Here is a 72,089-nt window from a genome sequence, read left to right on the forward strand (position 1 = left end):
TTCTATATCTCAAATAGCCTTCTGAACAGATATTTTCCAAAAATTGTCGTTGGGTGCCCCTGATTACAGCGAAAGCCGTAACCCATCCCCTTCTAAGAACTCTAATAACTGAAAATGCCCGGTCTAAAAAGAGTTCAAATAAACAGTGTCTCAAAAAATGTTGTTAACTTTGTTAAGTACTAGAACAACGGCCATCTTAGGAGACAACTAAACGTTTGCCTGCGAAGCCTTCCATTGGGGTATCGTCACTGACCATCGTATCTCGAACTTCGTGGCGAAGCTCTGCCTTTATGTACATAAAAGAGGAGGTTTTATCAATCTACTTATCTCTCGATCTAATAATGAAAGCAGAAGAAACTATGGTTTTCTATGATCACTTAATTTTTTCTCTGGTTTTCTCCAAACTGCAAGGATCGTCCGAGAATGACAATGCACAAATAAGAACAGGAACAAGCACAAAAATCGGCATCATGATCATTTGAATGTTATTCATCATTGTCAAATCCTATTGTTTGTGTTGCTGCCAAGTTCTCGCACCTCAGTTTTTCTTCGACTTCACATCGGGACAAAAAAAAAACACTTGCCACCCAAATTAGAGCGATGGCCTTTTTAATACTGTCTTCACTTAAGCGCAATCCCGTTCTTAAAGGCTTGAGCAAAGCGTTGTATCTTTCTACGGCCAGCACAGTAAGAGTAATGGACGGAACTATTGCGAAGGTTGTAATGAGGGCCGATGCCTCGCAAACCAAGTGCCCGAAATTTTCATCAAGTACACTGTGTTGACTGAAGGCAAATTAAACCTGGCCTGTGAGCTACAAACATCATTATGGTGAAGACATCACTAACGGCCATGCTAGTAAAAGATAATTTGTAGGGGTGAGCATCTCCCTTATTTTGTGTACGATTCGAATGAACAAAACATTTCCGATGAGTCCAATGATTTAAAATGGCATTGAACAGCAAGACAAGACAAAACTTAGGCTATCGGTTTCGACCATGATTGATGCTTCAGGTTTTGCTGCTTTTTTTGTTCAAAGAAATTGTCCGCAAGGGTTATCAGTCTTTTTAGTTATAATATTCATTGCACACATATGAGTTAGAAGACAAGCTACAAATTGAGGTAGTTTACATTATCACTAAGATAATGTCAAATATATCCATTAATACCAATGGCCGTGCTGTTAAATAATTGGCCACCGATAGATCGTTTTCACATGACGTCACGGCGGCCATATTTGTGTGCAAAAAAAGTCTTGTGGGAATTGAACGTTTCACATGTTAAAACTTTTTTTTATTCCAAGCAATTTGCAAAGCTGATGACCACTTGAATTTGACTGAAAACGATCTATTGCATGGACGTCTCACATAGTGAGGACTACAATTCATAATTAAAAGCGCGTTATGAAGTCAGTTATAAATAGTCATACACCTGTCTTTGGTCTATAACTTAATTCCCTGCCCTTTTTTCGGCATAATAACTTTTCTGCATACTAAAAAATAATTTTCTCCTTACTGCAAATGTTATTTTCCTGCCTGCAGTTTGCAAGGGAGTTGTCCTCAGCTAGCAATAATGTTAGCGCTGATCTCTGTGACCTGTAATAACAAAGAGACTGTTATGCTCCAAGCTGAATCTCAGTCTGTGATGTAGGCTTTTGCCATTTCAGAAGCCGTTTAAAACCTTGCTTAAAATGCGCACTGCGAAAGGCGTAGAAAATTGGGTTTAGACATAAACTACATTTGAACAAAAAGTCAAGAACAGCTCTAAGAACAGAGTACAATGAGTCTTCCTGGTGAACATCCCGTGATGCGACAATTGTGTAGAACAAAACTCCAGGGGCATAACCGATCAAAAATCCCGTGGTTGCTAAGAAAAATGTCAAAACGAGTTTCTCCCTCTCTGAACCTCTCTCTCCTTCCGTTTCTTCTCGACACACTGTGTTGGTAAAATAAAGTCCCCTGATAAGAGATGCATAGCAGCAACACATGGTTGTCAGTTGAATAAAGAAAATTGACGCATGTACGATCAAATAAATTTTGCTTGCTTGATTCATGCTTAAAGTCCACGGACCAACGCATGGGAGGGCCTCAACTGCATCTTCTTCGATGCTCCATTTATTTAAGAAGAAGGAAGGTAACGACAAAAGAACACTTATGATCCAAATAATAGCAATGGCCTTCTTTACGTTGTCGTCGCTTAACCGCAATTCAGTCCGGAAAGGTTTCAGCAAGGCATGATATCTTTCCACCGCTATCAATGTAAGAGTTGTGGAGGACACTATTATGCATATTTCAACGAGGGCGACTGACTTGCAAGTGAATTTCTCAAAGTTATTATTTACACTTCCAAGTTGATACTGGACGACATCGTATAATGGAAGCAAGATAACGCTGACGACATCGCTAACGGCCATATTAGCTAGAAGATAATTTGTAGGAGTGTGCATTTCACGTGTTTTATGCACGATGTGTATAACCAAGACATTTCCATTAACTCCAGTTATGAAAAATGGGATGGAAGACAAAAATAGAAAAAAAGGTAGTCCATTTGGTTTTATCATGATTGACTCTGCCTGGGATTGTTAATAGAACTCTAAGATCATCCAACCTTTAATACAAGCTGCTAAGTCAGAATTGCGGCGAAATATCCAATTCCAAATTTAATTGGACACTGTTTAAGTAAAAGTCAACATGTACACCTGGCATTAAATAATTTTTACTGAAATGGTCGGTGGACAAAATAAGGCCCGTTTCAAACGTCGTGCTACTGCCGTGCCGAACTCAGTTGATCGAGTTAAATTCGACTTTAGCACGGCAGTAGCGCGACGTTTGAAACCAATTCGTGCTACTGCCGTGTAGCAGGGCAAACCTTGCCTTGCCTACCGCCGTGCCGAACTCAATTCATAAATTATAAATACAATAGAATACATTTAAAAGTTTGCTAGACCGTTTCTTTATTTTCGTGTTTTGTTTTCGGCAAAAGCCGTCCTATTCGACTGAATTAAATTCGACGTCTGAAACCAAGTCGTGCTAGTGTCTTGCTGCAGTCGAGCTACAGTCGAGCCAGCTTAACACGGCAGTAACACGACGTTTGAAACAGGCCTAACCTTTGGCGTTATTTCATGGACGTCAGAATCAAAATAATTATAATAAAAAAGCTGTGCATTCAGTTTACTTTTCTTGCGTTAGTTCAGTTATTTCTTTCTTTTCATTCTCCTTTATCATTTATGACTGTGTTTTCAGTATCTTATCTGATTGTGGGTGTAGTCATTAGCGGCTGTTCTCATAATAATAATAATAATAATAATAATAATAATAATAATAATAATACTGGTTTATTAACAGCATTTCCATAAAAAATAGCTGCACATCTGCTAATAAAATATAAAATATATATTATATATATTCAGCTAGAAAAAGAAAAAAAACTATATTTGGAACCATTAAATTACTACCCTTTTCTTCGCTCTTTTATAATGTTGAAGGTCTGTTTGAAAAAAACAAAAATTTGTACAAGATTTGATTGGAGGAGGTAGGGAGTTGAAAATTTTGGACGCACAGTCCTGGAAAGTATTCGTCTTCAGCGGTATTACTAGGTTTATTGTCTCACTAGAGCTAACTCTCGTTTGAGAGTTCAGGGGCACCCAACGGGAAATTTTGAGAAAAAGATCTGAAAACAACAACAAAACATGAACAAAGCTTTCTGAAGCCATTTAAGCATTTTGTGATATGCTGGGAAAAATTTATCCGTTTATCCTCACTCCCAGCAAGACTGATGGAAGAGTTCCCAGCCAGCAAGGTGCACCTACAACCTGCAACCTGACTTACGAGGAAGTCTCCTGCAGACGTATATCCAGACATTAGTGGCCAGTTTGGGTGTGGTCATACGGTAGAAAATCAGCCCTTCGGTGGTTACTGACAAATAGTACATACCATCTATACGAGGCACCAAAAGAACCCTCAGACACCCTGAATTGTCTATTTCCCAGCAGCGCTTTCACTTTCCTTCCAAGGACAAATTATTTTTTCCAAATCTTTGCGTAAAGAACGGATATTTTGAGGAACAGATCCATTGGGTGCCTCTATCTAAGAGTTAAAGTTTTTTTCTGTCTAAAGGTCAGGTTAGACTCGCGGCAGTAGCCAAATTGAGCTTTAAGAAAAACGGTTTACTGATGGAAATGAAAATTGATGCTAGAACTACAGAACAAAAAGGCCCACTTAAAAAACCTTGCTGCCGAGTAACCCTTATATAGTTACTGTCCAGTATCTCATCAGCATGAAAAAAAAAGTTATTCTGTAGCCGCTAACGCCAGACTGATTTCCGAATTTTTCCTTAAAGAATTTATGAAGAGAATTTGACAAAAGATCAAAGCATTTTCCCCTCGATGATCATTTTATTAACTCTCACAACCTTTTCTCTTGATTATGTATGGAGATTGTTAGGAGAAAATTGACGCTGGTCACTCTTAAGACTTAAAGTAGCCTGCGAGCAAGCTCTCCTATTTCGGCGAGCGAAGCGAGTCTCGCGAGACTCGCTTCGCTCGCCCAAAAAGGAGAGCTTGCTAGCAGGCTAGACTTAAAGGGTTAATAGTCACTGTCAAGTATCTCCTCCTAGTCAGGTCTCTAAGGGTCAGGATCGTTACAGAGTTGACAAAAGCACCAAACTTTGCACAGCGATAGCTTATTGCAGTACCATGAATATTAGAGGGGGTGCCCACCGCAAATATGCCACTGAAGCGTGCTAAACAGGATTTAATTATTGTAAATTTCACCTGCTGGGGTCCCTGTGGTGTTTTGATTCAAAATTGTTATTTAATACCTTAAATCACTCTGAATTCTATTCTCAGGTTGTAAACAACAATTTCACTCGAACATCTGGCATTCCCATCCATTTTTGCTTATTGATTGTACAATTAAGTTGATTATTACTGTGCCCTTAAAGCAAGTCCACAGTCCGCCCACATTTTCATAAATCATTTCTAAGATGGCCTCGTCTTTGCTTCATAACTTGCAAGTACTCAGCTTCTGGGGTCTCTTCTCCTTTTCTAATGTATTTCAATTAGAGGAGGCCTTATTGTGTGGCTTAAGTCTTATTTATCAAGTATTACTTGTCATTACATGTCACTTTAAGCTGAAGAAAGCAAACAAAATTTCAGAAAAAAGAAATTGTCAAAGAGTCTGTTGTATCACATATTATCAGGGATTTATGACAGCTATTCATGAAGAACAAATAACGAAATGACAGAACCCAAAATAGTTCTTTTCTAGGGAGGTAATTAATTTTTCAGCTTAACATAGGCCTGGATGCCTTTCAGTCTCTCTTTATCCAGTTATCTGCTGGACGCAAGTGCATGTTTTGACAGAGAAGCAAGCACCGTGGCACAAGTCATGTCATTTACAATTTCCGCAGTTTGTCTAAGCTTTACAAAGCAAAAACAAACAAAGAAGAATCTGGTCTCATAAACGAAAAAAAGAAACAAGTTAGCCCAAGGTTCAAAAAACAGCACAGTTTATCATGAAGCCTCTACATTTGGCACTGAAGCACTCATGTCCAAAAATAATAACAGCTTATCAAGTTGTAAAAGTGAGACTCAAGAGGTACAAGATTGACTCAAATGATAAATGGTGAATAGTTTAATTGCTGAAACTGTAGAAAGGGGGCCGGACTAACTTTTAGGGCCTGTTTACATGGAGGAAGGGGACCCAAGGTAGGAATGGTAACCCACTTAGGTGGGGTAACCCGCCTGTCCATATAATCTCTCATTTTAATTTGATCACGTTTACATGATAGGTGGGGTCACCCTTCAAGGTGGGTAGCCCGGTCTGCCACACCGGGTAACCCTCTCAGCTGAGGTCAAATTTTGCCATGTCAACGTTTCAAGGTGAGGAAACCCAGGCTAGTCGGGGTCGGATTCGAGCAACATCAAATTCGTGCAAAATTCACTTTGGCGCTGGGTGGCTTCACATAATTATTGAAGGTAACAATAGAAAGCCACAACGCTGAAGGTTGCAGCAAGAGCAGCAATTGAGCGTAGACGTGGTTTGCCAGCATTTTTCTTGTTTACATGGTTAGCGACCATTCATATAATCTTGAGAAACTGCACCCCAGGATGGCGGGGTTGTAAGATTGCATGTAAAGGAGGGTTATTTTTTTACCCCACCTAAGCAGGTTACCTCACCTACCTGGGGTCCCCCACCTTTATGTTAACGGGCCCTAAGTCTCAGGAACCGTGAAACTGGTAATAAACGGTATACCTAACCCGGAACTAGCTGTGATACTACCGGCCATCTTCAAGAACGTCAGCATAGCAGCCAAAGAAGCCACTATATCGGTGTAAAACGAATATTAGATTGCGGTTGTTTCATGCGTCTTGTTTTGTGACTTTTCCTGTGTTCGTTTTTGTCACCATCTCTAAATATCAATCATGTTCAAAACACCCCTACTAACAAAATATTTCGTAAAGCTCTTTAGAATGATATTCAGCAATAAAAACAAGGTGTGACGAGGAGCCGATTTCTAGGCTCCTGGTGTGGCAACATAGGCATAAGTGAATGCAAAGTTTTGCAGTATGTAATCTGTCAAAAATATGTTTGAGTGGTCAAAGTTGGGGCTGATGGGCTTCTTTATCATGACCACTCCATTATTAGAAGGGACCAGGCCATAATTATTGTTGACCCTTGCTTTTTTGGTATTTTATGTAATTTTCCACAGCATTATTTTTTGAAAAGTTGGTAACTGAATTGCTCTTGAGGAATTCATGATCGTAAGATTTCGTAACCACGGGGTATTCGCCTAATTGCATCAAACAAATGACATTCATTTTCATAAATGATGCATCATTGGTTGGCTAAAAGAGGCCTTGTTCCTGTAAATTTCAGCTCTTCTAAAGTTAGTTTGTTTGCAAATTGTAACGCACGCGACGACCTTCCTTTTTTTTGAAAGATCGTATAGACCTACCATTAACACTCTGGTCCAAGGGCTCTGAAGTGAATGAGCCGCTTACAGGTGTATAGGCATGCAGGGACCTCATACACTTCTTTTTAAATGCAAATGTGCAAAAAATAAAAAGTGTTAAAAATTCCTGGAGAGGCATGTTTTACAATTTCGTACCCAGGGCTTAATAAAAAGGTAGAACAAGGTAAAGCGACCATATTTTACGTCAATAACTCGTGACAGTAATAATTAGTGATAAACTTGAGGTCGACAGTGCGCTCCTTTTACCCCCTTCTTTCCATTAATTCTCCGTTTTAAGGGTATTTAAAGCTAGTCAAAGCTAGACAGAAAAAAGAGAAGTTGAAATAAGGAGGTGTTGACACCGGGCTCGAACTCGGGACCTCTCGCCCCGAAGGCTGCGCACTAACCAACTGTGCCACCCTTGCTCCTCCTTTTTCCTCTGAGGACGAGGTTGACATGTTTTAATCATTATCTCAAGGACAGGGTTACCAACGAAGCAAACTATAATCTAATCTTAGCTGCCAATTACAAAGTGGGCGTGTTGTCAGTTACCGTTCATGAGGTCGTTCATGTGGTATGTCAAACTTTAACGATTCTATCGTTTAGGATGTGATACATTTGAGTTTTATGTTATTGTATGACATCTTTGAAAGCTGGCTTTGTGATCTGTTTAAATTGATATGTAATGATATTATCACTGGCAAGTCTTAGCAGTGACACTGATAACCGCACAGTCCGCACAATGAACATGGCCACACTTACCGTGTGGAGACTGGGCACTAGTCAGTATTACGTACATGTAAAACTATTTTGAATAGTGTAACAACAACTAAACATTACCAAATTAAAAACTTAAAAATTTGCAACAAATGTTTTTTAGCCAAATCAAACAAGAAGATTACTCACCACAGGGCACCCAATCTGCTATCATAGGTGAAAGTTAACCCCCCCTTTTATCTGTAATTAGGACCATTTGTAACGGGCACCCCCTCCAGTATTAATCGGTAGGTGCTAAGGAAGGTCTGTGCCAAATTTGACACTTTTGTCACGTCTGTAACGATCCGGCCTATATTTTGCGCTAAGAGACCTGACTATCCCGACATACATGAAGAAATGAGGTCTGCAACGAGCTTTCATTAAATAACAAATAATAAGGCTGAAATAAATTGGCACATATATTCATATTTAAAATTGCGTCTCACAATTGCCTCACAGACGCCGGAAAAAAAGGTGAAATGACCATACATTTACCATAAAAACTTATAATGGGTCTGATTAATGCAAAGAAAACTGTGGCAGAATTAACCATTGTTGAAACAGTATCAAACCTATCTTGTTGTGTTGTTTAGTACAACAGGCTGACGTTGACACATAATAGTCAATGTTCTTAATCAATATGTTAAGAATTCATAAACAGGCAAAAAGAAGCACCTGCCTATTGATTATATTGAACCTTTTTGAAAGAAATTTAAATATAAAGTGCAAAACGGTTTGCCGGCAGGGAGAAAAGAAAATATAAAAGTAAAATGGAGTGTTCTTTGTATGACTGAGTTTGTCATGAATGCCCGGGGGGTACTCTCTATCATGGCCTATAGGGGGAGGTTCCCCCCAAAAAGGGTAAGGATTTCACTGATTTAGAAGTCAGTAATCGGCTCCTGTTAAAGTATATAAAGGGTAGGAAAATCTCTCTTTCCTTCTGTAAAAGGAGCTAAAAGGGCTAATAGAAGAAATGTGACTGTGAAAAAGTCGGAAAATTTTTTTTCCGGTCAAAAATCTGCGTTACAACATTCACTGTTTTGACGTTATGCTAATTTTTCCAAAAATAATGCGCGCACTATGCATACCTTCATGACTAGTACATTTTAGTTTGAATTTATCGCATCTTTTGAATGCAAAACATTGACAATACTCACACTGAAATGCACTAGTCATGGATATAGGTATTGTCCGCATTAATCTGGAAAAATTAGCATAACGTCAAAACAGTGAAAGCTGTAGCGCGGATTTTTGACCGGTTCGTAGGATAGGTTTGTCTTGAAATTTCAAGGTGTTGCAGTAAATCAATCTCAATGAAAGTTTCAGACATTATTTATACATTATAAAGATTATGTGAAGAGATTTTAACAAAATTCGTTCGAGTCGTTTCAGAGATGTACAAAAAAGTGCTAAATGTCCAAATTTTGAATGAAGTTGCACTTAGACAGGTGGTGAGAAAACGGGTTTGTTTTTAAGATCGCAAGAACGAAAATACACCAAAATTTCCTAGCATCGAAATATGATATTAAGCACAGTTCTGACGCTACTTAAGAATAATTTGAGTCATTTATAACGTTTTTTAAACATAATCTATCACGGCTATTGAAAATTTAAGGTTTGAAATATATTTGCGTTTTAGTCGAATTCAAACATACAGAATTTTTTACTTCTTACGGAGGTTATTTGCTAAACACCAAACTTTAAGTTCCTAGTGTTGGATTTTCAGTAGCAGGTCTAGATCGCGCAAAATTAGGCGTTTATCAATTTCAAAGTTTTTTGTTTATTGTTGTCATAGTAATATCAATTTTATTAAAACCAACATTTTGACAAATTTCAATCTATAGTCAATCGTCGGTAAAAATTTGATAGCGATCAGACAAGGAGAAAATCACTTTTCAAGCGATTGAAAAATACCGGTATGGCCTCTGAAAAACTATATCGAAACACCTTAATAATGTATTTTTTTCTAGCTGAATATATATACTATGTATTTTATATTTTATTAGCAGATGTATACACCAATTTTTTTATGGAAATGCTGATAATAAACCAGTATTATTATCATTATTATTGTTGTTGTTATTATTATAAGAACAGTCGCTAATGACTACAACAGCAAAATCAGATAAGATACTGAAAACACAGTCATAAATGATAAAGGAGAATAAAAAGAAAGAAATAACTGAACTAACGCAAGAAAAGTAAACTGAATGCACAGCTTTTTTGATTATAATTATTGTGATTCTGACGTCCATGAAATAACGCCAAAGGTTAGGCCTGTTTCAAACGTCGTGTTACTGCCGTGCTAAGCTGGCTCGACTTTGGCTCGACTGCAGCAAGACACTAGCACGACTTGGTTTCAGACGTCGAATTTAATTCAGTCGAATAGAACGGCTCTTGTCGAAAACAAAACACAAAAATAAAGAAACGGTCTAGCCAGGGACCGCGGAGACCATTTTAAGGTGGTAGGGCTAAAAACTCTGGCCAATATAAAGAAACATTCAGGTTGGTGTTTCGCCATTTATCTTGCATTTGCGCGCCACCTTATTGACCACCTCAACAAATATAACATAAACGTCCACACGTGTTATACTATCCAATATAGCCAATATGTTAAATAAACCTCCTGAGGTTGCTACTTTTTGAAGTTGCCCGAAGTGCCGAAGCTTCTCTTGCGATTCTTATTGCAGGAAACAAACTCCTGTGTAGCTATAGAGACACTGTCTATTCCCCGCTTGTGACCATTCAACACTGCTAGGTCACCCATCCTGGATAGAAGCCACGTCTTCAGACGCCGTGCAGGTTAGAATGAACGCTCGTCAACAGTGCTGGTTGCAGGATTTACAGCAGGCAGCTTACAGATAGTTTGAGCTTTGTCTTGGTTTTGGAAACTTTGACACCGCCAACAGGATTTCGTCAAAACATGCTATCTTTTCCTATAACATAACTTCCAAGATACTTAGTTGCATGGCCAGGTAGCGCCCCTGTATCAACATCTTCGCTGTATGATGCTTCAAGACTTGAACTCTGCCTCATAGTCGTCACCATTAGCAGATTTAATCAAGAGGGTCTCCATCTGGGCGTAGGAGCTGAAGCTTTCCTGATAGATAGCCCTGACGATAAGATCAACAGCGTCATAATAGACCCTTCTAAAGTGATCTTTGGCAGTTTAAGGGTAGCTTGGTGCACCAGCACCAGCCTCCAGTCTGGCCGAAGTGCATCGCTCTCAGTGGAAGCGTTGGTTTACCAAGCAGGCCTTCGCTCTTGCGCGAAATATTAGCATAGAAATGGTCGAAGCTTTGATCACTGGGCATTTTTTGAGCGTCTCCTTTGTTAGATATTCCAATGTCAGGCCTTGTCCACTGACAGCACAGCTGACAGCAGCCACCTTGGTACCCTTAAGATCCTTAGATAGATTATCGGTGTGGGAATGAAGCCGCCCTCCAAGATGCAAACCAAAGAAAAAGTCAAATCGTTCCATTTAAGTCTTACATCCTATTATCCTTGCACGAACATCGGGTTGTAATCGTTCGGACAAGCAAACATCCCACTCTTCCATAAGAACTGCATAGTTCTCAAGGATTCGTCGAAAACAACTGGCTCTAACCGTCCACCTTTTAGAGAAAAGTCCAATAATTCCACGATAACTTTTTCCATGTCAACTGGAGCCCTAGAAAATAAATCCCAGTAAAAAAGTGGTAGGGCTATAGCCCTACCAGCCCTTCCCCCTCCGCGGTCCCTGTCGGTTACTGTTTATTACCCCTGGTTCTAAAACCTTAATTGTAACCATAAATATAGGACCCCTCCTCTGACAGGATGACCTGACCCTTTGAAATGATATACGTTTGTAGTGTAAGAGCTATCAATTGTTGCACTAACCTGAGGTATGCATGAGATATCATGTTATAAAAATAATGTGCTTCTGTCCAATGCAAGCACAAACCTCAGCACCAATGAAGTACCTTATTTTCCGCCTGCCTGTTGCATTTAATAGAAGAACAAAGAAAGAATAAAAACAGTTAGGTATGGAGAAACATTAAGGCGCCTTTGGAAGTCCATGCCTGGATCTGCACTAGTAATAACGCATATTTAGTGATCTTAAACTAAAATTTATTTGAGAATTTCTTTACAAAACTCGTGTGACCATTCAAATTAAAGCCATAGAGCAACACTTTAATTACTCTGTTCCAAGCATGCATTAATTCAGACAGTAAGGACGATGCAAACTAAGAGAAGTGAGTGAGAAAAACCAACAAGGGTGGAGGGTGGTAGAAGAGAGGGAGAAAGGACGCTGTTTCCTCCTCCTCTCTCTCTCTCTCAGCTCTCTTTCACTTCCTACGTTAACTACACCGACTACCCTAATAGACTACATTAACTACAACGACTGCATTGACCACACCGGCCACACCTAGCCTACTACACCAACTATGCTGACAGATACCGACTTCACGGACTACACTGACTACACCAACCATACCTACTAAACCAACTACACTGGCTAAATTGCCACTCCGATTACATTGACTACATCAACTATACTGACTACTCTAATATTATCAGATTACTGGTATAATTTTAAACTTGAGTGTTAGTGCTTCTGCAGTGTGAATTCGTGACGGTAGTCATGGACTGATTTACATCAGAAATTTAATACAGCAGAGCCTCCGAAGTATGTGGCCGACCAAAATACGAGAATCAGAGAAAACACGGTCTGAAAACTGCACATAAGTGAAAGCAAGAGCATATAAGTGAAGACAAGCGCGTATATAGCTGACGAAAAGTGCTGAAAAGTAACGAGAAGTGTACACTGATGAAGAGACAAAGGTGTATAGGTGAATGGAAGTGCGTATAAGTGAAAAAGAGAGTCTACGTTTGAAGTTAGGCGTACGTAACCGAAGGAAAGTGCACAAAGGTGAGGGCAAAGCATATGGGTGAGGCAAGTGCATATAGGTGAAACCAAGAGAATATAAGAACTCAAGCGCTTATAGATGAAAGCAAGTGCATATAAGACTATTATGTGATGGCGAGTTCATATTGATGAAGACAAGTTCAGTTATAGCCTGTATGCAGACGCCCCCTTTCCTCAGAAAAAATTCTGATTTTTTTGTCAGAGTAGGAGGCGTCTGTACACAGTCAAGTACAATTAGTGAAGGCAAGTGAGGCGAAGGCGAGGACGTATAAGTGAGGTTAAAAACATTTAAGTTAAGCTGAGTGAATATAGGTGAAGTTAAGTGAATTATGCAAGTGAATGTTGGTAAAGTCTATCATACTATGTGTCAAAAAGTGGCCGCGGTTGCCTATGAGAAGTGGTCGTTTAACAGCCGAGAGGTTCCAGCAATAGTGCTTTGACTGGGATTTTTTGTCTTTAGTTGGGAAGATGTGGTCTCCTATGATATGTGCTAGCACATGGAGATTCGACCGTAACAGTCCTCACGTACTCACTTCCTCTACAATAATACAGAAATCCCTGTGGTGGAGAACCTTTCCTTTGGTTTCCTTTCACAGGAAGAGCGTTTTAAGAGATAATAAATAAGCATCGCAAACGTTATTAACTATAACACTAACGTGAGGTATGAGAGATCCAAAGTCATCACAAACCTCCACATTAGCCTTATTTCCCGTTAGTTACAATGGAAGAAGAACAAAGAAAAACATACAGTCTGATAAGAATTAAATAAGACGCTTACTATTCACGGACCACTCTATAATGCTTGTTAGTAAGTAACTACATGCTTGTGACCATTCAAATGTAAGCCAGTGAGCAGCACTTTTCTGTGATTCTGTCTATGTTATACTGTATATGATTTCAACTTCCCTGTATCTGGATAAGGCCCGTACCGGTCTGACCATTTTTATTTTCCTTTTAAGAGCTGTTACCGAACTGAAGTGTTGTGGCATAGCTTATCATTGCACAGCCTGTAAAAGAAGGTTCTGATCGACGTACGAAAATGTTGGGCCTTAAGCGTGTGTTACTCAAAATAATGGAAGTGATCCAGCAAGTAGTGCTTTAATGTGGCGGATCAGTTTTCTAATGCCGTATGTATACAATGTGCTTTTTAACATTGTGGTCCTTAGGTAGCACCGCTCTCCGTAGTGTGCTTTCAGGAAGCAGAAGCGTCTGTCGTCTGAGGATTGCACCCCTCCACTCAATGAAAAAAACTCTTCAAAGACTATAAATGATCACTATTAAAGCAATTGACTTTCACCCTCTAACCTGAAATATAAGAGATTTCTGCATCTGTTCTGTGTGACTAATGCAATCACACATTGGTATGAATCGAGGTCGTTGATAATGTTAACCACCTGAAAAGAAAAAAATATTAAGATAAGCACGTGATAGGGCTTAAGTAATCATAACGTGTACGTAACTAAGGATCTGAAGTCAAAATCATCATCATCATCATCATTTCTCGACTCCTTAACTGGTGACTCCTCTATTTGTGGGCACTTGTAGGTTCCCCTAATTGTCTCCAAGAAGACGTTTAGTTTACTGTAGATAAAAAGGTTTTGGCTTGCAGGTCCAAATTTTCCTGCGTTTAGGCGAGTACAAAACTTAAAGTTGACCTGCTCTATAATTTCGACACCCCTTTATTTTGAACAACTCTTTTGGCCCTGATGTTACCGCACTTTTACAATCCATACGTCTTTAATACAATACGTCTCTATAATGAACAGTTCTGGGTCCTTCTCTTTGTTATCGTTTCAAAGACAGATTATTTGAAAGAATGTGAATTGCCATTCCAAAGGGTAGTAACTGTGACACTAACGTGACTGTGCTGTTTGTGTCTAAAGCAAGCCGGAAGAGACCTTCAAGTCAGTGTATGACCATATTTCGCCTCTGTCAGTAAAGAAACTGAAAACCATATACACTCAGATAGTTTAACCTAACCACAGACAGTGAAAAGTCTATTTATTGTAAAGAGTTACAATTTCATAACGAAGAGACTGAAGCCCCTTGTCTGTGCAATTCAACATAGTTTACCCCCCCTCCCCCACCCCCGACCACAAAAGTGCAATGACGCAGGGTTGTTATCTGAAATCCAGACACCGAAATGTAAGCAAAAAAACGAGGCTTAGCAGATCGATTTGCGCAATAAAAACATTTTTTGGGACATGTTCTACCATTTATCTAAATGGAAATTGTTATTAGTGACAGCTGTAAAACGAAGATTTTTGCCTGTGTCTTGTTTTTATTTATGTCTGCGTTCGGTACAACCATTCTGTCCTTACAATACAGGGACCAAGGAGAAAGACTCAGAGTTGGGGGAAACTATAAGGGTAAGCACAGTCGGCGGGGGGTGGATTTAGCGGGCAATCTCTCTTTCAGAAAATTTTGAAATTTGCTAGGCTCCCTGACGCGGGTAGAAATGCATATAAAACTATTATCCTCTAATAGTGGTAATGCACTAATCTAAAATTCGAAATAAAAAGAATAGAAAGAACAAAAAAAATTCCCAAAGAGGTCAGCAAATGAATGAAAAATTTAAAACTGAGGTAGTTTCGAAAGTTATGAATCTGATACTCTAAAAAAAACCATTAAAGCAATTTTTTGAGACCATCTCAACAAGTGGGAAGAGAGGCTAAAGTCCCACAACCCTTCTCGAGGTCCCTTTAACAACCTTTTTCGAACGGAGTTTCTTTTAAAATCTTGTAAATCACTCGCCTTCGGCTCGTGATTTTCAAGCTTTCCTCGTGTTCTCCCAACATCCCGTGTGGGTTATCACGCCGGTAAATCCATAGAAAGTATGGTCTAATGCTTAAATAAACTTCGAAGGTCGAGCTCCTTGAGTTCACGTTTAAAAAATGCGGTAGTTATCGATATTTCTTAAATTATTACTAATAGTGTTCCATAGTCGGGCAGCCTGCTATCTCCGATCCATGACTTTGTCATGATCCCATACTTTGTAGAATTTACTTTAAATAATTTTAAAATAGCATTACCACGTAAATTATAATTAGAATTATGTGCCGTCAATAACTCGCAAATACTTGTAGGTGCGTTTCCCTTCCCAATTGTTCCAAACACTGTATTTAACATTTTTGCAAGTCTTTGATTTGCTAATGTTCTATATCCATTTTTAACAACTAGTGTCTCATAAGTAGAGATTTTATCCTGGTAAACGAAGAGGAGTGCGCGCTCGTTCAGTTTCTCGAGTTTTTCTGCTAAGCGTTTACTACAGAAATGCCAAGACTCGGCACAATAATGAAAATGTGGGGCAATAAATGCTCTATAAAGTTTCCTGTAGCTTTAAAGGAAGCAACTTCTACATCCTCTTCAAAAGGAACCATAACCCCATACAAATAGTTTAATATGAATAGAATCGAAACATGTATGCATAGTAAATATGTATATGGGATTATACGGAAATCTTACCAAATATTTCAATTTTTTACATGTCTCTCGACAGGACACTGAGAAGAGAACCTACCTTGCTTTTTAACGCTTAAACTGCAGGGCAAGCCACAGATAAATTCGTGGAGTTTCAAACAACAGTAATAATAATAATAATAATGACCTTTTACACGGGTTGAAAAATTTGATTTACCGCACTTTTGACGCGCATCTGAAGGTAAAGTCAAATATGGTTTTGACTTCACCTTTGATGCGCGTCAAAGATAAAGTTAAATGCATCAACGCCTTGCTATTTCTTTAACGCTAGTCAAGGGCGTTGTCAAATATGCTGGTAACCTTGACTTCGCCTTTGGCGCTCGGTAAATCCATGTTTTCGTCCCGTGTTAAAGAAAGTCCACAGGGGAGTGGGGAGAGGAAACTTAAGAGCCCAACACACACCTCCCCGTACATTTCGTGCCTAATATTCTCTTGGATAGTCTGAAGCAAAACATGGGCACTTATTTCGAGCCATCTCCCTGACCTAGCCATCATCATCGCGTTTAATTGTCAATCCAGGTTTCTAAATAAGAATTTATCTTACTTCAAACGTTTATTCTTTCTTGCTCACCAGGTTGCCGAACCAGCTAAGCATAACATGTGCTGATTAAGTATTGAACTAAAAATTGACTTCCAAGCCTTGGAAACTAATAAATAAGCTAATTTGTTTATAGTTAGACTTACCTTTAACCACGGTAGTTGTTTTCTTGAGAGTTTTCTTAAGATTTAGAAGAAGAAACAAATCTTCAAATCGGCGAGTTGTTCGGCTTGGTGCAAAATAATTCATAAATTCTTGCATAAATTACAGGCGACGACTTCACCATCATGAATATTAAAAAATAGCACCCTTTTTGCGACAAGCCAATGCGGACAGGAGAACAAAAGAATCAGGCGAGGTCCATAATTCAAATGCGTTTTAACAAATTTTCTACAATCTTTTATTAGCGAGGGGTTTTTCCCGAAAAGTAAGGCAGCTTATATACTGCAAAACAGGCGGTTTTCTTCTCAAAATCAGTAAAGAAATCGGTAAAGCGTGGCGTAAGAGTCTAACGCGCGCGAAGCGCGCGAGTCTCACACGCCCGTCGGGCGTGTGAGACTCGCTCTCTTTTTTTTTCGCTCTGTGTTTTTTTTGTGTGAGACTCGCTCTCTGTTTTCAGCCTCCTTCCAGACCTTTTGTTTGACTGCTCGCGCGTTGAATACGCAAAAATACGGACTGTTTTGCAGTCTAGGCAGCTTATGATCTTATCTTACTTTTAAAAGTGTCAGATCAGAGACAGGGGAAGTTACCTTCCAAACCTAGAAAAAAGAAGCGATTTAGAAAGGAATTTTCGAGTTACATGTAATTTAAAAACTGAGATCAGTCTTACTGAGAGAAACTGGTACATACCTAAGCGAACGGTTACTTCTGAAGATGTAATAATGATATTAATAATAATAATAATAATAATAATAATAATAATAATAATAATAATAATTGCATATTTCTTCCGACATTGCTGATCAAAGAGCTCCCCAGGGATGGACCGCTACTTGCAAGGATCAAAACACCAAAAATCAAATCAAGCCAAATCTGTCTGATTATGATGTGCTTCCCTCCGAAACAAAGAACAAAACTTGGGGCAGTATTAGTTACGCATGTTTCTGTAATACTGTCAACGATGTTTACGATGAAATCGTCCACTACAGGAGGAATATATTCAATGTTCCATCGGGTCGCGCAGGGAAGAGTTTCATTGAGAATTAACCTTCTGGATTAAGCAATTTAATTCAGACTCTGACTTGAACTCGGTCGCTCTTAAAGCATTCATGGTGCTCCCAACTTTGATTTTGCAAAAACCATCCGCTACTTCCAAAAGCAAGGAGCATAGTGAAGCAATAGAGCGTCGATTAGCACTCTGGAAACAAGGGGACATTGATTTGTTGCTTAAAGAAGTGAGGTTCTTTCAAGGGAAATTTGTAAATTCCAAGAAATCTAGAAAGGTTGAAGACATATCCAAAGCCTTCTCAAAGCTGGTTCTGCAAGGAAAATTGACAGCTGCTATGAAACTCCTAGATAACGAGAGCTCGTCCGGTCTGCTCGACCTATCGCCAGATGTCCTGCAAGGGCTACAGGACAAACACCCACAGGCAGCTGATATCGCAGAGGAGAGTTTGTTACATGGCCCAATTGATTATATTCCGCCAAATGTTTATGACCTCATAGACGAAGAATCGATCTACAACTCGGCAAGTAAAACCAAGGGCTCAGCCGGACTATCTGGAATGGACGCAGAGCTGTATAAGAGAATCCTGTGCTCTAAGAATTTCAAGACCGAGGGTAAAATATTGAGAGAAGAGCTAGCCGTGTTCACAAGAAATCTGCTAAGTAAATCGTACCACCCATCCTTACTTGAAGCTTTCACGTCCTGCAGGCTTATCCCGCTGGATAAGAATCCGGGAATCAGACCAATTGGTGTTGGAGAGGTACTGAGGAGAATAGTGGGGAAAACGGTCAGCGGTTTCTTAAAGGAGGTAATAAAAGAAGCGGCGGGTCCCCTACAAGTTTGCGCTGGTCATAACGCAGGAGCGGAGGCTGCGATCCATGCAATGAGTTAAGTGTTTGTTGAAGAAGGAACAGATGGAATATTGCTAATTGATGCTAGTAACGCTTTTAACCAAATGAATAGGTCAGCGGCCTTACACAATATCCAGATCATGTGCAAAGAAATGGCGCTCTATGTGATTAACACATATAGAAGCCCATCTAGACTGTTTATTTGTGGGGGAGGTGAAATACTTTCTCGAGAAGGCACCACACAAGGAGATCCGCTAGCAATGCCATGGTATGCACTTAATACATCCATAATGATACAGAATTTGAGGGATCATTGCCCATTGGTTAAACAGGTGTGGCTTGCAGACGACTCAGCTGGAGGAGGGAGTATAGTACACTTATACAACTGGTACAGGCAATTGAGTAAGGAAGGACAAAAGTTTGGTTACCTTGTGAATGGGACAAAGAGCTGGCTTATTGTGAAGTCTAGGGAACTAGCGGAGGAAGCAAAGAGGGTGTTTGGAGAGGAAGTCAACATAACGACTGAAGGTCAGCGCCATCTGGGAGCAGTTATTGCGTCGCAAGAATACAAAGATCAGTATTGTGAGGAGAAGGTTCGTGCATGGAAAGAGGAAATCGAACGTCTCTCTGAAATAGCGAAGAGCCAGCCCCATGCGGCGTATATTGCTTTCACAAAAGGCTACAAGTCGAAGTTCACCTACTTCATGCGCACGATTGAATCGTTTGAAGATTATGTCGATCCAATCCAGGAAGTGATTGAAGATTTACTACTCCCTACTTTGTTCGGTCAATCAGAGCCTCTCCCTTACGAGGTGCGCAGACTTGCTACCTTAGCAACGGGTCAAGGGGGTCTAGGCATTCCTGATCTGAAATCCGAGGCACCGCAGCAGTTTGCTGCCTCGAGACTAATAACCACCGCCCACGTAGATTCTATTACATCACAGAGTTCCATCATGGTGCCAGGAGAAAGATCTACGGAGGAGCTAAAGAGGCATCAACAATCACTTAAGAGAGCAAGTGCCAAAGAGAAAATGGATAGCATTGATTCAAGCCTCTCCCCAGGCCTGCTGCGTCTGGTTAATCAATCGAGGGACAAGGGCGCAAGTTCGTGGCTGAATGCGATGCCTCTCGCAGACAAAGGTTTAGCCCTCAACAAGCAAGAGTTCAGAGACTCGCTACGCTTGCGTTATGACTTACCCTTAGTCGATTTACCAAGTCATTGCATATGTGGGGATAAATTCACCGTTAGTCACGCCCTCTCTTGTAAAAAGGGGGGGTTTGTAGCGCAGAGACATGATGGTGTACGGAACTTGTTAACGACATTCATCGACAAGATCTGCAATAATGTCGAAATCGAACCACGCCTTCAACCCCTGGACAACGAGCGATTTCATTTGAGGAGCGCTGTTACAAGTTCTGAGGCAAGGTTGGACATCAAAGCGGAAGGTTTCTGGGCAAGAGGAGTTACGGCATTTTTTGATGTTAGAGTTACGCACGTCAACTCCAAGTGTTACCAGAGCAAGCCAACATCGGAAGTTTTCAAAGAGCAAGAAGAAGAGAAGAAGCGCAAGTACCAGCAGCAGGTGTTAGATGTCGAAATGGGTTCGTTTACGCCTTTAGTGTTTGGAACCAATGGCGGAATGGGAAACGAGTGTCAGCGGTTCTTAAAGCATCTCGCAGACAAGATAGCTCAGAAAGACACCGAGCCTTATCATGTTGTAATCACTTGGCTCAGGACACAGATCTCGTTTGAACTCTTAAGATCGGTACATGCATGCGTCAGAGGTTCGCGAACGCCGTTTCGTAGCAAGCTAGAGCAATCATTAGACTGTAAAATAAATGTCGCTAGTGCGGATATCTGAAATACGTGTCTATATGCTTTTATACTTAGGGCTTTTTATGGACACTGGTTTAGCCGTCATTAGTATAATTCGTTCGCAGGATCTTAATATCTCTGCATAATGGAATTCTTAATTTTATAGAATTTTGAACTTTTATTATTAATTATATCTATTTCCTCTTCTTTTATGTAAGGTTAAGTTACTTCTATTTTTTAGAATTTGAAAATGAATAGTTTTTTCTATCTTCACTTATAATATATAGGATTGTTTTTGTTCTCTAATGAAGGACGAGGGGTTTCTTTTGTAACAGATGGAATTGTAGATAGTGTTTTTGATGAATTACTTAGATTTTTTGTAACAGCAGGTTGATTGTAAATAGGATTTTAATTGAGGTTTTGTAATAAAGATTCTTTTCTTATAATAATAATAATAATAATAATAATAATAACAATAATAATAACAATAACAGCGGTTCTTATTAGGCATTTCGTGATTTCGCGTCCCCCTTGATGCCTTTACAAAAATGTCTAAAATGTTAGTAAATTAAATGGTACTAATATTAAATGTACATGAAATTATCTATGTTTATCTGAAATAATTTTTATAATAATAAAGAATAATGATACAGAAAAATCAAAATAAAATAATATTAAACTTGTTCTATGGTCCGTAACAGGCAACTGACAAAATGTCTGTTTGAACAGGAATGTGTGTACGGGGCGCTCAGTGCTCGTTTGATCTAAGTATTTCCTAATCCTACTTATATTTCGCAATCCAAGAGATGCTGAGCTGCAACTACTGTTGACGTGGCTTGACATCGTGAGGTGGCTATCAAAAATGACTCCCAGATTACGAGCTTTCTTACTGATAGGTACATAATGCTGGCTTAATTTAATACTAGAATAAGAAAGGGGATGGGAGAACCGTGAGTGAAAATGAACTATTTCAGTTTTCTTAGGATTGCAACTAAGCATATTATCTGCAAAAAATGCTTGAACATCACGCAGGTGTTGTTCGAGATTATTGATAGTGGTGTGGCTATCTTCTGGATTTACAGTTATGTAAACTTGGGAGTCATCGGCGTACATCATGCAATTGTGGCCGTAGGATTCTATAACGGTCTCTGAGTGGAGAAAAATATAGTATGAATAACAGGGGTCCTAGAACAGACCCCTGTACGTTGGAACATACGAAACGTCAAGTTATATAACGTGCGAAATGCGTTTATATTTCCTTTAGACCCAAGTCAAATTTAGACGGATCAGAGCACAACTGGGCTGATATCTCAGAGACAGTTTCCTCCGAAATGCTAATTTTACACAAGTAGGCGTCTTGGACACTGTTCTTTCAGAATATCGTGAAAAGTCCCATAATTTCAATTTTTATGACGTCATCACTTTAGAACTCTATTAAAGAATGATTATATTTTGTTTGCCGCCGGCAATGAGTGAAATGTGTCTATGTGGTTTTTTTTTTCTATTTTTCCCGAAACAAAGTCTAATCATATCGCTTGATATTTTTCTTTCAGAGTCCCTAGAGGGGAAACGTCATATTCAGTTCAGCTTCGACACAAAAACGTGGAACTCACCGCAAATAATCGGATTCAAAGCAAATTTAGCCCGCTCAAACGTCAGTGTATCTCAGCAACACGTAAACAAAGCAACGTTCAGGAAAAAAAAGATCTAGATTAAAGAATATAATTATTAATTATAATTATCTGTCAAATTTACTTCCTTGCTTTGCGAGCTCTCTCTTTCCTCTTGTAAAACACACCGCATCAAATTCTACCGGCCGATAATAGACTTTTTTAACGTACTGAAAACAACATTTTTGTATCTCCGAAAAGGAATGTCTACATTTCAAACTTTAGTATCCTTTAGTGAAATAATACACTATATCAGAAACAAGTATTTGGCATCGGATATGCTGAAATTAACAACAACTTCGAACATAATGTTAAGCGAAGCGTGCGTTCCATTTTCACACAGAGAGTGGAAGCCTATGTGAAAATCTACTGTATTGAGAAAAAATGTAGTTTTATCCAAAAAAATATTCTTCAAACGACGGCGACAACAAGCAGTCACAATTCTTTTCATAACTCTTAATATTTTCCCGCGAGAAGAACTGCAAAGACCAGTATGACGACAAAGGCAATTTCATATCCTAGGAGCGTTACGTGACGACACTAAAAACGGCTGTGTAGCAGACTAGGTGTTGCCTTGGGCAAAAACAAACCTTGAGGACAACCGCAACTAGTGAAACTGACGATTTTCATGAAACTTGTTTTACTTGCGGAACCGTTCCACAGTTCCACACTAAAGGAGCGACTAGACCGCAATGGCATTCTGGGTATATTCAATGAAAGAATATGTCCCTCCAGCTAGAATACTACGGCTAGAATCTACCGTTGTAAATCACCGATGAAATCATTGGGCGGCATTTTTGAGCGCAAGCAATGCTTACATATTGCAAGGCGAACCAGACGGAAATTTCAACTGCACTTTGAGCCTCCGTGTTGAAAACACCACATGCTGTGTATTAAGGGTCCGCAATGGTTAATGGGATTTTCCAACTGCGAGCAAAGGCGGAAAAATCGTAAAAAAAAACATGCGATCAGACGTGACTCGACTCACGAGTGTCATGAGCCACAGAGTAAACGTCTGTCAATTATACTCGGACCTATATCCTTTACCTCGCAACTGCGAAAAATGGCGTACCCAGCTAAGCCATACTATAACCTCACGCATGACCAACCCCACCACCCCCCCCCCCCCCCCCCCACACACACACACACACACACACACACACACACACACACACACGCACACACATTTTATTTGTAGATTGAATTACAATTGTAACATGTCCGTGGGTGGCTATACTAATTTAGACGGGTCATGCTCTCAGGAACTAAATACAGCTAAAAGTAACAAGAGACCTTAAAAAAGCTACAATTGACATAATAACTAGAGACTACTAATGCAATATTAATAATGACAACACAGTTATGACTTGCTAAACGGTATTAATCAGATTACAACCACCAGTTACTAAGAGGAAAATAAATTCAACTCAACTTTTTGGACGATTTCTGGGAGATCAGAACCCCTAAGAACGTCTGCGGGGGAGGTTAGCTAAGCCAGGAGTTCTACACATACAATAACATGAGGCTGACTGTTCGGAAATCATTGTGGCTGTTAAGTTTCTTAATCTTTTTTTATTATACATATAGAAACCTACAAGCGCCCAGTATGGTTTCCAGGGCGGGCAACAGACCTGTGAATTGTAAAAAAAGCGCTCAGGAGATTCGACAATTAGTGGACTTAGCCCATGAGGTGCATAATGTACTTGATGAACTTGGAATTAAACACTGGTTGATGTTTGGATCACTTTGGGGTATTCAAAGAAAAATCTATAATCCACTTCCTTGGGATGACGATGTAGATATGGGGCTCTCTGGAGACGATGTTCACTATCAGAGTCTGTCTCGGGAGAAATTTCTCTCCGCTTTCACAACCAAGGGTTTTACGTTAAAAGAGCGTCTGGATCGAAATGGCATTGTTGGTATATTCAATCAAAAGATATGTCCCTCCGGCTGGGTTGATGTCTTCATATTTTATGATTACCGAGGTACTATGAAACGAACAGGATGGGAAACATGGCTGGCACCGATTAACTACAATCTTTATTTCCCTTTCCCCTCAAGTGCTGTAGAGGGGTTATTACCCAAGGCTCGATTTGGTGATTTTGATATGTACGTGCCCAAAGATATCCTGCTTGTGCTTAAAAGTATATATCCTTTTAATTGGTGGGTTGTAGACAAACCAAGAAACTGTATAAACAAATAGAAGATTTGAGAATGAAGTAGATTTGCAGAGAATGCGAAAAGCAACATATCAATTCAGTGACGTGAAGAAACCAATATTGTGAAAGGAGTTTTGGCCGAATGAACGTGATAAGTATGTCTGTGGCTAGAATGCACTGGTATTATGGCTATATACAACCAACAGATATGTCCTTTCGGCTGGGTCGATATCTACATCTTTTATGATTACCGTGGTACTATGAAGCGAAAAGGCTGGGAAACATGGCTCGTACCTATCAACTATAATCTTTACTCTTCCTTTCCCTCACGGGCTGTGGAGGGGTCTCTACCCAAGGCTCGATTTGGTGATTTTGACATGTTCGTACCCAAAGATATACTGCTTGTTCTTAAAAGTGTATATCCTTTCAGTTGGTGGGTTGTAGACAAACCACGAAACTGTATAAACCAATAGATTACAGTAAAAACCCACCAGAACTGCATTTTTCCGAGTAAGCCTAAACAGGTTCTTACATAAATCTGATGGCAATTACCAAAAAAGTTAGGATATTGTTTTCACTAAAACGAAAAATTCTGTAGAAAAACTCCTTTCTTCCAATAGTTTGACCTTTCCAGATCTGAATATTATAGTGATAGATTAATATAAACAAGGAATCCTTTGTGGCAAATTTACTTCCTGGCTTTGCGCGCTCACTCTTTCCTCTTCTAAAACACTGCATCAAATTCTACTGGCCGATAATAGACTTTTTTTACTGTACTGAAAACAACATTTTTGTATCTCCGAAAAGGAATGCCTATATTTCAAACTTTAGTATCCTTAGTGAAATAATACACTATATCAGAAACAAGTATTTGGCATCGAATATGCTGGAATTAACAACAACTACGAACATAATGTGAAGCGAACCGTGCGTTCTATTTTTACAAAAAGAGTAGAGGCCTATGTGAAAATCGACTGTATTGAGAAAAAGTGTAGCTTTATACCAAAAAATATTCTTCAAACGATGGCGAGAACATGCAGTCACAATTCTTTTCATAACTCTCAATATTTTCTCGCGAGAAGAACTGCAAAGACCAGTATGACGACAAAGGCAATTTCATATCCTAGTGTTGCCTTGTGCAAAAACAAACCTCGAGGACAACCGCAGCCAGTGAAACTGACGGTTTTCATGAAACTAGTTTTACTTGCGGAACCGTTTCACAGTTTCACACTAAAGGAGCGTCTAGACCGCAATGGCATTTTGGGTATATTCAATGAAAGAATATGTCTCTCAAGATAGAATACTACGGCTAGAATCTACTGTTGTAAATCCCCGATGAAATCATTGGGCGGCATTTTTAAGCGCAAGCAATGCTTACACATTGCTAGACGAACCAGACGGAAATTTCAACTGCACTTTGAGCCTCCGTGTTGAAAACACCACATGCAGTGTATTAAGGGTCCGCAATGGTTAATGGGATTTTTCAACTGCGAGCAAAGGCGGAAAAATCGATCAGACGTGACTCGACTCATGAGTGTCATGAGCCACATAGTAAACGTCTGTCAATTATACTCGAACCTATATCCTTTACCTCGCAACTGCGAAAAATGGCGTACCCAGCTAAGCCATACTATAACCTCACGCATGACCAACCCCACCCCACACACACACACATTCTATTTGTATTTTATAAAGACTGAAATACAATTGTAACATGTCCGTGGGTGGCTATGCTAATTTAGACGGGTCATGCTCTCAGGAACTAAATACAGCTAAAAGTAACAAGAGACCTTTAAAAAAAGTTACAATTGACAAAATGACCAGAGACTAACAATGCAATATTAATAATGACAACACAGTTATGACTTGCTAAACGGCATTAATCAGATTACAACCACCAGTTACTGAGAGGAAAATAAATTCAACTCAACTTTTTGGACGATTTCTGAGAGATCAGAACCCCTAAGAACGTAACGTCTGCGGGGGAGGTTAGCAAAGCCAGGAGTTCTACACATTCAAAAACCTGAGGCTGACTGTTCGGAAATCATTGTGGCTGTTAAGTTTCTTAATCTTTTTTTATTATACATACAGAAACCTACAAGCGCCCAGTATGGTTTCCAGAGCGGGCAACAGACCTGTGAATTGTAAAAAAAGCGCTCAGGAGATTCAACAATTAGTGGACTTAGCCCATGAGGTGCATAATGTACTTGATGAACTTGGAATTAAACACTGGTTGATGTTTGGATCACTTTGGGGTATTCAAAGAAAAATCTATAATCCACTTCCTTGGGATGACGATGTAGATATGGGGCTCTCTGGAGACGATGTTCACTATTAGAGTCTGTTTTGGGGTGAAATTTCTCTCCGCTTTCACAAACAAGGGTTTTACGTTAAAAGAGCGTCTGGATCGAAATGGCATTGTTGGTATACTCAATCAAAACATATGTCCTTTCGGCTGGGTTGATGTCTTCATATTTTATGATTACCGAGGTACCATGAAACGAACAGGATGGGAAACATGGCTGGCACCGATTAACTACAATCTTTATTTCTCTTTCCCCTCAAGTGCTGTAAAGGGGTTATTACCCAAGGCTCGATTTGGTGATTTTGATATGTACGTACCAAAAGATATCCTGCTTGTTCTAAAAAGTATATATCCTTTTAATTGGTGGGTTGTAGACAAACCAAGAAACTGTATAAACAAATAGAAGATTTGAGAATGAAGCAGATTTGCAGAGAATGCGAAAAGCAACATATCAATTCAATGACGTGAAGGAAGCAATATTGTGAAAGGAGTTTGGCCGAATGAACGTGATAAGTATGTCTGTGGCTAGATTGCACTGAAAGCCAAAACATTACGAAGGGAACTACCCGAGGCAGCTCGAAAGAGACGATGTCATGGATTCCTAACGGATGTGCCTCAGTCTCTCAAAACTCCACGTATCTGCATTTAATTTCTAATGAAAAAAAATTATTTTCTTTAATGCTACAAAATTGGTTAGAAAGCGCTGGGAACAAAGTTTTGTTGCTGTTTTTTGCTTTTACTCCCAATCAGTGGTCTGAGAAATCACAAGAAAATTCAATTTTCTTTTTACAAGAAAAATCCTAGATCCGAGTATGTTGATACCGGGGCTTAGAGGGTCTTAGAGGGTTAAAGGCGACTCCCTAGTTTTGCTCTGCTCATCACGATCACCTGTGTACAGACCGCTCCCCCCCCCCCCCCCCCCCCCCGCCCTCAGAAAAAAATCGGAATATGGGGGAAAACCTCTGATTGGTTGTAATGTCAATGCCATGACGCGAGTAATTTCCGGTGTTGTGATTGGCGAATGAATCTCAAAATAGTGTCCCCGGGGAAAACCTCAGCCTTTGTGGATACAATGGCGTAAGGCTGGGGTCGTAAACGCGGATAGACATTATGACGAGAATCAAGGACATCAGTCAGAAGCCCAAAGCACAGGCATCCTAAGCTCACGTTATGAGTGTGTTATGTAAAGTAGATTTACATAAAACACTCATAAGGTCCCTCCTATGATCTGGACCCCCCCCCCCCCATAAAAAATTCCTGGATCTGCCCCTGCCCTGTTGGACGAATAATGGCAGCGGTCCATTTAAAAGTAAGTGCTTTTTGCCTTTTTTAACAATACTCCTACTGAAAAGGCTCTTTTTGCATTCTTATATATCTTTCCCGCTTTAGAAGGGGACAATGAAATGAAAGACTGGGAACTACTATACAGAATGATACAGAAAGCCCTGATAACTGAGCTATTGGGCCATTGAAAAAAATATAAATTCCGTTTGAAATAAACTAATCCTACACTTAAGGCAATCGTTTGCAGCGTTTGACTGGCGACTTCTGAGACTGGTTTGTTCTCGGGAGCCCCTGACTCTGCCTAAAAACCCTCGTTACCTTCATGGTCAACAGTATCTAGAGGTTATGGCTTCGGAGGTTTGCTCTCAAAGAACTGTCGACTAGTACCTATCAGACAAAAATTGAAACGATGTGGGTAATTAGAACTTTGCTTAACTTGGTGAGGCCTCTATTGGACGTGTTCACGTTCCCGATGATGCAATTTGTTTTCCCTACAGAATTTTACCTAAGTATTGTTTTCAATTTCTCTTGGACTTAAACAATCTCCCTTTGAGAAACTTATGATGCAAAAGTCTGTGGGGAAACCAAACTGCATCATGTTGAAAGTGAAAGTCGCAGGATCGCAGGATTATTTGTTATTTCGACTTCCCTAAATGCGACAGATTAAATTGTAATAAGACTTGGACGTTTAGTTTTAATTTTGATGTTGCATTGACTTAGAATCAAGTACCAAACTTTAAATATTAAGCCTTAAATCAAAAAGAAAACGTTACATTTAAGTGAATGGTTCACTAAACTAGAAAAAATCGTATTTCTAAAAGGAACTTTCCACAAGGAAAGACAGGGCTCATACAAAAAATAGCAACCATTTTTCAAGGACTTTTCAAGAACCACATGAGATTTTCAAAGACCATCTCCTAGGAATATAATTTCACAGATTCAGGGTGGGTACAAAAATGCACATTCCCCGTCTGTTTTAATAAGGCTTTAAGGCTTGAAACTGTTTGCTTCACCGACTTCTCTACATTTTTCAGTTCACTTGTGTTAAATTGATAGTTAATTATTGCATAAAATATAGAGCACTTTGTGTAAATAACCTTTAAATTCTCCGAGTTATGATTCATATTCTGTCTTGGACAACCAAGGCAAAAAGCTTCAAAAAAACACTTTCCAGGCCACCACATTCAAAGATGAAGAAAATTCAAGGCCTTTTCAAGGACTTCCCCTAAAATTCAAGGACTTTTTAAGACTGTGCGAACCCTGAAAGAATACTACTGAAACATGCCTGATTTACTTGAGCGATGGCAATGCGAGCCTGATTAGCGGAAACTATATACTGAATTGCTTTCTTTATTATTAAACAAATCACTTTCCCTCACTTTTGAATCACATTTGCGGGTAAATTCATTTTTCTACTTTTCTTATCACTTTGTCACAAAAGATACTACAGGAGGTATATTCTTTGGTTTACTTATTTATTCTCTTTATTCCCACCGTGCACCAAAAGTTGACCTTGAACAGGGTCTGGAAGGGTATTTTCGGGATCCGGGAGTTGACCAAAATACGGAGCAGGAATCGGGAAAAGGTGGGACATCTTAACGGGAAACGGGATTTTATAGCTACCACTGGAAGCGGGATTCGCAAAAATTTAAGCACGGAATGCTGAATTTCTTTTTTGCATGTACGTTGGGAATTCGGGAAATTATACGTTTGAAGGGCAAATGCGAATCAACTAGGCGTGCGTTGTGTTTTTTCCTTTCAAACTAAACTATAGTTAGTTTTCTATTTTGTTTTATTCATCATTTTTGAAAACAAAAGAGGGATTCGGGAAAGCGGTGAAAAAAAAATTGCGGGATGCGGGATTTTCGTGAAAAAGGAGCGGGAATGAGGGATCAGGGGTTCGTGCCTCGAAAGGCCCGGTAACTTTACGGGCCCGAAGGCAAATTATTTTCAAATTCAATTTCAGTTTATTTATCAAAACCCGTTGAATAGTAGTACAGTTCGTAGCTCATTTACTGGTCAATTTCGCTTCGTAAACTGTATCATTTTCAAAATTATTGAAACTTTGATCTTGAATGCAAACATGGGAAACATGAAACAGTTTTTCGGGCCCGAAAAGCTGAGGGACTTTCGAGAAACAGGCCCCAGGAAGTCTGTTATAGTATGTTGCACAGTTCCTGCCCGAAACAGGTTCGTTCCAGTAACCCGCCAAAAATAATGCAGCTATACTTCTACGACAAAAAAGGTGAAGAATAATAACTTTTTTTTCAAGCTAGAGAGAGCCCATTTGTAAAATAAATCCGTGTACGTTTAAAGTAGAAATAAATGTGTAGATTTAAAGCAGAAATACAAAGAAACTAAACAGAAAAATTGCGACCAATTTTGAGTCTTAAGATCAAATTTTCCTAGCCGCCAATTTGTGAATTCCCCCTTTGAAATTAACAAAGATTCCTCAACATCTTATAAAACAGAGTCCTGAAGTGCACTGTCTGCACACCTAACCAAAACCCCACCCAGTAACGTCCGCAAAGTTTACAACTGATCGTGACATCGGGCCAACCGAATTTCCCACTCATCACTGCAACTCGTAAATTGCGGCACATATGACAGGTTAATAGTAAAAAGGCAGCTTATCAAAGATTTAAAATTTAAATAATTTAAACAGGTGGATATAGGGATGCTCGTAATAACGATGAGATGGCAACTTTTCTCCTGATTACGAGGGAGGCTATCGTTTAGATTACAGTATTTGTCGGGTTGTATGCTTCACGAAATAATGAAAGTCGACGTCCAGTGGAAATCTAATAAAACGAGCACCTTTAAACCCGATAAAACGAACGATGCTCCTTACTCTGGTTATTAGTAAAATATACGAAAAAGGACCCCAATAGATCGCACCCCGTAATATAAAGGAATACAAGTTTCCACTCCCTTACTTCGAGACATCAGTTCTTTGACCACGACCTCGTACTTTTAAAATCTCCCACGGTGACACATACGGGAGGGTATTTAATGGGCTCACTTCCAGGGAGCGTAGGACCCAGGAGGCCCGGAGCAAGATTAAGAGGTATGAAGCTATGGTGAATCAGGCGGGAAAGGTCGCGCAGCAGTCTAGCAACCGGTATACATTCTCTTCCTACTCAATCACCACTTTGCGAATATTTTTGAAGTAACTAATTTTGGGTGCCACAGCTGACCCCTCGACGACTTCGTTCTTAGGATCTCCCTCTCCTTCCCCCGGGGGGTTGGACCCTCCGATGCATCTATCACTGGGAAAACAATTTCTAGTTCGAGCAGTCAGAAATTTGTATCAACAGATAGGGTCACTGATCTGCTACCGGCAAAAGACCTTAGGGCTCGTAATTTAATTATATTCGCTGAAATTGCAGGCTTGTTTAACAGCCACTGATGTCTTTCTTTTTCTTGCGGTGCCATCTTGTCTCCTGCGGGTCAAAACCCCTTTGCGCATGCCCCATTAGAGCCCAATCAGGTGTCTTGGCCATGTAGTCTAAGGCAGTAAAGCTCTCTGTTCCACTGCTTTCTTCATATTTCTGCATCTATTGGGAAAAGTTACAAACAAGTTAATTAAATGTAGAACCATGAACCTCCAGTCATGTACAATACTGCCGCACTGTTACGGACCGTTAAGAGCAGTTGACGGATCGTCACTCCGTACAAACCGTCAAAAGCTACCAAGAGTCCGTATTCTGAGCACATACGAAGCGTGTATCTCATTATTATATCAGTGCACAGCGTGTTACGATTCGTACGATCAGTTCGATCCGTACAGATGGTAACGGTCCGTATACTTGATTGATACGGATCGTAAATTCGTCGTTATGTAAATCGTAAAGCTAAGCAAGCACTCTTCAAATACACGGACCGTTACAGTGCGGGTGTAGTGGACAACCTGGTGGGTGAGCCAATAGAGAATTTTTCACAGCTTTTGTAAAATAACTTTCAATGAAAGAAAGTTTGTTAGTTGCCTATGGCTTTACCGATTTATTTTTTCCGATAAGAAAACGTGATTTATCCCCCTTAATTCACCAAAGCGAATGTTCAATGTACAAGATCTTTTGTTACTACAGCAAAGAGAAGCCCACGGTTCAAACCTCGACTATAACCAAGGGCCTGTTTACATGAAGGTGGGGGTCCCCAGGTAGGTGAGATAAATAATAGAAATAGGAAATAAGAAGTAGGTAACCCACCTGTCCATATAATCTCTTATTTTAATTTGATCACATTTACATGATAGGTGGGGTGACCGCTGCCGGTTACCTCACCTACCTGGGGTCCCCCACCTCTATGTAAACAGGCCCTAAGAACACTCGCTGGATAAATTCCATAACGACTTTCACAAATCGCCTGATGAAGTACGCGTTCAAAACGCCGCGATCACCAATTATCGTTTGAGATAAATGATAAACCAGCCATTATACACATATTACAATGAATGAACTTCTTAACATGTTTAAAACCATGATGACAATATACATTGCAGGTTTAACAAATTCAAAATCAGTAAAAATTGAAAACCGAAAAAAAGCCCTAACTTGTGCTCCATTTGCTGTAAATTGGTTTTATGGACAAAAACTTGTAGCCAAAGGTTTAACATGAATGGTGCTCAATCAAATCAAAAGAGGAAGAAATACATAGAATGCCGAAACTCACCAACTGGTGAAATACTGGGTAGTCGATCCACGTATACCAGCCGTCATCTTTCTTGAACTGCAAATACAGTAAAATCCCTTGTAAGTACCTACAATTTTCCGGATCAAGATAACTAGCCCTCTTGTATACTTGAAGCAAGAGACAATAACCCTTTTTAGATTCCAAAATAAGTTGTCTGGTACTGCTTATGAAATGCATTAAAACCCAGCAACTAAGAACCTACATTTTAAGAACCTGTTAGGCTAAAATTCGCCAGTTAAGCCCTCTCTATATAAGAATCTGTTTAGCCTAAAATTTGAAACAGGTTCTTATTTCTAAAACTGATCTATGAAAAAATTCTGTACACTTAGGCAAAGAAGATAAGTCAACATTCAGAATCTTCTTTGGACACAAAGGTGCCTCATCATTCCAACTGCAATGTAAGGTATGCAGGTTTTATTCGAGGAATAAGCTGAAACACTGAATACTCTTAGCTATACTGTCTTTTTTTTTTTCTTCAGAAAATAAGAACCTATCTAAGAATCTAAATAGGCTAAACTTGTGCTAACTAACATTTACATAAGAACCTGTTTAGGCTAAGTTGGAAAAATCCAGGTTCTTAGTCGCGGGGTTTTACAAACGTACTTGTGGTGTAAGAGTAAGTAGATATCAGACATTAAGGGCCTGTTTACATGGAGTGGGGGACCCCGGTCTAGTGGGGTAGGTTTCTTTTGTTTTGTGTCCCCCAGAGCGTGAAAACAAAAGAAACCAACCCCACTTGACCGGGGTCCCCCACTCCATGTAAACAGGCCCTAAAAGACTGGTACTCAAAGACTGGTACAGCTCATGATATTTTACATGAACACTTATGGCAAAGGTATGATGCAAATGTATTAAGTAGTTATCAGGCATTAAAAGACTTAGAGAAATCATGGAGAAATTTACAACAGCAAAAAACAAGAAGCTTCCTTGGAAACAAACATGTGCAAGCACATCGTGAAAGAGAACAAAAAGAGAAGATAAGAGAGAAAGGAATGTTCTAGCCTTGAACAAAGTTAAATCGTACCTTTTTATGAGCAATAAGGAGGCAATTGGAATGTTCGTGTTCACAAGCGATCTCGTAATCAGGCAGCAAGTCAGCGAGCTGCTGAACGAAGCCGATAACCTGAGGAATATAATCCAAAGAAATACAGTTTTATTTGATAAAGTTTGTTTGCAACAAACGTTCTAGCACTTTCTGGTACTAAGTTAGTTTGCAAAATTTTTTACTTGTCTCTTATTCAATGTTACCCACAGAAAACTACAAAGGAACCGTAACCATTTCCCTTCTAGACTAATTAACGGGGAGATTATTTGACATTCTAACTTTTGCATCTGCGGACAAAATCCTGAATGGTGTAGCTATTCAAATATAATGATTTTCGGAAACGAAACTTTGAATTTTTATTTATATATATTTTTTTGACTTTGGCTCTTATCAGCATAGCCTGCGAACACAGACGAGAGAAGCAACGACCAGAAATACGTCTGCGTTCGCAGGCTATTATTAGCAGTGAAAGGATTTACTAAGGACGCTTTCCATTTGTCAGGACTGGCTGGCCGGACCATTGCCCGACCAGTCAATTTGACAATAAAATAGGCTTTTTTCAAGAGCTTTTGCTGAAAAACCATCTCCTTCCATACTATTCAGGATTTGACTGATCTGGCTGGATTTGATTAAAAGGGAAATTATTATTGCGACGAGAATGGTCTGACCCGTCACTTCTGACAAATGGACGGCGCCCTAAGAGTAGGGAAAAGGGCATCAAGTCATTGTTATGAACTAATTTTACCTAAGATTTCTTATTCAGTCCCTAGAAATACCTCTTCATGCCACGGTACATTCTCCATTGTTAGAGTTGATGCTTTAGACTCCCCACAGTACGTTACACCCTGAAACGAGAAAGAGCTGTTTAGCTAACGTCCACGACAGGTTTACATATGGAACATTAAGTTAAGTAAAACAGAGTGGTCATGAGAAGTACGGACATGACTCACACAAGATGAATTAGATTAATTTGCTTGATATTTTATCAATTTCTCCCTACTACTTCTGTAGGAAATGAATAGGAGCAACAAATGAGAATTCAAATTTTGATCTTAAAGTTTAAAGGTCGAAATACGTTTTACATTTACTGGTGTCTGTCCTATTATGATCTCTTGCTGGTGTAAAATTAAGCTTCAAACCGTCATAATAAATAGAAGTGTCTTTCCTCTTTCCGCCTCGATTAGTCCCTAGGCTATTTGCGGGTGGGAAAATTATTTAATTAGTTATAGTGTTGAATTTCAAAAAAAAATTTAGTAGTCGTTGTTGCTGTTGTTCTAATTCATTTCAATACATTAGGAGAGGAGGGACGAGGTTTTTTTAATCCGATGTATTTTTTGTTTACAGTTAGATGGGCTTATAAACGGGGGAGACTATTAGCGACAGTTTACGGTACTCTTTTTATTTTTTTATTTTTTCATTTCCTCGGTTCCTGTTGCATAAGCTGCCAATTTTCGGCAAGCTCCAGTTGTGTATATTTTCTATGCTATCGTTAAATGTGCTTGTACTAAGTTACCTTTACTTCAATAAAGTCGGGCTGACCAACAGATACCAAGTCAGCATAGTTTTGGAGTTCTTCGCTGTTCCACGATTTCACCAAAGTCAGGCGATATACAGTTCTCTGACCCTAAATAGTAAATATGTTAGTAAACAGTTACCCTGTAGGCCATGTAGTCCTTAACAGTAGCTGGCATCGAATGTGTCCTTTATCAACAATAATGACAACAACATTTTTCATATACTGTGTATGTAACACGGAAATACAGGGCAAAAAATCCTATGTCGAGACTGTTTGGTGGAGAGCGATCACATCAACAGGCGCGAGGACTTACTTTGTAAAAAAGGATTTTTTAGTAAAGGTAATTAACAATTATTCCTCGAGCCCGAATGTGAGCCCGAATGTGGGCTCTTAGTCAATAGCCAATAGCCCATAGCCCCTCTGAGTCAATAGCCCATTCGGACTTCGGCCTCTTGGGCTATTGGCTCAGAGGCCATGAGAGCGAGAGGAATAATTGTTTAAGTAAAATCCAACTAGTTGGTCAAAAATATCGAGACAAAACAACTAGCTAGCAAAACGCTATTCAGCCGCCACTGTTTTGGTTTTCAAAGCCGGCGCTTTTCGCTTACTAGTGGGCTATAACATATAGCCTAGTAGTAGCGCAACCAACCAGAACGCAGCATTGATAATAGACCACTGGCTGGATTTTACTAATACAGAATATGCCTGTTCTTTAGCATGCCAAGTCATGTAAGGATACAGGACCGGGTTGTTCAAAGCTGGGTTAAGATATTCTAGGCTTAGTGCAAAATTCGAATTCAGATATGAAAGGTTAAAAAGTAAATTCAGTTTAGTTCTTTTTGTCCTCAATTTAATGATTGAATGCTTTAAAAAAAAATAGAGATATAGTAATTATCCGAGAAAATCCTTTTGAGCAAAAGCAAAAGAAAATTTAACCGCGAGTTAGCGCTAATCGGCCTTCGAACAACTGGCAGGGTGCAAAGAAAGTCATTTTTACAGCTTGCCATTCGAGCAACCTGAAGCTAGAATATACTAGCCCAAATGATATTTCAACTAGCCCCAAAAACTATTTGCTGAGCAGAATTGATTTCACAGTTCTTCTGTAATTTGAATTCCTCAAAAAAACTTCACTTGCCCGTCGGGCAAGTTAAGAACAGAATTCACCGGTCCGACAGCAAAATTCACTAGCCGCGAGCTATCGGACACCACTTTCTTTGAAGGCTGACTGGGCTCTGGCCCCTTTTTGAGGTTACACGACGGGGCCGGTCCTGTGTCGAAATGCATCACGAGACTGTTTTGAGGGACGAATTTTAAAAATAGTGATAGTCGCAATAGCCAATGAAAGAAGCGCAAGCGTCCCGTAGAGCGTCTCATTGGACACATCACTGCTAACCCAGTCTTACGCGCAACTTTATTATGAGCAATATCAAACCTTTTCTGATAAAGCCTTGAGACTATCCAAAAACCGAGGCCAGAAATCCCTGAAGAGAGGACGGTCAATTTTCTTTAGACTTTCTTTTGTGCTGGCGTCCACGCTCACGTACAATTGCGTTACTGGAATGAGGTTTCTGAAGGAAAAACGTTTTATTGTAAACGTGAAGCACTGTAAGGAGAGCCACGGTAAAGATAAGGCGCTGGTACGCAGGACCCACACGATCCACTGCGGCCGGAGGTTCCCCGTTCAGACTGAGCTTAAGCAAAGACGTTTTTGAGCGACACCGTCAGCCGAAAGTGGACTTTTTTGCATTATTAATTTTCGCCCAAATCTTCGGGCAGATGGTCCTTATCAGAGTACGGACGCTTAGCAATACCAATCTGATGGCGTCAATGTATATAAGAAGAGGAAAGGTTTCACTTTCGGTTGGCTTGCGCCGCTCAAAAACACCTTTGCTTGAGAAAACAGCCGACATTTGGCGACGCTACCACTGGTTTTCCCGCCAAATGACGTCTGTGAAACAAGGGCATGAATTCCATACTGATGACGCGTCACTACCCAGATCTGGGTAGTGCTTCTGATTGGTCGTGCCGCGTGGAAAATTTGATTCAACCAATCCGAAGCACTCCCCAGATCTTGGTAGTGACGGGTCATCAGTATGGAATTTCTGCGCTCGTTTCTCAGACGTCATTTCGCGACGCCACCACTGGTTTCCCCGCGAAGTTTTCTCAGGCTAGCTCAGTCGGTAAAGCGGCAAATAATGGGTTCGATCTCCTTGCACGGACCAAAACCTAGGATTTTAAAATAACTAAGAAATGAGGGTCCTCCTTTGCCTTGCAAACGGCACTTTCCATGACTACATCCAAACTGAATGAAAGCAGTATTTTGCTCTCTGAAAGTGTGATTTTGTGATGTTCAGTAACAATCTTTACTTTGTTATGATTTTATCAATACGGACATTCAGAAATAAATAGAATTAAACTCATCTTTAATGATGAGCTTGGGAGCTGGTGCCTTAAAGGTTAGTGGGGGGCCAAATGCACTAAGCAGAGAGGAGGTATCCATGGCAACCCTGGAAGCGGGAACCACCCCAAGAGCAGCCACTAACCGGCACCGTCACACTGAATAAATTCAGTGGAGATACTTACCTAAGAGAATACTTACCTGAGAAAATACTTACCAAACCACCAGGCAGGGAGGGAGGAGAGGGAGCAAGAATCCGCAATGATTCGCAAGAAGGCAAACATTGATCCGCTACTATCAGCAAGAATCCGCAATGATTCGCAAGAAGGCTAAAAATGATCCGCGACGATCAGCAAGCAAAGCTACAATGCAAAGCAACACTAGCAAAAGGGCACACAATGAGCCCTGCAATTCCCCGCGGGCCGCCCCGTAGGTCACATACTGAAGTGGGAGAAGACTGCTGGCCAACTCGCTCGAGTTTAACTTTGCCTAAATGATATTTAGCCACATTTAACTCAAGTACGGGCGACTACAAGAAGTCGCTTATTTCCCCCAGAAATAGTACAGCAAGCAAAACACGCGAGCGTGCAAAGCGCGCGTAAAATCGCTTCCCAGAAGGAAAGGCGACATGAAAGAAAAAAGATAAAAAACGCAAAAGCGGAATTTAAAAATGACATTACAACAAACTACAGACCACCCACCTTATAGCATCAGGAAACTGTGCATTTGTGACGAGAAAAGAAGAAATTTCATGTCCATGAAGAATTCTGACAAGCTCGTTTATTCTTGGATACATTATAGGTTCACCTGTAAAGCAAAACAGCTGTTAAAACAGTTATTTGGGTAATCCGTATAGTCATCACATACCTGGCTTAGACACTCTAAACGTTAGAATGCCGCTTATCATTGGATAATGCGGCATTTTCAGAGTTTTTATTGGCTTAGAAGTCGTGGTAATTGAGCTGCTATTCTCAAATCATAAAAGGCACCCAACAAATTATCTTCTGTTCGCTCTTGAGAAATGAAGTAAGATTATAGCCAACGAGGCGCAAATCATATATGCAGTAGAACCCCGATAACTAGAACTCGGACAACTCGAACTCCCCGCTAACTCGAACCAAGTCCTATTTCCCTTAAATTTCACCCACTTATCAGTCATTTTTACTCAGTTAACTCGGACTCGGATAACTAGAATTCCCCGCTAACTCGAACTACATTTCCTTTCCCTTCATCAAAAATTCACAGACATTTACCAGGATAACTCGAATCTCCACTCGGATTTCATCCCATAGCTAGACTACGAGTAGACCCCATTTTTCCTCATGGATATTAGAGCGAGTGAAACGCGAGCGCGCGTGAAAATCACCCCACGCGAGACCGGCGAGACGCGAAAGAGAACTGGACCGTTGCGTCCCAACTGAGCATGTGTTACTCAGCTTCAGAAAAAGGAAAGCGTCTGCAATTCGTTCATTTCTTTAAGTCACTACATAACTTCTTTTAATCTTACACATCTAAACGCAGCTGAAATTCACCTTAAGTACTCATTTAATAGACGCTGGAAGCGTTTTAAAAGTACACGTACTTTTTTGGCGTCTCAAAGAAGCAGAACTTACTCTTCTAATTCAATATCTTAAATACTTCCTCTAGCATGCAGTTCTCTTTCTTTTCCTTTGTCGAACGTGCTTACAATAGTCCCTTCTCACAGGAAAACCAAGGTCAATTTAGTATTACAAGAAAATGTTGCTTACCCACTAGTGAGAGTGCACAATGTTTTATCTTCATTCCTTCTTCAAATCGTTCGGGTTTAACGCCAGGAACTCCTGAAAATGGTACAAATAAAACATTATTGTTCTATAGGCGTTCGCTCAAAGGATCTGTTTTTCGGTATTCACTGAGTGAATACTTTTTATGAGTACCGAAGTATTTCTTTCTTAGCCAGGCAGAGATTAGAAAAATTGGCAGCTATGATTCTCTTGTCCGCAGGAATCACCTCCTTTGCCATTAAATAACATGTATCGCTCGACTGAAACTGATGAACGGCAAATGTGAATTTGTACCACGTGACCAAGTTTTCCCTTAACATGTGCTTTACTGTTCACTACTTCTACGCCTAAATTACTGGCTACATGTTAGTTTTGTCTATAACAATTGTTTTGGACTGTTTTTAGCTGCACGTTTTCTATTTTGAGAAATTCTCAACTTGAATCTGACGTTTGCAGTTTACCGTAAACGTCGCTCTAAATCTAGTAAATCTCTCTAACAGCACACATCGTCATCCTTTTTAAGACGGAAGTCAATTTGGGGGTAGTTGTCTGTCCACTACAATAAACACCTTTAGATTCTATGACAAGGACGACTACGAGGACGAGATTGTCTCAATACTACGTAGTGCGCGCGCGTGAACCAGCGTCATTTTGGCGGGAAAACATGATAGATGTCGTCCTTCTTCTGCGGGTTATAGGAGAATGTCGTAATGGTGGAAGCAAGTTGTCAACTTTTAGCAGTTTTCTCATAATGTACTCGGGTGAGAGCTTAACCTCCTTGCATACAAAATAAACGCGCTGACTTTTCTGGTGAAAGAAGTACAATGAAGCTTTCCGGGGTGTCTATATTTGTACAATACGAGAATCGTGGTCGTCCTTGTCCTCGAATCTACAGGTCTATATACACTACAAGGCAGACACCACGGTTACTGTAATGTCCATTCACAACCTGTGAGCAAGCTGACTCTTGTGAAGTACAGAACGACGAGAAAGCTAGAAAGCGCGAGCGTCCTTCACCTTACTTCCCCAGGAGCCTATTCACTAGCCTGCGTAGCAGACATGATCTAACCCCGGTTAGTAACGTCTGCGAAGCAATGCTAGCCTGTACACCGACGTTGTTTCATTTTTCTTTTCGTTCTTTTCGAAAACATCGGCGAGCTCGAGAGCGAAGCGATTGCGCGAGAACCAGCGCGGAGCGCGAGATAGAAAAATTTTCTTTTTCACCCACCCCTACCCTCTTGCACTGGCGGTCAATAAATCCCCTGTGGTTTACATTCTATCACCCGAGCTCGACGGACTTTAAAGATAAAATAGAGGGTCTGAGAACAGGCTTAAGTAATGCCGATCTAATGTTCCTTGTCCCCAACAGACTCAAAGAATTATCGGAAATGCGTTTCGAATATCTCTCCAACCTGATTGGCAAATCGATAGTGGCGTTTTTAACAGGCTCATTATGACGCGTACTCAAATCGAGGTACACAGGCGGGGCCCCAGAACAAGGATTTCAGAGCCGTTTCGCGGACGGACTTAATCAAACGTTTACTTCCGTTTGTGGCGCAGATACCTGTTCACAGGTTAGTCAATCCACAGTATGGCTTCAAATCAAGATAGCTCATTATTTAAACATTGACGAGGGCCCTTTGTACCTCTGAACTGTTTAATCATGTTACGGTGATTGTCCATGGCGCCATTAACAATTGTATCTGGATCATCCATCTTCCATTTCCACTCTGTTCCAACAGGGTTGGTGTGATGTCTTTAAAACAGTTGGAGAGCAAACAATAAAATTTCCCTTAACAGCAAAATAATAATAAAAGTAAAAGTCCAAGGCGTAGTCTCCCACGCAGCTGTTGTTGCCTCGTCACGCAACGTTAAGGGAGACTATTCAAACGTCTAAATAAAATAACAAATAAATAAATAACGATTTGGAGATAGCACATCCACAAAGTGGTTCTTCGTCTACAGGTGTCTACCTGATTCCTGGTCGAATTGGAATTTAGAAATGTGGGTTTTTGAGGAGAGGGGAAAACCGGAGTACCCGGAGAAAAACCTCTCGGAGCAAAGGAGAGAACAAACAACAAACTCAACCAACATATGTCGTTGACGCCGGAATTTGAGCCCGGGCCACATTGGTGGGAGGCGAGTGCTCTCACCACTGAGCCACCATTGTTCCCTGTCTAAAACTTTTATCAAGGGTCTGGCTGCTGTCCGAAAGCTCCCTTTCTACAACCTCACTTACAGCCACCTAAGCCAATACGTGCACACATACCTCCAGCAAAAAACACATTTATTTGCACAAGCCAAGCTTGGCGTGGTCTCCATACATCGATGACTTTCAATACCATAAAAGGTATGTTTGTAGCAGCCACCACGACCTCTCAACATAGACTGCAAACACAAAAGATGCGTCAGTTACGTACGATTCTCTCATCCTCTGTATACAAATGGTACAAAATAGCTTGTATTTAGGTTTTAATAAAATGGAAATTCCATAATACACTGTGGCCCTTAGAGGGTGTCTCCATTCAAATTTTAAAGGTGGCTACATGAAATCTAGGTAAGTCTACCTCGGGCCAATGCCGCCAGTGGTTTTACCCCAACCTCGTTCCCAGGTTTCTTTCATACTTGTCCCTGTGTCACATTCTCATTCCACAAGGAACAAGTAGGAGAGAACACTGGAAACAAAGTCTGTTTTAGCCATCCATGCACTAGACTGTGGGGTGTCCCACAAGTTGGCAGGGCTCATTTACATTGTGCCACGGCTCCGACCTGTGCATCTGCGTCTAAAACTTTGCAGGTTGTTTTAGCCCCAACCTTCCCCATTCCAATGCCCAATCAGTTGAAGATGAGTTTAAATCAAACGGGACCTCACCTTTGTCCATCTACAAAGCTTAACTCCAGAGTGAGTTCCAATCAAACGATACCCTGGGAAGGACAAAATGAAATAGACTTTTAGAAATCAAAGAGCGCTTTTCGATTACTAGAACTGGCCAGCCAGACCAGTCAATTGTAAAGGGAATTCCACTATTAACTAGTTATAGTTGTCACTAAATCTGCCCCCGACCTTTTAAAACCCGAATGAAGACTCCTTGTGGTTGTCCATGTATTTGCCATGAACCTTTGAAATGCAGTTTTCGTATTAGAGTTTCTGAGTGTAATTCTTTTGTTCTCCTTTGTGTTTCCTCAATTATTACAATTTTTTTTCTTGGGTTAATGAAAATCCTCATACATGACATGCCTGGGATGGACAATTGTTTTTTATACATCTCATGGAGCCACTTGTTGTGCTTGAGTGCGACACAATTCGACAAATGCAACTTGTTGACAAACCCAGTTTGCGCGGTTGCTGAGCCAGGCGCACATGCTGAAAATTAACCGGGACCGTCGTGCGCGCCTAGTTTCATCAAATTGGGAAAGCTTCACATACTAACAGTAAGACGGTACGATACTTCTTCTTTACGCGGGGGACATTAGGGTGCCTCCGCGGGTTCCGGCCTCTGGGCCGGAACCCTGCGGGGGCAATAAGGACTGTGTACGTAGATCAGTTTATTCCTAAATGGTGTGCTCGGCAGTGGTGGGTTTTAGGAAAAATCTGGCGAAAAGGCTAACATTTTGCATTCAATTTGACTGGTCTGGCCTGCCAGTTCAGACTTTTGGTAAACGCCCTCAGAGTCTCAACCTTGGAAAAATATCAGTTTAACAGTGGTTTTCCCTTTGACTAATGCATATATGTTTACCATTTTTAATGTGAAACTACTTAAATATTTTAACTCTTACCACTGGAAGTACTTCTAGAATTTTATTGTGTTGCCAGGGGTTAACACCTCAGATCTGTAAGTCAGGTTTCAGGTATCCCAGTCGTGTTGTTTCCTTAGACAAGAAACTTTATTTGCTACACTTTGTCTGTCTAAACCCAAGGGTGGGTATTCAAAGCTGGGTAACAATAATACGGGTTTGTTGCATGAAATTTGAATTCAGATCTGAATGTGTACAGAGCAAATTCCTGTACATAATTTTAGCTTTCAATTTGATGTTTGAATGCTTTAAAAGAACCAGCTAAACTCAGAACAGAAACTGCTTTTGAACTAAAGAGAAAGAGGCTTAGACAAGACATTATTCCTGGGGTTCAGGAATTTCATGGTTTTTCCTAGTTCAAACTGTAATGATGAAGTTTCAAAAATATACCTTGCTTTGTTAAAGCCTTTTCCAATGCTGGAGTAATCATCTCTTTAGGTTCTACATGTTTCTTTTTACCTTAAAAATAAAAATATTAAACACAAAATTCTGCATTTTAAATTAATTTTATATTATTAAGTTCAGAAATTAATCATTACCTGTAAAGTACTGTGTCGCTAATAGTAGTGTACAGGTGTAACTGTTTTGTCTAAACCTAAACTTCACCTGTGCCAGATCATCCTGCTGGCAGAGCCGTTGTTTCCCTTGCTCAAGTTTGGCATACTCAAGAAACTAGACTGTGCATGGATTGAGTCAGATCTTTGCTGAGCATCTGCAGCATGTTGCTAGGATACAGTATCCAGCTCAACCTTAACTTTTTAAGCCCCGATATCCACTTACAAATTCTCCAAACTGATCTCCATACATTTCCTTAAAGAATTAGTAGGGAGAATTTGATAAAAGATCAAAGCGTTTTTTCCCGAGGTGATCATTTTGGTAAATCTCCTGACCTTTCCTTTTGATAATGTATTGATATTGTGAGGAGAAATTTATGTTGGTCACTCCTGGGACTTAAAGGATTAATAGCCACATGCTCGGTACAGCAGGCTGGGTTATGACCATCAGTTTATCAATAAACAGACGCTCACACTCTGAATACCAGTTTGACAGAAAGAAAACAAGATTGACTAGTCCAAAAGTTTGAGATTCAGCAATTTCAAAGGCTTGACAGCAATTTAGGCAGAGCTTCCTTTTCTGCTCCTCGCTCAAGAGGATAAAAAGAAGCTTCGCTCACAGGGTATGCCAGGATCGGCGGATTGTTGTACTGAGAAGTGGGTGATTGAAAAGATACTCTCTGCAATATCTTAAAATGCCAGGATTTTTTTAGTTTAGCCTTCATCAGGGCCACATGTCAGACTACATGTATACTGAAGTGGAGACTGTCTGTAAGGCAGGCTTATAGAAAAAGTTTTAACGGTATTGTAAAAAATGACAAATTTAGAAGTACATGTACTGCAAGTCTGCCAAAAATGAGCAAAGAAAATGTCCTTGAACTAACAAAAAGAAATCATAGGAAGTAACACGCGGTACTGTGGTTTGGATATAACCTTAACCCCTATTTGGATTTTAACAAACACCCTAAAGAGTATTTAAATCAGCCATCTGAACACCTTGACCAGTTTTGTTTTTTTACACATCTCTTGTAACTTTGGATTACCGTACACGAATGTTTGAAGAGGGTAAGTGTGCAAGTGGCAAGCAGTTGCGTTTCATCTCCTGCATAAGCTTCGCAAAAGTGATATCTTTGATTAAGAAAGTGCAAAGCCTTTCTTCTCTGTGCTTCACCTTCACCTGATAAGCCACCATGCCGTTTACTCAAAACACCCTCTCAGCCTCTCAGCTGATCAACTTGTCATTTCGCTGCCTTGTTACAAGATTTTCTCCACTGTGATAGGCCACTTGCCAGACATCAAACATTCCAACTTGTCAAAAATATGTCAAAAATCTTGTCTGGTGTTCACAGTACGACGCGCAACACAGTTAGGGTCAAAGTTACAAGATATTTAGTCACAACTGCATAGCTGGAAAAAGATTTTCTCCACTGTGACTGGCCACTTGCCAGACATCAAACATTCCAACTTGTCAAAAATATGTCAAAAATCTTGTCTGGTGTTCACAGTAGCACACGCAATACAGTTAGGGTCAAAGTTACAAGATATTTAGTCACAACTGCATAGCTGGAAATAAACGCTTTGCTTCTTTAAATGCATAATGATCATACCTATACTTCTCTTTGGCCCCTTCAGCTTTGTAGCTTCTTTTTCTTCCTACAAAAAAAAGATGAATTAGAGTTGATCTACCATTTTTACACAAAGAACTAATATACATTGTAAGCTGCCACTCTCTGATCATAGCATTTTTAAGTAAAGTTAACACTCTACTGTTGTAAGGCTTTAGATCACAGTCCAGTGATGTTTTACCTTAGTTTTTCTCATTTTATTCATCATAGGTCCTAAATCTTCCATGTCTAGCAAGCCTTCCTCACTTTCTTGCTCACCATCTTCATCTGCAGATTCTTCACTGGTACTCTCATACAAAACCTTGAAATATACGTAAAGGCGAAGGGACCTGCTTCGTCATGCATTCAAAATAATACATTGTTAAAACAACATTGCAATTCGAGGGCACTTGTCGGTAGAGAACTATTGTCTATGATAGTGTACACCTCCCCCACTCCCCCCCCCCCCCCCCGCCCTCAAGCAGTATGTCATTGGATCCCATAACAAACACCTGGGAGAGAAATAATGTGTGACAGAGATTCCTGTCCAAGTTAAGGAAGCACTGGAGAGTGAAACAGTTGAATGAATTTCTTCAACCATGTCAATAAAAAAAACTCCTTTTCTTTAGACTGACCCCATTAATATGGTTTGACGTGTGTCTGCAATATGTGCATTGGGTGGCTTGAACTGACATTATATGTATATGTACATGGAAAGTGGGTATCTGATACACTGTGTCAATGTTTTAACATTGATTAAGTTTAAGTTTAAGTTTAAGTTTAATAATTCTTTTTACCAATGTACAAAATAAAAATATATATACATATATAAAAGTACAATAGGTAAAGGAAAGCAGTAGGGGGAAACTGAATTCCCATATAAAAACTGCCCTCCAAAACGAAAAGATAAAACAATTAAGAATAGAAAACTTATACATAACTATACATCATGTGGTACTAAGAGAAAAAAAAAACAAAAACAAACAAACAAACAAAAAAAACAAAATTTAGTTGTTTTGTTTTTGTTTTTTTTTTCCCTTTCCCCTTCCCCTTTTCTTTAATAAACTACTTAGATATTAAATAAAATACTAATACTTAGATAAAATACTAATACTTAGATATTAAATAAAAAAGAAAATCCAGATTCAGTAGAAAATAATAAAGATATAACTATTTACAAAGATAATTAAGTAATAAAGTTTTAAAAGAGTTCAAGCTGGAAGCAGATTGCTATTTTTATGACTAAACCCACAATGCTGACGTGATCACCATACATGCATCTATCTGTATGTGTACCTCATCATTAATATTGTTACCAGTGGTAATCATTACATGTATGTCGAAGGCGATTGTCCTAAAAATATTGATCCAACCACCCCACCTCATCCTGTTGGGTCCTGCACTCCTCATCAGCCCCGTCTTGCTTCTGATGGCACGCTTTGTTAACTGATTGAGAATCAGTAGAACAATGACAGCTGCCTTGACTTGAACCCTCTTTACTTTCTTTGAAGTGTGACAGGAACTTTGAACTCCAAAATTTAAAATCATTCTCTGTACCTGAAATGAAACATTATAAAATGGAGTCAATGCAGAATAAGGTCACCTTAATGTAATAATTTTAGATACCAAAAGGACCAAAAATTTTACCATTCACATTATAGTAACAGGGCTGGACTCAAAATGTCTGCTGCTCAGCAAGTACAGATATCTTTAGGAGTGTTACATACAACTGTATTATTATAGCTTACAAAAGGGAGGAAAGGAATTTCACTGAGTACTTTTGCCAAGTAATGCTTAGTACAGTACCTCCATGTTTGCTATTTGCTACATTCTCATCTCCTACTCCAAAAGGAAACACTCTTTTGGCGTTGAGCAGTTCAAGCCACTTATCTAAATTCCTTCCAACCTACAGGGTGTATGAAACATACCATGTTCATTGTCAATATAGATGATACCAGCATTGCATGTATGAATGCATCACATATAAGCCACTGATCATGAGTGACAGAATAAAATGAATCTTACTCTAGGTAAGCTCATAAAAGTTTTCAACTACAGTGGAACCTAGATATAACGAACCTCTATATAACGAACCTCTATCTAATGAAAACCTCAGTATAACGAACTATTTTCTTTACCCCAGTAATAGTAAAATGTATGGAAAAACACCTTGATATAACGAAACCTCCATAATATGGCAAACAAAAAAAGTTTGCCAGTCCCTTGGCCCTTGGTTAAATCCAGGTTCCACTGTAGTTCCTTTAGGGCTGCAAGTCCATTTCCATTAATTTTTATGTTGTCCCCAGCAATTTGGGTGAGATGGCTGACAATCCATGCAATCTTCAGCCGTGATATACATGTAAGTTGAAAGTCTTGACTCAATATTATTAATCTTTGAAACTTATTCTTGAAAAAGGCTTGAAGCATGAAATACAGTAATTGAATTTCAAGATGTGAAAATTCAGTCTTGAGACTCAAGTTTCACATCTGAGTTTCAAGAAACCTGGATTTTTGAATTTAAAGAAACCAAATTATTTCTCAAATTATTTCACCAGAGCATACACCCAGTATAGGTGTATATACACCTGTACAAAACCTGTAATACCAAACCTGTGCACACTTTATACAATGCATCCTCATTAACAGTCTAAAAATTATCAGCATTGAGGGATAGACAACTCTTACTGTTGGGTAACTTCTGCTGTGCATCCCAGTATTAACGTAAGTTAAGGTAAAGGCACACACAAGTCAAAGGCCCAAACAGCTAGAGCTTATCCTGCTTTCCTTAGCATGAAGCATGCCCAGAAGTATTGCCACTCCCCCCTGGACAGGATGCTAGTCCATTGCAGGATCAACCCCCAGCAGTATGTCACCAGTTCCCATTTATACACCTGGGTGAAGAGAGACAAAGTGGACTTAAGTTCCTTGTCTAAGGAAACAAGGCAACTGGAAAGGCTTGAACCCCGGACTTCTAGATCTGGAGTTCGAGATGTTAACTGCTCAGCCACACTCACCTCCACATGTCCCAATATTACAGGTCTTAGAAAAGAATATCCAGTTTCCAAGGGTAACATAAAAGATAAGCTCACAGGCACCCACCCTATTAAAGTTATCTTCATAGAGAGAATTTCCGAGGCCAAACACTGCATATTCCAAATCCTGAAGCAATGATTTTTGCACACGGAAATCATTAGAAGCTTCCTCTAACCACTTGTAGAACCACTGTGCACTCTCTGGTGGATTCCCATCCACATATGTGCTTATGATAAACACACATGTGTTCACCTGTAGATTTCAAATCATGTATAAATTCTCTTTATAAGTTTCTATTAAGATTTTCATGTATTTGTCTTTATAGCAGATCTAATAAAATAGCAATTTGCAAACTTTGATTTGACCAGTGAATTAGACATCATAGATTTGTAGTTTTTTTTTGCCTCTAGCATGTGACATGATGAACAGTTCCTTCAAGCTGTATTCTTTACCAAACTATACATTTACTACGTTTTTTACATTTCTCCACACAGGACACTATCAACATACAACTGTCCCACCAGAATGTACAAGTAATAATAAACGCACTGAGAGTTTAGACCTTCATGAAGTTCAGCGGTTAGAGATTCTGACTGTTGTCTAGATGATCAGTACACTGTCAATCAGTAACAATATTTCTTTGGTTTGATTTTTTTTCGTTTCTGTCATAATGATCATTACTCAGGGTTCTCCAGAAGCTCCGGCCATTGTAGTCAAATCTCAAGGCCATGTACATGTAGATCAAACATCATCTATCATTTTTGGTCACAGCTTTGAAGATAACTGCTGTGAGAATGACACAATCTTTACCTCCTCCGAAAGACTATCCTCTGGTTCATAGTTCTTTAAATCCACAACTTCACTTTTTAGCCCCAACTTCTTCACCACAGAATGTAGACCTTGCGCTAGGTGCTACAAAAAGAAAATACATTGCACTATTATGATAAATTAAACAACGTTACTATAAATCATTTTTGAAGATCCTCATCCACATGTCAAAATAAATTGATATTGATTTTTCACATCTGACAAAATTGCCCCTTTTTTAATATGTACAAGGCACAGTTGGGCAGTGCCCTTTGTAAAATAATCTGAAAACAGAAGCATCTGACTTTGATTTTCTCTAAAACAAAGTGCAACATGTTCACCCATCTGCTGCTTTCAACACCTCACCATCGCGAACAGTCAAGGAAGTTTTAGGTAGGTTGGCATCTGGGTGTCCTACATTTGCATGGGTTCCCAGTTTTCAAATAAAGAAAGTTATCTTTTTGACATCTTCGTTCTATAACTGCTGGCAGGAGGGTTGAGGTAGAAGTCCTCACAATATTGCCTGGCTAAAATTTAGTCCTCAGTCCCTACATGTATAAGCAGTAATTATATCACAGGTGGATGATCTGTAGACTGCCTTGTGACTGTTAATTGTCAACTGAGATGGCCCTCCTTAATGTACATGTACCTTAAGTTTGAAACTTCTACCTCTGTGAACCCACTTCAGAGACAGAGAAGTTTAACTAAAGAATTGGGAAATTATGGTGAAATCTTACACCTTTGCCTTTCCTGTCTGTGTTCCAAAGAAGATTTTTAATCCTTCAGATCTTGATGCTTGTCTAGTCTTTTCAATCCTGGATTGTGGCAGTGATGAAGACTCCTTAATGGCTGCTCTACTTTCCTATTGAAATCATACCAATCATTGACTATTTATAACAAGTAGGCCTTTCAGTTTCCTTATACCCAAATAAACAAAAACACTCTTGAAAGACTAAAGATGCCCCTCTGTAAAATCTGTACATGACAGTAAAAGAATATTCATTATAAGTAAATTGCAAAACATTATTACTATACAGGCAATGTTTTAGAGGAGTGGAAAGAGAGTCAAAGAATTGCATGCTGGGTTTACGGGTAATTTTTATTAATCTTAACCAGTCAAGAAAAAAATGAAGTTTAGCCTATACAATTAAAATATGTCTATAGCTGTACGTGTAAGACATAGTGTACAGTAATAGGACTGAGTGGAGTCCAGTTCGGTCTGTAATCATACGAGTGATTAACAAAATCAGATGACAATTAGCGGGAGTCTGATTTGTTTTATCACGAGTATGATTACAGACCGAATTCAACAACAGGAAATTCTGTTACCAATTCATGCTTCTGTTATCAACTAGTACTGAAATCAGGACAGTTGAATAGCCAATCGGATTTGAGAATGCTGTTAGAGTTATGATTAACGACAAAACCTTTTAACTACTATGTTTGCATTATTAAGCTCAACGTGGTGGTCAATGTTAGTTTTACAACTTCTTAACTTGCTTGCTTTTCCCTTCCAGCAGATGGATGGTAAAGTCTACAGCAGGAAAACTCACTTTTGAATTTGTTTTGTTTTTGTTGTTATTTTTTAAAACCAAACTACTTTTAATGACAGTGAAATCCTTACTTCTGAGCCAGCAGGGTTGTTTCTTTCTCTTAATTTAACCAACACCTGAGAGAACAAGATTCCACCAACAATGAGACTTGCCCAAAACCCTCTTACAGACATCCACCATTCTATCAGTCGGTCCTGCCAGGTTGGTTTTCTATCATGCCTTAGAGGGTGCCCTGAAAAAAAAAACACTACATGTACAGTAATTCCCCTCAAAAGGAAAATGTTTAAAAAACGCTCACTTGTGGAATAGCTGTTAATTATACATTTACCTTCCTGATATAGAGGGTCTACAGTATATCCAAAACAGCAGTTCAGTAAAGTTAACAGATTATTTTAATTATTCTTTGTACACAGATTGAGAAGCCACATTGTAATGTTCCAAATACATCAGTCCATCGTTTAATGAAGGCTTGCTTCAAATGTTGAAATGTCAGCTTTTCATTTTTTACACTGGTAAATTGACTTGACTGAACCCTTCAGTATTTCAACACAATTTAATGTTACACGTAAAAATGATATATGAGTATTTAGGACTTTGCGAGGCTGGTTCCAGGATAACAAGCATTGATTACAACACTTTGGAATTCTCAAGAGAATTTTTCAAGTTTGACAAAGTAAGAAAGCTATATGACATTTTATTTTTCGCAGTGAGACACACGTGGGAGTAACTGCAGAATAGCCTGCCACTTCAAAGCTGTATCCCTGATAGAGCTGGATACGTGGATACGCAGTTATCCCTTCTATGCGCTTTTCTACCTCCGATTTTTACACAAATTAAAACTGAAGTGAATTAAAATTTGGGCATACGCATACGTAGTGACTGAGTATCCGCATATCGCGTATCCACCTGTTTTAGGGGTTGCTTTAAAGTGGCAGGGTATTCTGCAGTTAATCCTACATATGAAATAGTTTAGAAGAAGCAACGTTAAAATGTCCCGTAGTTTTCGACCATATTAAACTCCTTTATCATAAAATATGCACAGAATCAGTTACTTATTGTGAATGGCAGACTAAATACATCACGTTATTTTCCTCGGGGTTTTACACTTGATAAAAGATGAAGTCTCGCTGGTTAAAGATAACACAAAACCCTTACGTATGAAAAGTATAACTACGCACAAGACTTGTCATGCTTCATTTAATTGCAAAAATGTAAGTTACGTGAATGTAAGCCTTACTGATTTATAAGAGTAACACAGATATCAGAAAAACATTTGTATGCGAGTATATTTATATGTTATACTAACAAGGCCTAGGCCTACATTCAAACTACTCACCCTCAACTTGGACGGATAAATATATCACAAAAAAAGCCAGTGTCCGAAGGAAAAACAACGCGGACACACTCCTCTTTGGAGCCGCCATCTTGTTGCAAAATGTTCTTACACAACGTGGTTGCCGAGCTCTTCGCGTAGCGCGGTTACAAAGTCAGCTGTGTGCGCCTGTCGAAAACTGCACGTGGAGGTAGAGAACGGATTTTGTAAAGAAGGAAATCCATTTTGAACGTTTATCTCTTGCCCTTTTTAACTTAAAAAGGTTATGGTTCGATATAAGAAAAGGTTAGTCATTTAGATATGCTTAAACCACTTAAAGCTTACAATGCAATTTCCTTGAGATGATGGGAAAATACAAATTATGCAGTTAAATGTGTAAGCTCTTAATTCAAAGTTTTTATTTCAACACTTTAATTTCTTGTGTAGGTATTTGCTGGTGGAAATTTCATTTGAGGACAACAAGATTGATGAAACTATGTCAAGTCCATGTATCTATGAACACGTCAAGAACGCTGTACAAGAGGCCCATGGGGACTATGGAAGGGCTTGTCTTGCCCGATCTTTAAGAGGTACACTTTCAATTTATTTGCTACCCAAGTTTAAGTGAGCAAAAACAGTTAAGGAGTATAAAACTATCTGTGCTTAGCTTTTTAAAAAATGTACCCTTCTCCACCTCCCCTCTCCCACACTCAGGTGTTTTCTTTAAGAGGTCTTCTTTTTACAGCTCCTTCTCCGCTTTGATTGTTTTTATTGTTTTCAATTTTAGTTAAGTATGTAAACCCAGTTACTGGGGTGGCCTTTATTGGTTGTGGTAGAGATAACTACAGGATGCTTTGGTCATCAATCACCTTTATCAAGAAGATACAGAATAAGCGATGCATGTGTCGAGTGCTTCATGTAGGAGGTAAACCTTGTTACATGTATAGTAAAATAATTTTATGGTCACATGGTTGTCGTGCTTTGTGTTTAAAAAGCCATACAGAACAAATCCCCAGTCTTCTGCATAGATTACCCAATTTCCTGGATATTTAATATATAGCCACATTGACAAAAAACCTCTCTAACTTTTTGAGAAAAGTTTTGTTAGGTTAAATATCTTTGTATGTTGTATGCTGTTTGTTGTTGTTGTTGGGGGTGATTGAAATTTTTGCCATAAAGGATAAAATTTTAGATCCTCAAGGGCTGATACCTTTAAAAGACTATTTTATATTATATATTCTTGTAACTCACATTCTGTTCCTTTTTAGGGACACTTCGGTCATGTCAGAAATTCGTCATTCGTCACAATAAAGAGCAATTACTGCAGTTACTAGAGCAGTGTAAGACTCCAGGTATGTTTAGAAGTCGTTAGTGCAAATTATACCTGAATATATATTTAATTATCGTTTGTATAACAGCAGAAATAAAATTGCCGCCAAGAAGACTGCAGTATAACAGTGACTGGCATCTAAATCTCCTAATTTAATGACTGTTTATTAAACCACAATGTCTCAAAAATAAAGAAGACAATCACCTACTCTGAAATATCTGAGTCAAACATCTGCTTTACCAAAAAGATCCATTATGCAACATTGAGTATTTTAGACCAACAAGGAGGTGAATGCACAATAAGGATGAAACAAATCCAAGAAGAAAGCAACAGATTATTCATATCAATCCTACAGTACAGTGTAGAGATAAGCTACCAATACACTCAAAGCACAAGCTCACTTTTTGCTGAATAATGCAACTGTGTTAATGCATTTAAAGCATGTCATTAAAACTACAGTAGCTTTTGCTCTAATGTTATTAACCACTTAAAGATTCCCTTGTACCCCTTTGTTTTCCCAAACGAAAGACAAAAAATAAGAAATGTCCCCAAACTACCAATATGCATGAATAGCATTTGAATATGCTATTTCTAGTTATGGACTGACAACTTACCTTTTTAAGGTGGCTAGACCAAATATTTTAATAGGCACACCCTCCATACTTGAATCTCTTATACTCTATATAGTAAGTGATCTTTAATGTAAAACCATTATGACACATGGATTACACTAGGACTAAACTTTATCATGATATTATTTGTTGGGCAATCAGAATAAATGTCACGTGATAATTATTGATCAATTATTTTACTGTACATGTTTTCAAAAAATATTGATGAATTTTGTTTTAATCGCTGTTTTCATGAAAGTAGCCTTAGATATTACAAAAAGAGCTCAGCATTGTGTTTTACCCCTGATTTATATGTTTTCATGAGTTTCGGAATCGTGCAAGTGTACTTGCATTCAGCAGCATGTAGAGTGTATAAGGGTCATTTGCAAAATAAATGAGTGATAAAACCTTTTTTGGAAACATCCAAAAATTTTAAGGATAAGAGATTCAAAGATGGAGATGGTGCCCATTAAACTACTGGGTCGAGCCACCTTAAATAATAGACTAACCTTTCAGGTACTCAAGGATTCTTTTTCTCCGTTTGTTTTTTTCTTTAGGTGAACAAAGGAAAGTTGCAAAAGCAATTGATAAGGCTGAGAAATATGAAATGTCCTTGGACCCAATTGAAGTCATGAAAAGAAAAGCAAGTGCAAAGGAAAGTTATGGCAAGCATTCTCTAGAAGAATTTGACACTGACTGAAGAAAGGCGCCATAAAAGTAAAATTCATCACAGATAAAGAAGAAGAAGATGACATCTGAAATGATATCCTGCTAAAACTGTTAGGAGGAAATAATAAGCCAGCTCCACACCCATCATAGTGAAAGATTGTTTGGTTGCAATACTGCATTCCTTAGTTTGGTTAGCGACCATTGCAATGTTGATACACAGTGCCAAGGAAAAAACAGCAAGGATGTACATATCACCCCCTTTAACAGACATTTGTTACAGTTTCATGTGTTGAAGTATCAATGGAGCACAAGAGAAAACTTGCTAAGCTTGAAATCTTTATTATGTATGAGATAAATGTCCTCAACAATGTCCAAGGCCTTGTCTGCAATAAAAAGAGAGGGAAGGTCTGATGTTTTCCAAATGTTTCAAGAATCATTGCAGAGGAAAACAGTTGGCTGCACACTGTTTACTGAATTAACATTCTGCCAAAGTTTTGGATAATTTAATTTGCCTACCATGTTAAAGTAGGAGGTACCCTGAAGGATTCCCCTTCTATTTAACAGTCCAGTTGACGCTGTACAAAATTTTAACATACCAAACATAACGCGATGAGAAGTACAACACCACTGGATTTTTTTACATGTATTTTAATTTTTTTCAAAGTTTCTCTCAACGTATAAGTGGCCTCTAAAATAATAAAGTTGTACATCTTATTATCTGTATAAAAGATCTTGGTCTACAATGGGTATAATCTAGTTGTTATTCAAGTCTTTCATCTCCTCCAAATTATGTCCTTTGAACAAATGATTTCAAAGTTGCTCGTTCGTATGTATTATCCTGAGAAAATTCTTCAATAATTCGTTAGACGTATGTATCTAAGAGGCAAACGTTGAGGAGAAAAGCCCCAGTGGTACTCAACAAAGTTTTTTACCGAGAGGCTACGCCCCGAGGACCAACTCCTTATTCTTTTATACACCATTTTTGACAGAAAGGCACCCTTTCATATACCTTCTATCGAAACATAGTACCCTTTCACATACCTAGTTGAGAACTTTGAATCGCTTTTAACTGCTGTAAATAAATAAATCACAAAACCAGAACGTTTTTTCGCCATTTTTAAGTTTATCATTAGCCCTATCCTTCCCTATACTTCAACTTGTAAAATCCCTGCCAGGTACCTTTTGCGAGCATAGCCTCCCCGTATAGGCCATTAAAGGAAGTACGCCTCCTCCCCTGGGAAAAGACCCTGCTGGCAACTTTGAAAACAAGGCTACATTCAAAACAAGTCGTGAAAGAAAAGAGCGTACTTGTTCTTCTCGCGCGATTTTATTTCAAAAGTTGAATGATTAGCACGCGTAACACGTAACGGAGAGGCGCTAGCTAGAGACCCCAGACGCGCGTGGTTATTCTTTCTCTCTCGCCTATCGCCCAAAGGGCGCAGTCTGCGCTTCCCATGGTGTCAATATTCCCTTCGACCCGATATCATCTCACAAAACAAAACTCAATACAAAGAGCAGTTTGGCGAAACACGTTATACTTTATTGTCACACTCATTCAAGTAGAGATAAATAGATAAATAGATAAAGAATAGATAAATCAGTCTTTAACTTACAAGTACGAGAAAAAACCTATACAAACAGAGCTGAGCAGCCGCTACAAACAAGGTTGGCGACTAGAACTGAGGCCAGAAAAAACCTGCCGAAAAAAACCCATTGGGAAAAAACATGGCAGGAAATCTGGGTAGGAACCATGGCTCAAGCTCCAAAGCCCATCCTACGAGGCTTTATAAAGAAAAACAACCGAATACAAATGACTAACATTAGGGCGGAGCTGGCTCGCCTTGCCGTGATGAATCATCTGGAAATCCCGGTATTACGCCATCTTGATACCGCGTAGTGAGGTAATCATAAATTTTAGTTTTGTTGAGTCTAGTTAACGTGCAAAGCGAATCAGCCCGGCTCGTGTAATCAGGCCCTTAGAAAGAGAAAAGAAAGAAAGAAATACGTAACAAGACTATTAAAAATTGATGTGCTATTGCTGGTTGGTAGTTTTGCTGTCACACAACTCTTTTAACTTTATGCAAGAAACGTTTGTTCCCAGTCTGTTTGCCAAGTATTTTTTCTCAGTGAAACCATCCAGCCCCGCCTCTCAAAGGCGGCCCCTTCTGAATGTTTCCAGTGATGTTTCTTTTACAATGCAAACAAGGGGACGATAACTAACTTTAAAAATAAAAAAACAAAAGTGGGTTGGCAGCCCGATGTAAACCAAGTCTTCGTTTTGGTCTCATAATAATAACGCTAAGTAATCTATAAAGATGTTCTATCTTTCATGACAGTTGCCAGAATAGTACTTGGAGTTTCAATATTCCTCATGCATTAGAAGCAAGGTTACTGCTGGCTACGGTGTTTGTTAGGTTAGGTGATTAAGCACTGCAAGCATAAATGAAGAAGAATTCAGACACTCCAAGTAAATCACCCTGGCGGTGGCAGTCAATCTGCTCGAGCTTACTGAAAACCGTTACGCATGCGCCGATGAAGGTATGATCTGCTTAGGCTTTAACTCTTAAACCATGGTGCATTCGAGAAGACACTTAAAATCGTCAGAACTGCGCTTCAGAACTTGATAAGACGAATACTTTGTTTAAAAGTCTCCTAAATAGTGCGATACTTTTAAACTGTGGAGAATTAAAAATTTAAAATCAACAAGCTGACCGAGTTCCTCAAAAAATAACCCCCCATGATATTTTCAGACCTGTGAAATCTCTGAAAGCAATGGGCCAGTCTTTGCATTCAATTTCATTACACACGGTTCATAGGTAATAGTAAAGCCACAGCACGAAAACGGTCATATATCGCAGTAACGCGAAATTACCGGACTACGTAATAAGCTATAAATGCAGTTGAGTCAGGTTACAAAAACAGTTATACTAATTATCTAATTTGAATTTCTTGAAAGCATATTTAAGGCCTTAGCTCAAGAAAAGAGAGATTCAGTCAACTTTGAGGTGAGACCGGGGTGCATCAAAACATCATGGTCATCTCCAGCGAGGGCGAAAAATTATCAAAAGGTGGCCCAGGAGGGGAGAGACTAAGTTAGGGCTGGTATGGCTTTATAGAGATGACACTTCGCATCGCTCTTATTACGGTTCTCTTATTTATAGCGGCTTAAATTAAAGGGGTAGAGCAGAAAGGTCCTTTTTATATACATATGGCTTATAAAAGGATGTTTTTGCACTTGGTCCTTCAATTCTACGAGTCATTATGTACAGTTTTTTAGCTTGCCATTTCAATGGAAATCTGGCCGATTAAACTTCGCAGTATAAAGAAACTAAAAGTCAATGTCATCTCTACTTTCTTAGTTTTATTATTGGAACGGGGGGGGGGGGGGGGGGGTTCAATGACCTCATGAATCAAAATTGGAAAATCAAAGTGAGGGTTTCAGGTTGTAATATGACCTCATGTTCATATAAGGTTTGGTGATACTGTATCAATATTTCCTTGAGCAATAGCGTGTTCCGTACTTCAAAGAATTTTCGACAGCAAGCCAATGAGGGCCTTTTCCTTTGAAGTACGATCTCGAATTTGATTTTCCAGCCAATTATGAATGATCGCTCCTGTGCTATGTAAATTTCAGGCCCAATAACTCGATAAAAAGATGTTTGCTAGGATAACTGAAGTAGTTGATCTCGTAGATGCTGTAGCATGGACGAAAGGTGCCATTGCTTTTGCAGAGATTTCACATGTTAACAGATAGCTTTATTTTAACTATTATTATTATTATAAAAATTCTTTATTATCCATTAAAAGCGAGCACACAGCATGAAGGTAGCGACCAAAGTCCTTCACGACCGTAGCCGACACGTAGCGTTTACTATTTCCTTTCCGAGTTTATGTCCTACTGAAGCAAAGTAAATTAAATAGGAGACGTTTGTATGCAGGCTATCTTGGCTAAGTGCCACCATATAAAATGCAAGTAACAGAAATAAAGAGTTTCGGGTAGATCCTATAGCTTTTATACTGTGATCTCGCGATATTGAGGTTGTTTCAGTTAATCTTCAGTCAATCCTATAGTTTCTTCTGACTGAGTAGCATATTCTACTCATACATTAAATTAATTAACGTCTACATTTTAAAGTTCATTTTTCTTTCGTTGATTAGATGGCTAGCCATTGCTTTCCTAAGAACCTCAGTTGTCCTTATCCAAGTGGCGGAACAGCCGGGAGATCTTTGGGGCGGATCCTTGGTGCTGACCAAGAGAATTGCAGCCTTTAAGAACGAGATTAGAGAAAAACGAAATGTGATAAAGTTATTTCGTGTAAAAACACCATCGTTTTCCGTACTTCGATACTCCCTGTACATGTACATTAGAGGCGCTTGCCATTTACACAAACCGGTCGAAATTCTTGTGGATAAAAATTTAACAACTGGAGCGCTTACCATCTGTATGGAAAACCCGGCAATTCCGGGGGAGAATTCAAGTGGGACGGTTCATCCCGGTGGAAATTTTCCGGAAAAAAAGGAGTACCTTTCGAGATATTACCCTTTTTCCGCTTTTACCGAAATGACCGAAATATATCTTGACGAGAGTAGATACTATAAATCTTTTTAGTGATTTAACACGTTTATCTTTATTCATTATTGCTGGCTTGCACGTGACGTCACGGTGGCCACAGTTGGTGGTTGGTGGTGGTGCTTGCGATTTTCAGTTGTACTTACAGTGACAACAGAGGCAATTTTCTTGTGTCATTTAAGGTGACTCGACCCAGTTTTTTTGGGGGGGTACCATCCTACTTTGAAGCTCTCTGGTATCCCCACCTTTACTTTTATCATAAGTCTAACACATAGAATGGATAACATATAGATCAATCTACAATATAACATAAAATTTTTGGCGATCGGAGTAAATGTCACGTGGTTATAATGCCACGCCCCTTTGAGGTCTGAGTCGAAAATCTGCTGTTGCCGGCATTTTTTCGTGAAAATCTCTCAGCTACACATAGTGCGCATTAGTGCCTTGCGCTGAACAGAGTTTCACCAAAATCGCAAAGACCCAATTCGAGAAATTCAGCGGTTTCCAAATTTAGGTCATAATTTATGCGAAAATAATAAGCAAACTTTACACGGATTATATCTAATAAACTATGAGATTTATCTCTTTATTTTGGGCATCGTTATAACAGATGGGTCCTTGCAAGTCAGCAAAACGCTTTAGGGCCTTGTAAATGCGCGCGATTTCGAGCAAAGCAAACATATAAAAATTATAGTTTTCGCTATTTGTTGACGTTTGTCAGCGTTTTAGAGTCCTTCTCACGAAAAAAGCATTTTCTTAAAAATTCGTAGTTTTTTTTCCTTCAAATTTTTTCAGGGCCACAATTGATTAACTAACTACCTGGACTCTGAATTTCATGGTCATTGAAAAACTGTGACATTATCTTCTATAAGCCCAAACTTGAGTAAACATTGAAGATTTTTAGCGTTTTGGCTGAGTTTGTGCTTTGGGAGTTGTCTATTGTTTCTAGTCTGTCATTATACAGCATTCTTGTGTAGCACGCGTGCAATGACCGCGCTTGGCTGACTTCCGAATGCTCACCGAGATATAATAATTTTGGTACAGTGAGACAGGCCATCGCGTGATACATAGAAGTTTAACTCACCATTTTTAATCAATTCTCGTGCTTCTTGTGCCTTTGCAAAAAAATCAAGAAGTGCTACACACTAAATCTACTTACTATTAAAAAAATATAATTTTTTCATAGGTTTAATGCAAGCCAATAATTAAACCAACTCGTGACGGGAATATCTCGGTGAGCATTCGGAAGTCAGCCAAGCGTGGTCATTGCACGCGTGCTGAACAAGAATGCTGTATAATGACAGACTAGAAACAATAGACAACTCCCAAAGCACAAACTCAGCCAAAACGCTAAAAATCTTCAATGTTTACTCAAGTTTGGGCTTATAGAAGATAATTTCACAGTTTTTCAATGACCATGAAATTCAGAGCCCGGGTAGTTAGTTAATCAATTGTGGCCCTGAAAAAATTTGAAGGAAAAAAAACTACGAATTTTTAAGAAAATGCTTTTTTCGTGAGAAGGACTCTTAAACGCTGACAAACGTCAACAAATAGCGTAAACTATAATTTTTATATGTTTGCTTTGCTCGAAATCGCGCGCATTTACAAGGCCCTAAAGCGTTTTGCTGACTTGCAAGGACCCATCTGTTATAACGATGCCCAAAATAAAGAGATGAATCTCATAGTTTATTAGATATAATCCGTGTAAAGTTTGCTTATCATTTTCGCATAAATTATGACCTAAATTTGGAAACCGCTGAATTTCTCGAATAGGGTCTTTGCGATTTTGGTGAAACTCTGTTCAGCGTAAGGCAGTAATGCGCACTATGTGTAGCCGAGAGATTTTCACGAAAAAATGCCGGCAACAGCAGATTTTCGACTCAGACCTCAAAGGGGCGTGGCATTATAACCACGTGACATTTACTCCGATCGCCAAAAATTTTATGTTATATTGTAGATTGATCTATATGTTATCCATTCTATGTGTTAGACTTACGATAAAAGTAAAGGTGGGGATACCAGAGAGCTTCAAAGTAGGATGGTAGCCCCCCAAAAAAACTGGGTCGAGTCACCTTAAAGTTGAGACTGCAGAACTGAATGGCAAAAAATTCAACCCGAGGTTTTTATTTCCTTTACTCTGGCTAAAGTCTTACCTTTGCAAACTGCAACTTAAGATGTATTGTAGAGTAGCTTGAGTTGAGTTGCCCTAATGTCCTAACTCCATTGGGGGCCTTTAACTGTCCTCAGTAACACACGCTGGCCTCTGGCTGAAGAGTCTGACCAACCTTGTTGAAGTCTCTCTAAAGGCTGGATCATTCTGAATTTTTTATTTGCCTGAAAAATAAAGAGCCATTTAATCATAGAATTGTAAGCTTCTGCTGTTGACTATCCTTTGTTAAAGGAGCGTCAACAATCCCATTTTTAAGCAATTATCTCGAAGACAAATACGTTTGATTTGAAGCCCATCATACCCTGTTTTTAATTCATCCTTGTACCATTCTGGACGCAGGTATTGCACTACAAGTTACGGTGGCACAATTTTCGCGATGTATACTGTGGAGAAGGCGACTGCGTTTTTCATGGGGATGGGATGGGGAGGGGAGAGTAAATATTTAATATGAGTATATTCTATTTCCTATCTTAGTGAGTGGTTTTCGCCATCAACAACATGGGTGAGAGTTTCAAATCAATTTACACTTCATTAAGTTTTGAGAAACTGACCTGAAACGAAGCAAAACTGCTACATGCCTCTGCTGACAAGTTCAACACCTGGACTTCTTCTGCAACGCTGAACAGAACGCTTCTCATAAAAAAACAAAACAAAATTGTTCCATAGTGAAAGAAAACGATAAAAAAATATTCTTTCTTTCTTTTTTCATTTTTCTTTTCCTTTTCCTTTTTGTGGTCTTGTAATCTATCTACTTATATTGATATCTTCTAGTTAACTATTTTGGCCACCATCAAGAGCCCCTTAATTGATGGGAAACTGATATGTTATCATTGTACTTACAGTTGGACGTCCATACTTTCCATCCTAAGTCTGACGAGCCAAAAATATGCACTAACTGCGACCAACCTGCAAACTATAAATACGTAATGACAAGGTTAATCCGAATATTAAGGCCAAAAAATGTATACCTTACCTTCAGATAGAGGTTAATCATTCATTAGTAACGATTAATATCGTTCATCGCAACACGCATCATTTTCAGACTTCAAGGGATAAAAAGCGGCGGTTGGATGTCCTTTTAAAGAATACATCTAGGCAAGAGAGAATGATCTAGGTTAGTAATTAAATTAATATCGTCTAAAGATGCTGCCTTGGTGTCTTTTGTATTAATAAAACTTATTGCACAACGAGCCGAACGAGGAAAAACCTGACAAGCGAAAGTCCTGAAATTAAGTGTTTCATGTCAGTAGTTAGTATCTCCTCCTAGGTACTATCCTAACAGAAGAGACACACAGCCATGATTTTGTGGTATTTTATTCTTTGTCAAAAGTTACATCTGTACTACACGCCTAAAATGCCCTTGTTAAAATCTTTTCGAAACTTTCTTGTTTATTTGAGCAACACACCGCCATTGTATGGGAGAGAAAAAAAAGACCTGAAAAGTAAAGATCCTGAAAAAAAGGTTCTGTGTTAGAAGTTAGTATTTCTTTTATGTACTATTCAACAAATAGAACCAAACTGACGTCAGCCATGTTTTTTCTTCGATTTTATTGTTTGTCAAAGTTATGGCAATAACCGCCATTGTTTAATGAAGAAAAAAACCTGAAAAGCAAAGTTCCTGAAAAAAAGGTTTTGTGTTAGTAGTTAGTATTTCTTTTAGGTATTATCCTAATAGAAGAGACGTCAGCCATGTATTTTGTTCTATTTTATTGTTTGTCAAAGCTACAACAGTTTACAAGGCTCATGCTTGTTGGCAGTGAAGAGAAATTAAAAAACAACTCGCGAGATAATCCTGAAACAAAACACCGGGTTAGTTTTTTTATTTTACAATTACGTAATTGTTTAATGAAATTAAGAAAAGACACAAGACAACAATATTTTATATTTTTATTATATTTAAGAAACGTTTACACAAATTTATTAAGTTAATGCGAGCCGGAAATGAAAGGCACTCCTATATGAAAAATTTGACATCCAGGGTACTCAACCGAGAAGTGTTCATGTGTCCCCATAAAACTTTTCGACACCTCGAATGAAACACTCCAGGGTCCCCTAGATGATACATGCGCAGAATTAGTAACGGCTGCTATCGACACTTTGTCGATACCAAGCCTTGCCGTTGAGAGAAGCCGAAATCGATAAAAACACCGAAAGCCGAACTGATTGAAACCGAACGACAAACCGAATCGAAAGCGACGAGGCGGTAAACTATATGCACTATTCACTCACCTGATGCCACCGTCAAGTGTTGTACTTGAGCCTATTATCTTTGGTGCAACGTTTGCTAAAATTCCGTCATCTGCACGATTTGATTTATGTAGCGCATTGAGAAATTTCTGCAAATTTCTTGACGACAAACAGTTTTAGCAAAACGTTGTACCAATTAAATCTGCTCTACCTTAAATATGGGGTTGCTGCCACACTATCCGAACTGTCTCCATCCAGACGCGGCTTAACGATAGACTAAAGCTTCTTGTACAGGGAATATTGAAGTGCTGCATTGGCAAAATCCAGGCGATGAGTTGTAGATCCTCCAGGCGTTGAAGTTCGGCCAACCAATTATTTAGGTACTACTATGTAATCTAAGTACCTATCTACCTAAGCTCATTAGGAAGGTATTTTGGGCTCCTATGATAACATCCTCCATGATAGTTCTTGGTGCTCCGTTATTACTTCAATATTAACCACTTAGTTAGCTAACTATACGCTAGATGTCTAGGCGAGTCTTCGGTCGGCCTCTCCCTTTTTCATTACATAGGTACACAAAGTCAGGAACGCCATGCGGACAGTCTGCTCGTAGTACTACCATGGTGAACCAATTATCTTGGGATGTCGACGCGAAGAATGAAGATTACCTGCGCCTACTATTTGTAGACGATAAGTGCCTGCGTTGTGCAATGTAGGACTTCCTAATAACGGGAAATTCCTCCCACAAGGCAAGATTAACAAAAAGACACACGCGATCGTCTAATTGCTAGCCCCGCTTTAGCAAGAAAATTTCCCCATTTACCTTAAATCTCTATAAACTAACTATAGCACGCCAAGCAGACACAAGAACTACACAGGACCTTGGCGCTTGTGATACACGCAAGGGAAAGACCAGAAGATCTCTCTTCATCAAGCGAGTCTCCCACGCGCGCGTCCTGATTTTCTCTTATAACACTCTCGTAGCGCTGCTAGGCAAGCTACTATCTTTAATATCTACTCGTCGCGATGCTGATCCTCTGTCCATCTCGTAGACTGGGCTGGAGGGGTTTTTTCAATACCTAACCTATTGTGTGTGCGTTGTCCCATTTTACCCTTCAGGAAACCTGCGATAAGGCGTTACCTTCACGCGAAGAACGTCCTGATCGCATGCAACCTCAAATGTATGACTAACTGAGAATTTTCTAAACTGATCTACACTCGCAAAAAAGTGGTGAGGATACATCTTAGTCATTACCATTTTTGCTTTTTCACAGCCAAGCATTTGTTTTTTAATGTTTGTTGGACAATAAAATTTAACGTCAAATCTAATGTTTCTTTTGTCTCGATTTGATCTTTTAGCTCCGAACTGAATTTTTGACAGCTGAATACCAAACCACATTTGCGAGGCAACTCTAAATAACTGCCTGCAACTAGAGAAACCACTAAACGTGCAAGGAGATGCCAAATAAGGTCTCCGTGCAGCAGCTGAATGGCTTTATGCCTCTAGCTTTCTAAGTTATGCCTTAATAGAAATCTGGTTGAACCTTACCAATAAAAGCTTCACTTACGCAGCGTTTAGTCTGGCAAGTGAAGTGTGAGAGATTAATTGAATTTGGCGCAACTAGGCAGAAACTTGCGATGACGTCCACGATGATGATGACGATGACGGCGACGTGGTTTATTTCAATAAAAGCCGAAAGAACACCGTAGTCAAGCCGAACTATAGAAACTGCTAAACGAAGTTAAGCCAATTGATGACCGAAAAGCTGAAAAGGAACCCATTGAAAAGGAAAAGGAAAAGGGGAGGAGCCTTACCTCACCAGGGGACCCGTTAGTACTTAACTATAATTACATTAAGCCGAAAAGGAAGTCCTCTGACTTCAGGCCGAATGTGTGTGGAAAGTATGCTTTGTAAGGTTCATCCAGAGCTTTAATTGCTACCCTCCCATTGCCCGCCCTAATTGACTGACCAGAATATTCGACGCTTTTCTCATCAGGCGACTGACTGGTTTGGTTTTCCTGTACTGATTTGAAGGAGGGAAGGCTTTCTTTTATGGGAAGGTGGGCTGTATGTCAGAATTCCATCTCCATTGGGTTCTCGGCGACTCAAGGTCCTCAAACGTCGATGTCCCACTGAAACTGAGTTGAAGACCTGCTGAGACTTAACACAATGCTGATCAACAGTTCAAATCCATTAAGAACATCTAATTCAGAAGAATTAAATCAGTTAAAATCGAAAAAATCATTAAAACAAATTTAATGTGATTTCAAAGTAAAAAAATGTGAATACTACCCAATCATCTAGTGTATTTGTTGATAAACATCTTTGAAGTGCCATGACAGTGTGTGTTTTATCAGTTCGAATGCGTCGTCTATAGTGTTTTGATCCAATTCTCTGTTATCGTCATGGAAACTAACGTAACTCCTCTTTGTTACGTCAAGGACACAGATATTTCTTCTAGAGCTGAATCTACATCATGGCCTTTTCCCCTCCTCTTTGCCTTTTCTGTAGTCTACTGTCCAAGGGCGGTCATAGGAGGAATCTTTAAAGAAGCTTTATCACCGCTAAGTTCCGTTGAAATGCCGTCCTACGAGTAATAGGGGCTGAGCGGTTCTCTTTTCCTTCCTTCACTCTAATGTCCCAATTAGAGCAAGATATGACGACAATCATCAATATCTTTGTCTTTAATTTCATTGCCTTGAGATGCATGTTGTGCTATTATCTTTCGAAAGGCAACCGCTCCATAACCAATACGACTTTGTAAACCAAGCGTTAGGTATCCTTGTTGGGTTCTTATGCAGCATTCTGTTACTCCTACTATCCCAGAAAACCAGACGATCAGTCTTAAACCTCCGGACTTCCAAATAGCAGAAACTAAAGTTTCTTTATAATAAATCTCATGATGTTGACTATATTCTGATGTGACTCAAAGCTCTCAAAATGTTCCAAAGAGGTTTTTTGTTTGTTGATTATTTTTCTTTTTCATTTGGAGCCAGCTTCCTACGCCCATAACCATTTATAGTAAGACAGGTAAAAAGAGATTTTTTTCTCTTATTCTTGAGTCCTTTAAACTAACATGCTGCGTACATCTTTCAAATAAAAGCTTCTGAATCTTAACCAAAGAAGACTGCGAAGAGAACACTTCAAGATGTGGCTTTTAAAGAAACGTCAGGAACGATAAGGAGTAACGAAACGCACCGTCTTTTGTTCGTCTTCTTAATTAGGGAACACAAAGCTTCTAGATAGGAGTTAATTAGTCAGTCGGGGAGCGAAGTTATGCACTAACAGTAAAGTAGACGAAAGGACAATCTTACTCATTTCAGAGGTTGAAAAGAGGGGTAAGAAGTATCGGCCCCTTCATTCTCCACTCGGTGGACCCTCTCCCTCAGAGCTTACAGGCGGCGCGCAAACATCTCATCTAGGTCAAATCAACCATTCATGCCGTCCCAAGTGAAGTATCCTTTTTTTTGCGTAGTAGTGACGCGATTTCCGTTCCGGTTTTCTTGTCACAAGGGCTTCCTTTGTTTTCGATTGTTTCTTGCTTCTCTAGTCAATTCATTTTGCTTCTTTGTTGAAGACTTTCCACTAAAATTCAGCTTTAAGTTCTTCTCACACTTCATTCACTTATCTGAAGAATCTTTTCTCGCTTTTTCCATACCAATGCCAGTTACTCTCTGCCTTTTATTCGGTTAATCCACGTTATATTCTCTGTCTTCTTTCTTCTTCTCTTCTAACTAACGAACATTTTTATTATAGGTCAAGCATTCATATTTGGATCCATTTTCTTATCTTGCAAGTTCTGTGAAGACTCTCTCTATATCGCTGGAGCCAACTCAAGCTGGAACTGAGATACTAAGACAAAGGGTCGATACCTCAGCCTCAAGATATATCTAAGCCATGACCAGATAGTGATCGCTCTCTATGTTTGCCCCTCCCGACAACATCATATCTAGTGATTTTTTTCTCCATTTCTTGGTCAATCTTCTTATGGAACCACGTGGCATTATGATGATCTTGTGTTAGTTTAGACGGTTCCCTACTATCAATGATGTGGTTGTGCCCGGCGATTCCAAAGAGGTCCAAAACAGAGTACACTTCAAAGTAAAGTGTTTCTTTAAGCAACGAAAGCAAGGATAAGGTGTAACGAAAAGTACCGTCCTTAGTTCATGTGCTCACTTTTCAAGCAAAAAGTGGAGTGTAGATTAAACATACCTCTCCTTTTTCCTAGGAAACACGAAGCATCTAGATAGACAAGAAATTTGAATGTGTAGTTTAAGAGGAGTAACTTTGTCATCAATAAAGCGAAAGGAAGTCAAGTAGCGTACTTCCCATGAAAGCCTTAAGCAACAGAAGGATAGTTAAAGTAACAATCCTACGATAATAGGTTAAAAAAGGCAAGAATTTTTAGTCGTTTAATTTCTCAGCGTGTCATTATTAGACTGAGTAAAAACAATAAGCTGAGACAGCATTAACCCTCTCAGTTCGTCCAAACTATCATTTTCGTCTCCAATGATGTATCTTCCTTTTTGCGAAATTGCTTTCCCACATCTCCATCAGGATTTGAGCCTCATTCCTCTATCTTCATTCTTGCTTGGCTCTCAAGTCAGTTCTTCCTGCTTCTTGCTTGAAACGTTTCAACTTAATTCCACTCTAACTTCTTTTCAAACATTATTTAATTCTCTGAATCAGAAAAGTTTTCCTTTTTCCGTTCCCTATTAGTCTCTTCTGTTTCTCGGTGAAATATCCACGTTTTATTCTCTCTCTTCTCTGTCTTCGCTCTTTTTCCCTGCTACCTAACCAATCTTTTCTGTGCATCTTGCATTCAATTTAGTGTCTTCATCACTATAGCCAACCCTGGCTGGAACCTATGCATAGAAGTAGGGGTTAAGATATATCTTAGCCTGTTATGACCAGATGGTGGTCCCTCTCTATGACATCTAGTAACGACTTTCTCCATTTCTTGGTCAATCTGGTTAGGGGTTCACGAGGTATTACGTATGATCTTGTGTTAGTGTAGGCAGTTCCCTACTATCAGTTTGCTTTCAAAGGGGTATTGTACGCCGATTTCAAAGAGCCATAACTGACGTCCATTGCCTGTAATTCTAAACTGCTTAGAATTCCCTAGCGGGTTGAAGAACCAGCACGCTTTTAGAGCGCATTGAGGACCCTATGATTTCCTTTTCCAGTTCCTCATTTGCTTCGTACTCTTTAGGTATGTCATCTTGAGTAGTGATCATTAAGATTCTTCTACCATTACTTTCTCGCTCATCGATTCATCGGACCTAGCTATTAAAGCTGCTCCTTTCACTCTTTGTGAAAATCTTCCCTTGATCTAAATAATGTTTAACCATTAATCTTTTGTGTTATCGGCACTTGTGAGTTGAAAAAATCAATTCCAAGTCGTTTTGTTGTTAGTTACGATAGTTTGGCGACATGAATCCCGTTCTGGATGTCTTTAAACGCCTTCGGGTCTTCTTACGCACTGGCTCCGAAAGTAACAACGTGATTTAAGGCCAGGTTCTTATCTTGCTGTCCTAACAGGCGACGACTAACCATCTTCATTCTAACACATCTTTCCCCGACGCACTCTTGATAATTACCACGTATTGTGTTATTTGCCCATTGATCATGCCACTTGACAGCATCTTCAACATTCTGGCATAACATTCATGTCCAAGTCTTTGCTCCATGTCAAGAAAAGGATGGGCCTCTGTTCAACTTCCTTGACATCTTTGATTGTTCATTCTCTGAATGCTCCTCAGGGCTTAGCTTTCATCGTGTTCATAACTAATTCTCTAGATTTACACCACGCTACTAGATATTGAAAATCAACCACAACTTATTGTCCCTGATCTGTTAATTAAGGAGTTTTAACAAACGCCAAGCGGGGCATAAATTCCGTTAGAAGATGGTTGGTAGTTAATGTGCCTTCTCTGATTGCACATCAAGAGATTAAGATCAGCGGAGAGATAAGTTGTGACAGTTGTTAGAAGTCGGAGAAGTCCTAAATTGTGATCTAATCTAAAGGCGAAGAAGGGTATCCTGTTCGGTGTAGCTCCAAAGATTTATCTTCCAATATACATAAGAGAAACATTTAACATTCTGATAGTCTTTGAAAGCCTGATGGACAGGTCATCTACTTGCCATTGGATTCAACGTGAGTAAATGCGTTTCTCCAGCATTTTATCAGCAAAATGAAGTGTACAAACATTATCTAATGTTCATTCCAAAGAGCAGAATAAAACTTGTCGCTAAGACCAGGTAGACTGTTTGAACACAGGTGTTATGCCATAAGTAAATTGGAAATGTTCGTCCGGATGGGTGTGGTCCTAAATAGGACTCTTGGTGGCAATAGCGGGTACATACTTTTCACTTCATCATCAAAGTCAAAGCGAATACTATCGAGCGTATTAAAGATTTTTCCTCGCGCATAGTGTAGAAAAAGCCGGCTTATGGGCTTAAATCCCTTCTTCATGTCTTGCAAACTCGGACACACCACTCATTTCTTTCGTCATCGTTAGAGCAAAGGCAATAAGTATCAATTCGATTTAAAAAGTCTCTAATCTCTAGCGAATAGACAGCGGGTATAACAAAGTAAAGATAAGCGGAATTTCTTTCCTGAAATGAGCTTTTTATTCCCGGCTTCTTTAAAGTCTCTAATCTCAGTATAGAAAAGAGGTAATTTCAGAGAAAAGATGAAGGATAACTCTTTTAATTCAAGGTTGAAATGGGAAGAAAATTTGTTTCTCTTTCAAAGCCCTTTATATCCATATTAAGACATAAGGCGAAGACAACAAATATGAAAGATGTAAAAGAATCTGCTCATCTTAAGTTTTCCAGCGTTTAGAAAGAGTAAAGATAGTGGTGCGAATGGTATTAATCACTTCTAATCCATTGGCAGTACTGGATTAAAAAATCAGTGTCCTGCTCCAAAACGTACAACTGGAAGGTTTACATTTTCAACGGTAAAAGGACAAAGGAAGGTAGTAAATTTCAAATCCTCTAATCTACAGGGAACAGTGGTCGCTGACAGTAAAGCAAAAGGATTTTACATGTATGGTAAAGAAAGTTGAAGTGTTTGAATCCACATCGGGAAGTCTTTGCCGACACATGATTTGATCATCGTATGAGGAAATGTGTTGAGGCGTGTGTAGCCGGAGTTTAACACCTGGAACTCCGGATCTGGAGCTATACTTGGTCCGGGACTTAAGTTTGGCGTTGTTTCCTTAGACAAGGAACATTACTCCACTTAGTCTCTCTTCACCCGGATGTATAAATTGGTACCGGCGACATACTACTGGGGGTAACCCTGCGATGGACTAGCATTCCGTAAAGGGTGGAGTAGCAATACTCCTAAGCATGCTTCATGCTAAGGAAAGCGGGATACGCTCCCGCCATTTCGGCCTTTGGTTCGTGTACGCCTTTGCCTTACCTTTGAGAAAGGGTAGACAAAGTTCTTCGAAGTAGAGAGTTTGTGATGCACCTCTATATTTCGTGCTCCCTGCTCGCCTTTTGTGGCCAGTTCGTCTTAGGAGTCTAGAGAAAAGGCTCTGAGATTGATTATCATTAAAACCTCTTGTTCCTTCGTCCTAAGAGACGACAGCGAAAGTAAAACGCAACGATTTGCTCCCAGTACTAGTATAGACTAAGAAAACGGTGAAGAGCTTAAATCGCTCTAACCAAAAATAATGAGTGGTTATCTTTGGTTTAAAAGAAACACATAGTGACTAGAGAGGTCATTAGAGACAGGAGTTCAGCGTGCACCTTCCAAAGCATGATATGGCGAGGGTAAAGACACAATGAATACCACTGAAAGTTCTCATCTCCAAAGAACAGAAAGTGTAAAGAAGGTGAGGGATTTAAAACCACTCACGGAAAGTCTTTCAAAGCTTGAAAAGCTTCTGGTATTTTAAACGGGAGGATAAGTAAAAGTTCTGTTTTCTACTTTCGAACCTAAAAGAAAGGTAACAGGTTCTAATTCCTTTGAGTTGTTTCGAGTTTGTAGCTGAGACCTCTTAATACTTTTCCTGTACGAAAAAAATGAGGAAAATTCTACGGGAAATTAGAACGAAAATAACAGATTTGTAGTTGTCATTAATACTATTGATTCTCTTTGTGATTGTTCGCAAGGGAAATGTGCTTCAAATTCTGTCATTCATGACTGACATAATGGTTTAGAGGAAGAGATATAACTAGCAATTGGCATCAATCTCTCTTGAGCCTTTGTTGTATTTAAGAGGTACGTTTAAGAAAAGTACGATTTAATCAAAGATAATCGATGGGTTTGAATCCCATGTTTCCAGTACTCTCAAATAATCCTTCTTTGTTCATGTAATGGAAAATTTCTTTTACAGAAGAAAATTCCACCGATCTACAGATATATGTAACTCCATTCTTCGAAAATCATAGGTTTCGCCGTAAGTATACCATATTTGGAATTTATTTCACTGTTGAATAAGTTTTGCATATACATTTCAGCGCAGTAAAGTTTGTGGGTTTGAATCCCAACGAAATGTACGCTGTTATCTTCAGCGCCTTTTTTTGGTAAACCTCGATTGGGTTTAAATCGCATTATATACAAAATCCTCCACTTA

The 72,089-nt window shown here is 39.3% G+C and overlaps 4 protein-coding genes across 5 annotated transcripts; 2 read left to right on the forward strand and 2 right to left on the reverse strand.

Moving 5' to 3' along the window:
- Positions 1-1,613: 1,613 nt before the first annotated feature.
- On the reverse strand, positions 1,614-2,411 carry LOC140953167 (substance-K receptor-like). The gene has a single exon (XM_073402667.1). The coding sequence runs from the start codon at positions 2,409-2,411 to the stop codon at positions 1,614-1,616; it is 798 nt and encodes a 265-aa protein (XP_073258768.1).
- A 16,500-nt stretch (positions 2,412-18,911) lies between these two features.
- LOC140953168 (uncharacterized) lies at positions 18,912-24,340 on the forward strand. The gene is made up of 2 exons (XM_073402668.1): positions 18,912-20,272; positions 23,725-24,340. Exons 1-2 carry the CDS (start codon positions 18,912-18,914, stop codon positions 24,338-24,340), a joined length of 1,977 nt encoding a protein of 658 aa, XP_073258769.1.
- Positions 24,341-30,131: 5,791 nt separating this feature from the next.
- Positions 30,132-52,091, reverse strand: LOC140952233 (S-adenosyl-L-methionine-dependent tRNA 4-demethylwyosine synthase TYW1-like). Of its 2 annotated transcripts, XM_073401662.1 has the most exons (21): positions 51,982-52,091; positions 50,717-50,877; positions 49,832-49,954; positions 49,096-49,197; positions 48,352-48,537; positions 47,059-47,158; positions 46,634-46,809; positions 45,455-45,574; positions 45,256-45,301; positions 43,485-43,553; positions 42,172-42,224; positions 41,569-41,687; positions 40,946-41,055; positions 39,285-39,356; positions 38,238-38,343; positions 36,571-36,706; positions 35,136-35,246; positions 34,399-34,467; positions 33,602-33,700; positions 32,557-32,613; positions 30,132-31,442 (listed from the first exon to the last, which is right to left on the reverse strand). In XM_073401662.1, the coding sequence occupies exons 1-21, from the start codon at positions 52,067-52,069 to the stop codon at positions 31,281-31,283; spliced, it is 2,265 nt and encodes a 754-aa protein (XP_073257763.1). In that variant the 5' UTR covers positions 52,070-52,091; the 3' UTR covers positions 30,132-31,280. The 2 variants fall into 2 exon arrangements, 1 of the variants encoding a protein (XP_073257763.1); XR_012167341.1 differs by lacking the exon at positions 30,132-31,442 and having other exon boundaries at positions 32,590-32,613; positions 34,368-34,467.
- A 51-nt stretch (positions 52,092-52,142) lies between these two features.
- Positions 52,143-55,665, forward strand: LOC140951975 (ribonuclease P/MRP protein subunit POP5-like). Its single transcript, XM_073401359.1, has 5 exons — positions 52,143-52,263; positions 52,405-52,547; positions 52,745-52,882; positions 53,226-53,309; positions 54,456-55,665. The coding sequence occupies exons 1-5, from the start codon at positions 52,244-52,246 to the stop codon at positions 54,596-54,598; spliced, it is 528 nt and encodes a 175-aa protein (XP_073257460.1). The 5' UTR covers positions 52,143-52,243; the 3' UTR covers positions 54,599-55,665.
- Positions 55,666-72,089: the final 16,424 nt, after the last annotated feature.

Source organism: Porites lutea, chromosome 11 (assembly GCF_958299795.1).
Source record: "Porites lutea chromosome 11, jaPorLute2.1, whole genome shotgun sequence".
Lineage (NCBI taxonomy): Eukaryota > Metazoa > Cnidaria > Anthozoa > Scleractinia > Poritidae > Porites > Porites lutea.

Excerpts from the sequence above, each read along its gene's own strand:
- LOC140953167 (XM_073402667.1), bottom strand. The coding sequence starts at position 2,411 with ATGGCCGTTAGCGATGTCGTCAGCGTTATCTTGCTTCCATTATACGAT.
- LOC140951975 (XM_073401359.1), top strand. The coding sequence starts at position 52,244 with ATGGTTCGATATAAGAAAAG. Across the intron at positions 52,548-52,744 it reads TCTTGCCCGATCTTTAAGAG|TTAAGTATGTAAACCCAGTT; the intron begins GTACACTTTCAA and ends TTTCAATTTTAG. Across the intron at positions 53,310-54,455 it reads AGAGCAGTGTAAGACTCCAG|GTGAACAAAGGAAAGTTGCA; the intron begins GTATGTTTAGAA and ends TTTTTTCTTTAG.
- LOC140952233 (XM_073401662.1), bottom strand. The coding sequence starts at position 52,069 with ATGGCGGCTCCAAAGAGGAGTGTGTCCGCGTTGTTTTTCCTTCGGACA. Across the intron at positions 41,056-41,568 it reads AAATGTGTTTTTTGCTGGAG|ACATCACACCAACCCTGTTG; the intron begins GTATGTGTGCAC and ends ACTGTTTTAAAG. Across the intron at positions 34,468-35,135 it reads CCGACTTTATTGAAGTAAAG|GGTGTAACGTACTGTGGGGA; the intron begins GTAACTTAGTAC and ends TTCTCGTTTCAG.
- LOC140953168 (XM_073402668.1), top strand. The coding sequence starts at position 18,912 with ATGCCATGGTATGCACTTAATACATCCATAATGATACAGAATTTGAGG. Across the intron at positions 20,273-23,724 it reads GGTTCGTTTACGCCTTTAGT|AAACCTACAAGCGCCCAGTA; the intron begins GTTTGGAACCAA and ends TTATACATATAG.